This window comes from Conger conger, chromosome 1, assembly GCF_963514075.1.
Source record: "Conger conger chromosome 1, fConCon1.1, whole genome shotgun sequence".
NCBI lineage: Eukaryota > Metazoa > Chordata > Actinopteri > Anguilliformes > Congridae > Conger > Conger conger.
Genome location: NC_083760.1, coordinates 21,480,518 through 21,552,606, shown reverse-complemented (window position 1 = coordinate 21,552,606; position 72,089 = coordinate 21,480,518). Strand labels below are relative to the sequence as shown.

The 72,089-nt window shown below is 40.6% G+C and overlaps 1 protein-coding gene across 1 annotated transcript; it reads right to left on the bottom strand.

The window, feature by feature from the left end:
• Positions 1-20,466: 20,466 nt before the first annotated feature.
• Positions 20,467-47,185, bottom strand: LOC133138298 (synapse differentiation-inducing gene protein 1-like). The gene is made up of 4 exons (XM_061256926.1): positions 46,751-47,185; positions 39,879-40,392; positions 29,138-29,275; positions 20,467-20,743 (listed from the first exon to the last, which is right to left on the bottom strand). The coding sequence occupies exons 2-4, from the start codon at positions 40,299-40,301 to the stop codon at positions 20,585-20,587; spliced, it is 720 nt and encodes a 239-aa protein (XP_061112910.1). The 5' UTR covers positions 40,302-40,392; positions 46,751-47,185; the 3' UTR covers positions 20,467-20,584.
• Positions 47,186-72,089: the final 24,904 nt, after the last annotated feature.

The window sequence follows — 72,089 nt, the reverse complement described above, 5'->3', positions numbered from 1 at the left end:
CACCAACACATTTTATTCAGATGAAGTAACTCTGAAATGATGTTTACTCATTAATATTTCCAAACAATATTTTTGAATGGTTTTGATGATTAGGAACACGCGCCTTGGCGCGGTAATCCACAGTTACCTTGTAAAAAAGTATATGTGTTAATAACCTTGTTATTAACACATCTGGCTGGATTTGTATGGGATAAAGCGATCACCAATATATGCTAATAACTGATGTCAGAGAGTAACTGCCACAATGCCACGTCAAGTCTGTCATTCAACCAAGGACGAGCATTTAGCCACACCTGTCAGCCAGCCTTATTGATCCAAATTGAAAGCATTATTTTATAGAAAGTCGCCATAACCACTAGGGCAGAGGGAGTTAATTAGCATGCACTCAGTGCATTATTCGATCTGTATTGCAGAACATAGCAGCCATTAAAAACCCCATCATCCTTTTGAGATCCTTCTCTGACACCATATTAAATTGTATTGGCAAAAGTGAAATATAAATAAAGCTGACATTTTCTGTTTCCTCTTTTACTCTCTTTTCCTACTCTCTCTTGCTCACCCTATAGTACATATACAAGGCAATCACTGTGAAATTACATATTAAATGTTGAAAACTTAATTAATTACAGTACTACTTAGAGGGAAACAACAACCTTTGATGACTTTCAAGGTACAGTGTGCAATAAGTGCACAGTAGTGTTATTGGTGATCATAATATGTGTACTTTTGCACATAGAAACGAAAAACGTTATTTTGTTTTATTTTGTCCCCCATTGGTCTGATCTTATGTAATGGAAGGAGCTGAGTTTGGTTTTCAGTTGGCCCATGATGCCATCAATAGAGCCAGCATTCATTACCTCCAAACCCTGATTAATTACATTGAAAAACCCAAACACATCAGAATAACTACCGCAGCAAGCAATAAAGGATTGCAATTGTTTTCTCTGCAGCTTTGTGCACAGAGAGATTTTAAGTGAGGTTGATTTACAAAGTCTGTTATTAACAAATTTGTTTCAGACTTTTTCATAGCATGCATGTCTTCTGAGACGCTGGCTCCTGCTTCTTTTATTTGTGCAAGCTGCCAGCTGAGCTGCACAGTGACCAGGGAAGTCAAGGGTCAACTTCTGTGCCAACTTCTGGTCTTAATTATTTAATTCACTCAATCATATGTTATCTGACATGTGTATGAGTAGTGGCTACAGCTGCAGACTCCTAATCATATCCTAATCATTTTACTGTGCTGAAGTACAGGCTTGAACCAGGGTAAGTTATAGAGTTGTCAGCAAATTGAAAACAAGGCAATTGGTTGGAACAGACACCAGTACGCAGACCGGCCCTCGAGGAACGGAGTTGTGCACCCCTGCTGTGAGGTTACCAGGCAGGAGGATATGCCCTGTTAGCCCTACCCTGCATTATGCTACGGCCCACATCCACCCTGACCTGGTGCCGAAGATGCCCAGCCACAGTTGACACTGGCATGGTGCAAACCGCTGGACACACCTGGTTTCTGTGTTGAAGGTTGCGGGCTGGCAGCAGTTAAAATCCTGCCCATTCTTTCCTTTCATGAAGCAGCCCTTGGAAAGCATGTGCCCATCTCGTGCTCCAAGGGAAATCACTTTAGCACCTCATAAAGTTTTCACTGATGAGAGGAGTTATTGCGTCATAAAACAGCCCCTCCCTCCGTCTCCCGTAGCCAGCTGGCAGTGCTACGAATACGAGGTGGATCTTGCGCAGACCCTTTCCAAAAAAAAAAGAAAGAACATAGCCCAGTAATTCCCCCTGTCCGGTCGCTAATGACGCGGGGCTTAATTGCCTCACGTTTCCAATTGCGTTTTAAATACGCCTGCTGCCCCGTTCAAACAACATACACTCATTTTTTTTCTCTCGTGAGTGTTCTATAAATACCCAGACAGCGGGCTGTTGTGGTGTCATTAAATATTGATTTGGTGGCGATCGGAGCGGCAGGTATCTCCAGGTCATTCTGTCCATCGGTGCGTGCCTGTCGAGCAGCCCCTGCATATCGATGACTGAACAGAGTTCATCCGTTTCAAATCTAGAAACACACTTCTAAAATGTGATAATCGTGTGCCTTTTATGTTGTAAACCTTGAATATATTTTCAAGGATAAGACCATTATAGCAAGAGTGTACAGATGTGAACAGGCTATCCAGGAGGTCCATTACCTTCTGTGCGGTGGCTTGCTATTTCGCTGTTTGTAAATTAATAATGCATTATATCTGTTGTGCTTATCATGCCTTCAAACAGCTAATACCAATAATACATACTGTGGTAATAGAAGTCGTTTCCGTAAGTAAGTTCCCTAAAATTGTAATGAAAAGTCTAAATTAAAGACAGCATTAAAAGCAATGAGATAAGTTGAATAGTATAACTATGAATTATCGAGTGAAGTGATCACTTAGTTTAGTTTGTCCTTGAATAAACCTCAGTCCCAAACTCTTCTGAAAAATCGAGCAAACTTTTTCATGTGCTAGTAACTATTTATGTGAACAAATGCTTTCTCATGTCAGTGTGAAATTGATTTTTTAAATGTGCCCACTGTTTTGGGGGACAGAACTTATTTTGAAATGCCTTTGGTACAACCTTTTAATGAATTAGTTTTTGGATTCAATCAATACTTGTCCCAAACTTTGACTCAAAATACAAGTATTGTGTTTTTTTTCTTCAAAAACACAGTTTGCCAACGGCTAAACGTGCTTCAATGTGTCTGTGAAGAAAACTAGAATTTCATTGTGAGTTGAGGACAAATTGATTGAATTGAGTCCAAAATGTCTCTTATGAATGTCTCTTAAATGAATTACAGTAGTTTTTTCAGTAAGTCCTTGCTGTCCTTCCATTCACCCAGGGCTGGCCCTGGCATGTTTGATGCCCTAGGCGAGACTTTGTTTGTGGCGTGCTGCGAAAAAGTATGTAAATTGTACCAACTGTCCAAATTCAAATGGACTGCACAGTATACTGAAATGTAACATTACACCTGTAGATATACACAAACATTTCTGGATCCTCCCATGTAGTTAGCCAGCTAGTGATATGACCACACACCAGCTTGCGCATAACCACACTTGGACACCATACGTATGATTATAATAATTGAAAATGACTATTAGTATTAACAAGCTAGGTGAGGAAGAATATTTTTTTAAAGTCAACTTAAAACCAGAGTGGATCAACCTCTGACTTGAGCCTGTGTAGGCCTATTGCAAATCTCAGTATCACTTTGCTTGAGCACACTTCAGAGCTATAGGCTACCACCTGTTTATTCGATATATGCTTTCTTCCTGCTACAGGAAAAATATATACTTCTATTATAAATAAAGTCCATTCAAAATCTGTGTGGCTCAACCTCTGACTTGAGCCATTCTGCCTAATGTTTGCTTTGACACTAAATAACACTAAAAATATGTTTACTTTTGGAAATATGACCCCTCAAAATTGGTCCCCAGTGAAAAAAAGTGAATTTTTCGGGGCCAAATATCTCTTGAACGAAAGTAGATTAATGTAGGCCGTATATGAATTCATCTAGATACACATTCTCACAGATTTTGGGCTTTTCATCATGGATCTCTAAAAATCACATTTCATGCCATGACACGTTTTTCATTGCGACACCCTGCAAACTTTAAATAGCTCTACCGGAAAAACAAAATGGAGTATGAAGCTGAACCTCCTGGAGTTGGCACGGAATTGGCCCATAACCAAAAAGTAACCAAAATGTTAATAAATGGATATGACATACAAAGGGGCTTCATGCACCCATTTTGGGGCACACACAAAAAACAACTCCCCCGAATCATAGCCACTCTCTCTCTGAGTACTTTTTCTTCAAAGTACTCACCATCTACACACACAATGGATATTTTTTTTATCTTTATACTTATACACTAAGTGAGCACTTTATTAGGTATTTATTAGACTTATTGATTTACATATTGGTCTTTTGCTGCCCTTTAGTGTTGTATGTTCAGAGATGCTCTTCTCTATACCACTGTTGTTATGTGTGGTTATTTGTGTTACTGTCACCTTCCTGTCAGCTTTGACCAGTCTGGCCCTTCTGCACTGACCTCTCTCAGAATTCAGGTATGTACGGACTTACAGATCATGAAAGCAAATACATTTCTTGAGTAAATAGGGGCCGACATGGCTCAGGCAGTAAGAGCAGTCGTCTGGCAGTCGGAGGGTTGCCGGTTCGATCCCCCGCCCGGGCTGTGTTGAAGTGTCCCTGAGCAAGACACCTAACCCCCAAAATGCTCCTGACGAGCTGGTCGGCGCCTTGCATGGCAGCCAATCGCTGTCGTTGTGTGAGTGTGTGTATGAATGGGTGAATGAGAAGCATCAATTGTACAGCGCTTTGGATAAAGGCGCTATATAAATGCCAACCATTTACCATTTAAATATAACTGAATACATTAGCTTGTAGCTGTGAAAGCAGCTGATATGACTGCGTGACTGCATGTTGACTGATGACCGGAGACCCTCCAAACTGCAGGATTTCTAGCAAAAAAACTATATTTTTACTCTTGGCATTAAGACATACAGATTATGAAAGCCAAGCTATTGTTCTACAAAATTAAGATGAAAGCCTAAAACAGCCAAAAAAAAAAAACATTTTTTATGTGAAATTGGCCTTTGTCACGTACTATGCAAACATATCCTGTGAGCTGATTACATGGGACATTCAAAGTCTTCGCCCAAGCATTCAGTTTCAAAGCAGATCTGCTTGCTGCTTGTTACGCCTGTGTTCAGCAGGCAGCAGCGGGAAGTGAATGAATACTTTTCTGATGTGGGGACCAGCGATTAAACTTAAGCAACCCCTGAAGTGAGGCAGTGAAGAAGCACACAGGAGCAAAAGAAGAAAAGCTGGTGTTTGGAGAGATATTGGTTGAATTAATGTAGGTTGCGGGGGGGAGGAGGGTTGAAGCCATTAGAAAAGGAATGCTGGCTACAGTTGTTCAATGACCTGTGGGGGAGTAAACCAGAGGGATGGAGAAGGAGAAGACCAATTAGGCAGGCAGAGTTCTGGGTGAATTAAAAGAATAAGACAGTGTGGGCAGGGAGGCCAGCGATGTAGAAGTTACAGTTTGCTTGGCAAGATAGCATCAGTGCTTGCTGAAGCAGGTATGTGAAGCAGATAATACGGCAATGGTATAATTTTTACATGATGGATCTAAGAATCGCAAGGGGCATGCTGGCCCAAGTAAGGAAGCAATTAGCCAATAGCTATTATTTCAGTATCCTTGGCAGGCTTGGGAAGATGTAAAACACAGGTAGTCACGTAAATGATAGGGACTTATGTATCAGGTGAGGCCAAGAGAAGAGCCTATAGTATATGAAAAACCTAGCCTAGAAAAAAAGCCTAGTTCCTCGGAAAAGAGGTCCATGGGATCTGATTTCTGGCACTGACTAGCTCTGTTGAAAAAAAAAAAATGTGATGAAAAAGTGCTTCCCTTGAAAGCTGGCAACTGATTACAGGGGCAAAGTATTCACAAGCAAAACAAATCTCAAAACATTCAGTGGGTAATAGAAAAGCTGTGTGGAGGACGTCTCCACTAACTGTCAAGTGCAAATGATAATATGGGCTCTAGACCATTTTGATTTGTGAAGGATGCGTTAGGTCACCCATGCCATTGTACTTGAGAGCTAATTAGCAATGGTGGTGGGTGTAGCCTGGGAGATACAGTAAGTGCTTGCCCTTTGATGTTGGAGAGGAGAAGGTCATTGCCCTGTCTTCCTGGTAATGGGGACAGTTGGTGGCATTTATTGACCCTTTCATGCCTTTGGTGGCCCCCTGGGACAAAATCACATTTGCAGCCTCTGGGCAAGTAATTGGCTGCAACAGTAAGAGGAATGTTATATAGTGTAAATATTAAGGGGTTTCAGCTGAGAGCAGGCTTTTGAGAATTGAAAGGTTGACACACATTTCAGGCCTTTGGGGTTCATTTCAAGAATAACCTCATTTCAGATTCAGTTAGTGTTGAAATTTCAATTTTATTTAATATTTCATTTTTATTGGATGAAAAATAAATTTTGGTTGACTGTAAGTAAATGTTCTTTTAGCCATATGTAGAGCTAGGCTGATAGTCTATTGTTATCACTAATAATTTGAGCATAATGATTTTCAAGCATGATATGTTCTGTTGAAAAGAGAAGTGAGGTTAGCTGTAAACACAAAAAAATGCTTTTCTTCTTTGTAAAACTAAAGACAGTGTGTGTTTACATATACAATGAAAAACAATTCTATAGGCTTTTTATTATTCTGCAGAAAACAATTTTCTCAGTCCGTAATTTCATATCTGAAATAAAACTCTTTGTAGCCATTGTTGTCTGCCATGTTACCATAGATCTTACTTGTGTGCCTGAGTAAGTATATGTGCATTATCAAATCGCTGAAATAACAATGAAATTTTAATTGAGTTGCAACATAGTTTAGCACCACAGAACAAAATCTGTCAGAATGAATCAGCCAAAACTCATTATGAGGTTTTCGTCTGTTCTTCCATTTTCAGTATTTTTCCCAGATGGAAGACCTGAAAGTCATTTGTCCTGAATTACTTTAATAGCTGGTTTCGCATTGCTGGGAGCTTTTGAAGCCAGGATTGCCGGAAGGGCTAGCATCTGTGCTCCGCCGCTATTAGGTACCTTTCAACATTTTGTGAGTCTCATTCTCACTTTTTGTTTCTGACAGCTGGGGGTTTAATTGACAGCCACATAGAAAGTATCCACAGGGCTTCGGAGAATTAATTTATTACCAGCCCTAAAGCACAAGTTTCTCCCACAAACGCATGCCTTTCATGTGAGAGAGATGACATGAATGGCCAGCAACATTGGAAAAATTGAAGTTTAATAGCAGCGTGATTGATACTTCCTGAATTAAATGAGAAAAAGAGAAATCATAAATAACCCTGTAATGTAACCTTGAGTGAGCTGGAAGAAAGACATTTCATAGAAAGCATGCAATTGCATGACATGGTACTTCAATGATATATCCTTCAGCTATTGTCTGAGGCTTGTCTAGAAACAGCTGCCTAAACTCAAGTGACCAGAGACTCTTCAATAAATAAAATGGCTACATATTAAGCTAAGCTGAAGTGATGTAGGTTGCTATTCATTCTATTGTAACTAGCAAGCTTCAACATTTTAATAAGAATAAGTGAAATGCAGATTCTCAGTTTTGATTGAACTTAATCAAATAGCATCTTGATTAAGGTTTGCTTTTGGCAAGTTTCTGACGCTATATGCCAATAGCACATGTACACTTTATTTTGTATCGCTATTGCCATGTGTTTTATCTTGGCATCACTTCAGGTATTTTCTTGTTTATAGTTGGTTTTAATCCCAAAAAACAGGTGTTTGTTTGTTCTCCTCCTCTTCAGTCCTACCGGGGTCGTATGATGACTTTATTCATTCTAAATGAGGAATAACACCATTTACATAATTTATTGTGAATAATAACACATCATGCGCAGACAGTACTGGGGTTTATGTTGTTTCGACAGACATTGAGTTTTCACAGCCATATCGTATTTTGACCAGGTTTGGCATTTTGGAATCAAAGCAGCCCGTGGATTGCGTATTGTGAATCTGTACACCTTCACATCTAATCTCTTGTGCCTTTTCTAAGAACATGATTGGGTAGAGTTCAGTGCATCACTCCACTGCCTGTGTGCATGGTGGTCTACGGCTAGTTTCTGTGCAGTGTGTAGAGAAAAGAGGTTCTATTCGGGTGCTAATGGTGCATCACACAGGGACACTGGCCAGAGACTGAGGGTCCACTTGGCGTGTTAGTGAGCCTTGAAACAGCCCTGAACAACTCCAGCTGTCCACAGCCGGGTCTCGCAAGATCCATAATATACTGAAAGTGACATTGCGCCGTTTGACCCCAGCAATTCGTAAGTAATATCTTGGAGACAATAAAATGTGTGGCTGCCGTGGTCCGTGAAGGAGCAGCCTTGGCCATTCCTGCTGTGTGAAATGAAAACGTATGAAGTCACACAGTGGGCATTATAGCGATGTAAAGGTATTCTGCTCAATCTTAGGTTTCGCTTCAGCATGCATCCTTAACTCGGACTTATAAGCAAGTTAAAGTATCTGTTTCTTCGTTGACATTTTGTCAAAATGACTAGGTGAGCTTATGAAACTGGGTGGATTAATGGGTGGATGTTGATTGAACAGTAATGCTATTTACTGCTTATAACAGGGATGACACACTGAATGTATGGGTGGTTCGTGTCACGGTTTTTCAAATTTCTGAGCCCTCATACTAAATACATTTCCTGTACCCCACCCCTTATACTGCATATAAATACAGCCAGTCACATATTCGGAGCTTGACAGGGGACCTGTACCAGTTGAGCCACCAGAATAACCAATTGGGCACTGTCTGTAATTCTTATTCACAATGCTGTTCAGGGATCTTTTATTCTTTGGCCCCAATTATTCTATTTCTGTGCCTGGTCTGAGCAAATAATACCAGTATGCACCAGACTGCTCACATTGAGCACATACAATGTCCGTATTCCTCAAATGGATGCTGCACTGTGTGTGGCTGCATATTTGTATATAATGGTTTTTATGCCATTAACAATGCACCAGCTGTAAAGTAGTGCGAAGGGAGCCACTCGTGGTCATGTAATCTGCACTGGATAATCTTCCTGTTTTTCCGTAAAGAACCCCAGGGCATCCAAAACCCTTTTCTCTCTCTTGACAAAATGCCAGCCATAATCAAAACCGTACTTCTTCTCATCTCTTGCGGCTTTGCCTGGCCACGTTCCCTTTATGCTTTTCAATTAAACCTCACATAACCAAAGCAAGGAAATCCCCTCATCCCATTTTGGAGGTAAATGGTGGGTGGATGCAGAGGCTATGCTGTTGACATAGGGCTTTCAGAGCGGCGGGGAGAGTGTTTCCAAATGACAGTCGCAAAGTGTTTCATTAGCCGCCGGCTACCGGCCATGATCATACTGGGAATTTTCTGAAAATAGAACTCATTCCCGAGCCAGAATGGAGCTGTACCAGCTAATGCGAGATATGGAAATACCCTAAGGGGCATGCGCTTGGCATGGGGGGGATCTTACTCGTAATTCACTCTGAAAGTGCATCAGCTGACAGTCAGATGCATTTACTCCTACTAAGATTCTTTTCTCATTCTCTGACCCTGAAGATTAGTTTGGCCAGCTCTGACATGTCGGAGATGCTACTTCATGGTGTGGGACCACATGATAAATACTGGTCCTGTCCCACACTAAATTTATTTGGTATTTATTAGACTTATTATTTTAAGTCTTCTGCTGCTGTACCCTATCTACTTAAGAGGTTTGATGCGTTGTGTGTTCAGTAATGCTCTTCTGCATACCACTGTTGTAATGTGTGGTTATTTGCGTTACTGTCACCTCCCTGAGAGCTTTAACCAGTCTGGCCCTTCTCCTCTGGCCTCTCTCATTAGCAATGTGTTTTTGCCCGCAGAACTGCTGCTCACTGGATGTTTTTTGTTTTCCACCCCATTCTCTGCAAACTCTAGAGACTGTTGTGTGTGTAAATCCCAGGAGATCAGCAGTTTCTGAGATGCTCAAAGCACCCTGTCTGGCACCAACAATCATTCCATGGTCAAAGTCGCTTCGATCACATTTTTTCCCCATTCTGACATTTGGTCTGAAAAACAGCTGAACCTCTTAAACATGTCTGCATGCTTTTATGCATTTAGTTGCTGCCACTGATTATCTTCAAATAATGTCTCCCCATTTCCCTTGTAGTTAAGTTATTGTGTTATTGGGACAATATCGCAATGATTTGTGGATGAATAAAAGACACTTTGCATCACTACCAAGTCGCTGCATTACAAACGCTTCATGGAAAAGCTGCACTCCGTCCGTATAACTTGTGCGTATAAGGGTGCTCTATTTCCTTACTGTACAGTTTCTAGCACTTCCTAGCACTTTGTATCCGAAAATTGTACTTCCACGTTTACACAGCACTTTTCACAAGCCTATAGAAAGTAAGTAGGTGACATCACAGACACTTACAGTCCATATTTCTTATACAATATGGACAGTAAATGTCGAAAGCAAGCCGGAACTTTCTCCGTTTCTCATTTTCATTCAGCTCGTATGCTTTATCTGATGTGAGAGATTGCAGGAAAGAGCTGCACAGGTATCTATCTGAGTGATGCCCTAGTGGGCTTGAGTGAATGCTGTTGAAACGTACATTAAAGACCTGGCGGTTTTCTGGCTGCAACCTCCATCTCATCTTTGTAATAAACACTCCAAAAACTTTAAATCTGCTTTTTTCAAAATGATGTGCCTGTGCTGCTAGTCTTTGACAGAACTCTGAAAACTCTGAAAAATGAAGGTGATGGGATTTGGATAGCTGTGAAGTAGGCACTGTACGTATCAGTAAAACCCTCCCCATTGCATTAACCAGCACATGAAATCTAGAAACGGAAGATCACTTTTTGACAGTCCCCTATAGACACAGGCTCCACTTTGCTTGGCTGTGAAAATCATTGACTCGGCCGTATGCTGCGAAAGAATATTTATGTTTGTTCCCTGGGATAATGTTAGCATGCTGGTCTGCACTTTCAGTTCTGTCGCTTCAGAGCCATTCTATGCAAATTCAATGCAACAATCGGTTCGGGCCAAGCCCACTGAGTGACACTGTTAGTTTCACAAACCCCTGAAGGGAAACAATTTGAATAGAATTGAAATGGAAACAAATAGATTAGACATGTCATGTGGGAAAAGGCTTTTTGTGATTACTAATGCATTGGTTTAACCATTGTAACCCCTCCCTCCCTCCATTTTCTTTGTCTGCCTGCATCATCCATTGCTCAACACTAAAGGTGTTCAGCTGTTGTGTGGCACCAGATGTCCGTCTCCCTGCCCATTGATGTTGTCAAGTACTAGAAAGGCTGATAAGGTGCCTTTTTTGGTGAAATGTTTTGTTGTTGCAGTATTTTGACTCATCTGTCCTCTGTCACTTCATAGGTGTTAAACATCAGTATGTGGACATAGAAGCACTGCAAATCTGCTGTACATGAATGCAAAAAATAATATGAATAAAATGATCTCAGGAGAAAGGTGTTTTTTTAGCATGAGGTGGTTTTTTAAAAAGAAGGCAAGCAGCTTATTTACTGTCTCACCATTTTGGCAGCTGTCTAATACGTGATCCTGCATTCAAGCTGAGCACAAAGTGTTTCCTGAGAACTGAGTAAATATCAGTGGATGCACAGCTTATCTTTTATTTAAACACACATGAATATAAAAGGGTGGCATTTGTTTTTATTAGGCTGCGATTGTGACGTATATATGGCACTATGAAGTAGTGAATTCTCTCTTGGGAGATTTATACTATGGTATCTGATTCGTACTGTGGTACACTGCCTTATTGATCTCACATCGTCATATTTGAATACCCTTAAAACACAAAAATATGAATGCACGCACACACATACACACACACACACACACACGTGCACGCAGGAACACACATGCACACACGCAGACACGCACACACACTATTCCCTTTAAATAGAGAGATTCGCTCAGGCTGATCTCCTGTCCCTTCCTCTGGAGAAATATTGATCTACCATCAGCACTGCCCCTGTGCGAGACATCTGGTGGGCGTTTGCTGCTGGGTTGGAGTGATTGACAGCAAATTCCATCATCAGCTTTGTCTCCAGACTACCATGCACTCTGGCTATTCCTGCACTAATGTGAAACTCTGAACCCCGTGGTTAAAGGAGTCCACCATATAAATACAACAGAATGATAAGGACCTCTGACTGAAAACGTTCAGGGTAGAATATACTGCTGTCCACTTCCCAGGTATTTCCAACAGCCATTTTGGCTTATGTGTGTGCTCATATTTTCTAGTCACAGACATTTCCTTGTATTTTACAGAACATTTCAGGTTTTCTCACAGGCTCTGTTTGAAAGCGTCAAAACATTTTTGACATCTTTAGGACAAGCTTTACAGAGACATCTGTAATAGGTCCAGCAGGGACAAATAACAGCACTTTGTGAATAGGGATGAATCACCCGACAGCAGTGTGGAACAGAATCATAATCGCCATGCTGTTTGGGAAGAGGCATCACGGAAGAAGAGGAAGTATTTGTTCTTGTTTTTTTGCAACAGATGGCCCCTCAGGTGTATCCCTGCATCCACCGTGTGGGGAATAAGCCTTCTCTGAACAGTGATGCTTGAATGGCAGTTTCAGCCTTGCCTGCGCATTATCAATCCTGCCCCTGGGAATGCTGTCTGCCAGTCTTCATAAGTGTTTTACCTATGATTTCACCCCGCTCGGAACCCCAACTCCGACATTTCTTAGGGGCTTCTAATGGAGAGCGCCTGTTCTCAGCCAATCAGCGGTTATGGTCTTTTGGTGCTTTTTACCATCAGATCAGAGGCCCTTTTCTGCCCTCTCTCTCTCTTTCTCCCTCCTACACCCAGCTGCTTTTCCATCAGTCTCATTCATCTCCTCGGCCCCATTTGCAGCCCATTTGTTCCCTGTTCCGCAGCCCTCTGACTGTGATTAAGGATGCCATTAACCCCGTGCGAAAGCACCAAGGAACTTTCTGCACCAGATAACTGTCAGCCATGTTGACGGAGCGTTGCGTTAGCCTGCCTGCAGATGATGTGCTGTATGTGGCCTCAACTAAGTAGTTTAAGTATTTCCAGTCATATTTTTGATGTTTATTTTGTCACTATCCCCTACTGTTTGTACTGTTATTAGAATCGAAGTATAAATGGCCAATCCAATCATTCAGTCAATGCATTGGTTCATATTTTTCATAAGTAATCATTGTGGGCTGCGGTTTTTAGGAGCTGAAAGATGTACAGTAGGCCTGATATATTTCAGGAGCTGAAATGATAGTTCATAAGGAAATCTTTTGGCCATTCACACTTTATTAGTTGGTGCTGTTGTGTGTAAGTTGCTAGTAGACAAATTTTTATAATAAAAATATGAATTTTTATTATAACCTTGATTTCTTATTTAATAGCTCATCTTTATTTTCTCCCTGAGGTAATCTAAACCTTACTTAATACTTCCAGCTATCTTGCACTACTCTTCTGATCTGACATGATTTTAAATAAAACTGTTTAACTTGTGTGTTGACTGACAAGCAAGGTAAAAGATGCAATATTAAAACATGCAAACAAAAAATACAGTACTATGAAACAATATTAGCTACATTTTTCGAATGATTATATGATTATGTCCAATGATCAGGCTACCTTACTGAATAAGCTTTAGCATAATGGAAATTTGTTTTTCTTACCGTATGCCAATGTATTTTTCATTTTTGAAACGCTAACTGAATTCATGCATGAGAAGCGTCAAGGCCATTCTGCCAAGCAGGGGCGTCGTAGTGGGGTTCGGCTGCAATTTCAAATGACTTGGACTAACTAATTGGACTAACTAAATTAATATTGACTGGCTAAATAGATTGAGAGACTGAATCAACAAAGTAAAACAACAAGCAAACAAACAAACTGAAAAACTGGAGGCTCTCTAACGGATGCCCCTCTCAAATTTGCAAATGGTTTAGTCCGCCACTGCATGCACAATTTTGTCGGAAACGCCGGGTAATGACTGCTAATTATAGAGTTAAACGTTACTATTTCTAGAGATTAGAAAAAGAAAGGAATGTGAAAGAAGCCAATTGTTAACTGATTTATTAGAAAAGAAAGGTGAGCATAACCTGCTAACGCTGTTTAAGAACGTTTCAGGTGAACACAAGCACCTAATTTGCGTCAAACTGCGACCACATGTCTACATTTTGTTCGTTGTTATAGTTAATTGGCCATTTTATTTGTGTATCCAACCACGCTAAATATAGTATGAAATATGCTGATAAAACAATTTAAAAGTTTGTATTAAATTAGAAAAGAATGCAAAATAGAAGCATTTAACCATAATGTGTTTGTTTTAAGGTAGGCCATATCATATACATGGTGGTCTTAGACTTTTGGACTTTTGGATATTTTCCCCAAAAACAGGTTCCACAATTGACTAAGTAAAGATCACTCTTGAAACATGAGAATAAATATATTGAAATAAAAGTATATAGTTTTCCCATGTGTTTGAACATAAAATATAGATCATTATCCATGTTGGTTTTTATATTCAGCCTTTTCCCCACAATTTTTATTAACGAATGCCACTGTAACTGAACTGAACTGAACTTGTTCTATAATCAGGCCTCACAGTTCCCACAATTCAAAGATTGACTTATATGATACTTTTTTGTTACATAAGTTACAACCATGGTAATAAGTTTGCAGAAGACAGATAATTATTTGGCCTCTGCTGCTGAAACCCCAAAATAGAAGAAGAACAGCCTAGGAATGCTTTCTACAGGCAACAAAGTCAGCAATATTTCAATTGCGCATTACAATCAATACAAAAGTGTTGACGAAATGTAGTCTAGCACTGAGTAATTACGAAGATGTAAGTATATTTTTAGGAGGCTGAGTACCGCTGTTGCAGAGACTTATTTTTATGGTACAGATTAAATTTTTACACCATTGAGGCCATAACATCCAGATGGCTTCTTGTAACTCGCAAAAATTGTGATTGTTTTTGCCATTTGGAATTGGGTAGGGAAAATTGAACTTTTTATACACCCACCCAGACATTGATTTTGGTCTTGTTTATTTATTGCATAACAGTTGATTTCTTTCAGCATTTTAACCTTCAGAATTAATATATCATAAGCCATAGATGTCTATGACATGGAGGCCTGTAGGTGAATGTATTTTCTTGTATCACGGCTTTGGCCATTTTTCACCATTTAAAAAAAAATTGCACAATGATGAAAATGTTATCTTCTCAAAGTGCCTTAAAACAAACACATTATGGTTAAAGTGTGGTTAATGATTGTAGTGTATCACCCGCACTCTGCCGACAGTTATGGCATGTTTCGTCATTGAGTCATGAACATAACCTTCTACTGAAAACCAACAATTGAGTCTTTGACATGCTGTGTCACATTATCTGGCAGGGCAGACAAACGGGATTGGATTATGATTGCGATTTAATTAGTTATGTTCACCTGTGAAAATCTGTTGAAAGGTAACAGCGGGAATTAAGAAGTTATGCTGATTTGGATAGATATACAACATTTCCATTGTGACCCATATATTCAGTACATTGATAGACCCTATTGCAGTTCATATAGGATGTATTGCTAAGCGAAGGGATTTCTGTCAGAAACCAGTTATTGAGGGAGTTATTTAACCCCTTGTTGACTCTCTTTGGTGACAGTGGCTATGTTCTTCAGTTGAGTCCAGTGAAGCAAATGGCATTCTCAACTATGAAAACATCAGAACTACCTTATGGAACTACCAACTTCAATATTTAGTCATTTGGAAAAATGGATCTTCGATTTTAGAGAGAAGCAGTAATCTACGTCTTTGAAGCCGACATACATAATGTCATTCTGAAATTATACTACTAGGCCTACTGGTCAATGTTCAAAAGTCAGTCATCTCATCACACTTATTGATTGAAGCAGAAAAGATTGTTGATTGAAGCAGGATTGTTCTTGTACAGCAGACCAGGTCATAGATAAAGGCAAATATAGATAGTGTAGCCTTTGAGCAGCATCTGGAAAAAATGTAACATTACAATAACTGATTTGCAGTTAGCAACACAGGGGAACCTGCCTCGGTGCAGTTATATAGGCACATCAATATTTAAGCACTAAAAATAAAAAGCATGGCTATAAGATGAATTCAGTCACTCTTGGTCTTTATGATAGAAATCTTTTTTTTTTTTTTTGTCTTGCTATTACATTTTGTCTGGCCTACATACATGGGCTGCAAAGCAATACAATCTAGGTAAATATAAAGAAATTGAATATGCTCCCACTTGAGAATTGCCTGTAGCCCTGTCCTCTGGTGTCTTGGTATGATAGCAGTTTTTTGATAGCCTGCTGTAGTCCACTTACAACCCTGACATATTTTGCGACATGATGTTTCTCCGATAAACTAGCCTAGTTCTTGAATAGTTGCAGTTTTGAAAGCAATCTCTCTGCAGACGCCACAGACAGTCCCAGTAATTGTAAGAAAGAGCTTAAATTCCGTGGCAACCCCAGGGAAACTGGGCAGAAGTGGTGCTTTAATTCTACAACACAATAAAGTGTGTAAAAAGTGAAGGCGCCTGAGTACTTAATACTTAATAATCTGAAGCCACTGTTCATGGAAATGAACAAAACATCATAGAATTGTCTTGCTTTTCCATTACAAAATAGCATTTTATAGGTAACTGTGGTCCTGTAAAAAACAATTGAATGAACCATCACTGTTGTAAGAAGATTGTAAGAAATTTAAGTCACACACGTCAGCATATGGAATGCAGTCCAGCGTTGTGAAATCCACATGGCTGGTTCAAGTGTGCACTGAAGTTGTCTGTCAATGAAACGGCCACTGTAGCACTTGTATTCATGTTTTATTTACAGATGACAAATATGAACACACTTAACTATGTTACATTATACCCTCCCCCCTACCCCACAACTCGTACAGCACTATTTCAAAGCACCTTCTGCCAAGCCATTTACAATAATGAAAATGTGCCCTCGAAAATAGATCACACTGAAGATGTATGCTCTGTGATTAGCAGCAGCTTGAGTGTCTTCATATTCCTTCCAGACAGTTCTTCACTTCTCTTGATGACAGAAACAATATGGCTGTTTATGTACAGTAGAGAAGTAAATTGTCCCTGGAAAGTAGGGCTTCGTTTAAAGTAAATGTATTATACATTGTACTTGTTGCCACTGTTATCTTACATTTGTATTAACAAGATTTAGAACACATCCACAGGGACTCTTAAATCAAAATGATAAAGGTCATGTTAATTACAATACGTGCTTTCTCTGCTATTTACAGATACCTCCTTATTCATTGATCATAAATAAGAATATGTACATATTGAACAGTAAAGGATTGTAATAGGTAACACATTGTTTGAATGAATGCACCTCACACAAAGCAAATCTTTCTTTTCTGACCACTTCCAAACGGCAGAATATACAAGCACTCTTTAATTATTTACAGTGTTCACAATGTTATTGGAGAAATGCACGAGTATCATACATTGAAATGTAGATTAAATTAAGGTGTTGTACAGGTTTCTTTTGTGTTCAGAAATTCAATGTGGAGGCTGTTGCCATGGGAATACATTGGGTCATAATAGGTGGAAAGATGAACAAGGCCCATAGATAATAGTTGGAGGCAAACAACATCAAAAGAAATGAGCCACACTAAACTGAAGGCTTTTTTTATTACTAGTTACTCGATGATAGTTCTGTTTTCCAACTAAAATTCAGTTTGTGTGTGCGTGTGTGTGTGTGTGTGTGTGTGTGTGTGTGTGTGTGTATATATGTGTGTGTGTGCATGCTTGCATGTGTGTGTGTATTTATTATACAGACTCTCTTAAAGTCAATTGGGATCAGGCTGGATTAGATTTGTGTCAATTAGCATTTAATAAATGAATCTTTAAAAAAAAAGAAAAACCTTCCAGAATGATTTAACCCAGTGAATTTAATTCTGGTGTGTATGAATACCTTCTGATTATCATAAATCGTGCTGATGTGAAATGATTTCATGTAGGAGATGCGGGTCACATTGAGTTTCTTGTGAGTACAGATGGAAGGTCCCATGATGATGACATGTATTCCGATGAGCCATTACAGGCTATGCTCCGGAGAATGTTAATCTTATCTGAAAAAGCAATTATGGGAAAATAATTGTAAACCATCCTTGACAAGTGTGACTAATGCCTGACCTGTACAGGAAATTGTAAATTGTACGATGCAGATGGTAATGCTATGGGAAGGCATGTACTGAGTTCTCAGCATTCCCCATGGAATAATGCACCCCTGACCTTGAAGTTTATGACAGAGCAGGCTCGTGAAGCAATTCGCCTTCTAGTTCAACATTGATTTTGCCAACTGTTGCATACTACTCTACATTGCTTGACTCTAGATTAATGCTTTGGCTGTTTTTGTACTGTAAACATACGCTGCTGTGTTGAAAGTTTGATTAAAAAAACTTTTCTCTATTATGTGCAATAAATTCAACAGGATTTCTTTTCCTTCCCATTCTAAACTATGTGCACAATAATTTATTATTTGCTTTCCTCTTATTTTCTAGTCTGCCTTAACTCTTGTTTTTATAGAAGATGCACTGCACTGGCACCATCTCCGTATGGGGATCTCCATTTCACAGGAGAGCAGTATTGTGCCTTTTACATCAGGACCAACCACCACTGGTCGTGTGTAACTGACTTTGCTTTTCCTACTTTGGATGCAGTGCAGAATGAAGCTAGAAGATGTTTTTTTCTGTACATTTTTATTATGCACAGCAGTCTGTCAACCTTGCGATATAATGGCTATCGTGCTATACGTTAACAAGATTGATGAGCGCAGTGATTGGCTCTTTGTCTGTCTCCCGGCTCCCAGGGACACATTAACTCGGAACGTAGGACTGTGGGTGAGAGATGTGGGTTTATGCATTATGTATTCACCGATGTTTGGAATGGATACTGAGGCCACGGTTTTCTGGGCCGGTGTCTTATTACTCCCCACAGTGGGTTTCTCAAGAGTAATAACGGTTGTGCTATTAAGAGCCAAGCCTAATGGACATATGGAGCATCTTGTTGTGATATAACCACTTTTTAGTGCTTTAAAAAGGACGAGTAGTCTCTCACATCCTTATGCACATATTTCAAAAACTGTTTTTTAAATTACCCCCTTTTGTCCTTCACTCTCAGGCATAGCATCTTCAAAGGCCATAATGATAGATTTTTATAAACAGCGCCTTGTTGTTCTTTCTGACTGCATCTCAGATGCCATGTACTTTTCAAAGCTGCAATTCATACTAGTAATACAAGCTGGGATTCTTTACCTTGGCAACGGTACTGTAGCAATCTGACATATGATCAATACTGTTTTATGACCCTAGTCAAAGAATTCTGTTAAAAGTGAAAGTACTCCAAAGTTCTGATTTGACATTGTGCCATGGGATGCTTGGGGCTCTCCATAAGTATATTTAAACATTTGGATTCGAACTGAACTTGCAATTCTTCCACATGACTTGAATGACTTCACCACATATTGCAACTTAACCTTTGATGATGGAATGGAGTGGCTGTATAATCACACATGGGTAAACCATGGAAAAGGATAGCAATTCATACATTTAAAGCATTCCCTATGGGGAAAACATTTAAAATAATATCAGGGATTATGTGGTACCATGATGAAAGTATTGTTGCTGTTTTGACCCAGTTTAAACTCTCAAGAACCAATTTCAGCAGGACCCATTTAAGATATGAATCAAGGGCACCAAAACGATCTCTCAATTACATTTTTGAATCATCCTTGCGTTATGGTCTGTGTTCATCAGTTCAGTCAGAGGAAAAAATAGCTCAACATGTTTGCAGACTTCAGGATATCAACTTGACTCACTTTTGTTGACAACTTGACTAGAATGTCCACTTTGGTCCTGAACTTGGAGGGCCAGATAAGGTCAAGTCTACAGTTCAGATGATGTCAAACTCTCAGCTACAAGAACAAAAACACCAGGCTCAAAGTAGCCTTCAGAATAGATCGACCCTACTCAAATACCCTTTTCCCCTGTTCTGTATAACCACCACGTCGTCTGTTTGTTTTTCAAACAAGTTGAAAACCAATATGTTTTTCAACTCTTGCCAAATGTCTTCCTTCAAATGAAAAATCAAGAAGGACGTTTTTGAGTGGTGTACTTTTTTAATCACAGCTTTCCTATGGTTTTCTTCAACTGTGTTAACCCTGAGAAGCTGTGACTGATTTTGCCAGGGGTTGTTGTGCAATTCTCCCTTTAAGATCAAAGCAGGCCTTGAGGTGGATTCCAGATAAAGCACTTGGACAAATTTGAGTTGTTTTCAAATGCAAACACTTCAACATTACAACACCATCTGTAGAACACATCTCTTTTAAGAAAAAGGGAAATAAAAAAACAGCAACACAACAGATTCGACAGAGGACATGGCACGTTCAGCACGGAGAGAAAGAAAAATCATTGGGGAGCCTTTTTCCTGGAGCTTTGAGGTTGTATATAATGGATTTTATAAGAAAACACTACCCTTAAATGTTCATTTTCTACCTTAAAACACTGTCCTGATTATATACATAGAGGGATTGGATCCAAGGGCACAGGAGTTCTCCTCTAATCCTCTCAGGTTTTTCTCTGCGACACTTCCGAGTTCACTGAAACTTAGATAATTGGTTTTCACATTTCCCAATTTTTTCCTTTTTTTGTACCAGTCTCAAAACATTTGAAAACGCAATACAGTTCAAAGACCTAATTGGGCTCGCTTAATAGGATGCCAGGCGCAGGCCTGATCAATGTAAGCTGATTTCATATCCTTTTCAGATAAATTTTAAACTCTGTACAAATAACTTTCCTCGCCCTCCATTTCCCTCTCCCTCTCCTCCTCCCCCTAAGCCGACTGGACAAGCAGAGATGGGGAGGAGGGCCATTCAGACAGTGCCAAGGGGGTATCGCCCTGCCGAGGCCCTTCGTTCTGCTATACGTGTCCAGATTTGGACAGGTAGGCAATGAGGGCCACCACCACACCCACGTACACTCCCGTCCCAATGGTTATGGACAGGGCGGCGAGGAACAGAGCCCTGCGCGATGCGGTGCTTGCTAGGGGGAAGTCTCCTTTGGCGATGGCTTTGCTCGTCTGGAAAAAAAAGTGCAGAAACAGACATTAAAGGCACAAGAGATAAGATCATTGTTACAATACCATTGTAAATCCCTGCCTATCATTGAAAAAGGCTCACTGACTTGCTGACTCACCCTCTGCCTGTGTTTATAGTCCATAAATTCGGGTTTCAAAATATAGTCGACGCACCGACACCCTGTACCAAAACATTGTGCAGCTGTACAATAATTCAAGCTCATTGGTTGAAAATTGGTTCTAATCAGCAGCCAATGGCATTTCAACGTCAGTGTGTTCACAGAGAAGGGGGAGGGATTGTGGTTTGAGGGTGGTTGTTGCTGCAATTCCTCTCTTGACCACTAGGATTCCGAAACGACCTATTGTACCTTTAAGAACACAGCAAACAAACTTTTTTGAACAATAAAATGTTGTCGCTGTTCTGCTCCGATGGACAAAAAGCTGAAGCAGCAGTTTAACTGAGCAATTATGAACGTCTTCAAAGGCAGTTAATTGGAAAGAGATAATGCACACTGCAGAGGGAGTATTACACTGCAAAAACGCTAGTGTTTATTCTGTTGTTTGACTCGAGCAGCGCTGTGCCTTTTAAACACTTTGCTAATTACTTCCAGGGCTTATTTTGCATTGTCCAGGGAAAAATGCTTTTAATGGAATTAGTGGAAACTGTACTGGAAATCCACCTCTCCCTCTTTGACTGTCTGTTATTTCCATCTAATATCAGCTAGCTGATAGCGGCATAATGAAAGGAAAACAATGAAACATGTTTTTAATGCATTTTTCGACACGTTGGTTGATGCATTTATTAACAGGGCTTGAAGCAGTTTAAGCAGAGCGGCGTGATTACAAGCTGCCTGTGTTTCTTCAGACTGCTGTTCCCTTTCTGATGCCATGCGTTTTATGATATGGCAAGAGCCATCCCTAGCATGCTTGGGGCACAAGCTTTCAATTGTTTTTAACCGCATATTGGCAACTTTCCTGATGACATATTTGTTTTATTCATTTTTTTTTTCTCATTTTTGAGAGCGCAAGACGTAGCATTTTTTTAACAGTTGTCAAATTCTGATGACTATTTTGATAATGTGTCTTATTTTGCTTCTTTCAGAGAGCCGACTATTCTAATGAGATGAGATCATTTGATTAAGAGCTAATAAATTCTAAAACTGTTTTAGCTACAAAATGAGACCCTGTTTGAAAATAAGGCTAGAGCAATACATACTGCAAGTCACCATTTCAGTAATGATTCCAATTAAAACTTGTATTTTGTCTTCACTTTCAGGGTTCACTGCATGGTTCAGAGTACCAAACAACCTCCCATTTCTGAAGGGTTTGTATTGCTAAGCTACTGTACATTGTTACTGTATGCTACAGCTTATATCTCATGCAGGTTTGGTAAGGGACTACACTCTGTGTGTGTGCATTTGTGTGTGTGTGTGTGTGTGTGTGTGTGTGTGTGTTTGCGTGCAGCTGTAGTTTTGCTATTGCAATGCATCTTTGCATCTCTGTCCTGGTCAACTCCTCTCTGGACACTGGTCATGTCCCCAGTGAGGTCAAGCGGGCCCACGTAGCACCACTATTCAAAAATCCAGCCATGTCCCCACACTATTGATCGGTATCCCTCCTACCTTGAATGGGCTGTATCTACTCAGCTAACCCATTACTTGACTAAAACAACTGCTTTGACCTTAATCAATCTGGCTTCAAAGCAAACCACTCAATAGAGATAGCTTTCCTCTGTAGCAGAAGCACTCTAATTTGTCAAAGCAGTATCCCTGTACAGCTGAGCTAGCCATCAGGTGCTTAAATGTGTATCTCAGGAAATGTTCACAAATGGTTCTCTTCATACCCTTCTGACCATCCTATCAGGTGAACTGACGCAAACCTACCTGGAGTCCCATCACCTTCCCCCTGGAGCCCCCAGGGACCCATTCTTGGCCCCTCCTTTGTACATTAAATCTCTCCGATTAATTATATCCTCCCATGGCTTCTCTCCTTTCCACCCGGGGATGTATTGCCTCATGCATAACAGTTTTCTTTAATGATATCTGAAATTGGATGATCAGATGGCATCTCAAACTCAAGCTCACGAAAACCAAGTTATTATATCCGTCAGCTGCATCCTAGAGGATCCTGTACCCTCGGTATCGTAATGTTGTCTACATCCCAGGCCGCTAAAAATCTAGGTTTAGTCGTGGATAACAAGCTGTCTGTCACATAGAACATCGTGACACTCTGAGCTGCAGAGTTATTTCTCTACAAACATCCACAATATTCATCCTTCCTTTCCTGCACATGCTGCTCAGCTCATTGTCCAGACCCTTCAGCTGTTCTGCTCTATGGCACTCTGGCCTCCATAGAAGTGCCATCAGGCCCCTCTAGCTCACTCACAGTGCTTCTGCTTCACAGTACCAGAACTGGGAAGTCCAGGGGCCAAAAAGTCCTGCCACATGTTTGTTACACCCATGAACTCTGATTTAGCAGATTTCACTAATTAGTTCTACCCCCTGGCTGAAGAATTGTGGTAATTAGCAAATATAGGTGATTGGACCAAAGTGCTGAGGAGGACTTTCACTTTCTGACCCCAGGACTTTCCATCTCTGCAAAGTATAGACAGACCATGCCTCTTCTCATCTCCCTCCCAGCCTCGGTTCTAGACTGCTCTGGGGGTGTTTTTATTCAGTGCACTGTGTGTTTGGCTCTTTGAAATGAAATGATGAATATCATTCAATCTTTATGTATGCACTTAAGAAGTACATCTGATAAATGTGATGAAATGTGTGTCGTACTGACGTCTGTGCTACTTTTATTTTCAGTCTTTCTGTGAGTAGTTTTTTTTAAGTCAGTCTGTTTTTAGTTTTTAGTTGTTTTTGTTTGTTTTATTTTATGGGAAGGCTCCCTCGGAGAATGGCACCTGCTCAATGTAGTAGCGTTTTTAATCTATACTCACCTAGCAGGAGTAACCAGAAATAGCATTTCAGATGCAGGCTTTTCTGTGCAATGTTTTCTTTGAACAGAAAACCAAACGACTAGGGTCGAGGCAAGGAAACAACAAATGTAACTACAAAAAAAAAAAGTCAGTTCTCAACAAATAAGAAAATATCTGTTTCTATGGCAACTAAGTGAAGAGCACAATGACATCTAGCTGATTAAGAAAATAAAAAAAATAAAAAAAATCTATTCACAGAGGAAATTAGTTGCCCTGTCTGTCTTTGGAAAAGACACTCCTCTTTATACTCATTTTAAGTGAAGCTTGCAGTCTTGAAGGGAGTGTATGTGCTTTTCAGCAGAGAGGTTTTCTCTGTTGGCAGAGAATGGAACATCCTTCAACGATCTGCTGACAGCGTGAACTCCTATTATTCAGTTATATGAGACCACTGTGAGTATGTGGCTGACACCATGACTGGGATTAGGCTTGAAAGGGGCATCTCTGGGATTCAATGACTATGAATAATCATTACATGTTTAATGAATTTGTTTTTCTGTATTGTGATAAATTATCATACTGATCTTCTCCTCCCCTAGGACAAAGATAGCCCACCAAGCTTATCATCTTTAGAAGGTAAGGGGCAGTGAGGTCAGGGTATGTTATGCTCAGTAGACTGACTGCAGGGAGCTCTTCATGAAACACTCTTATTTCACTGAGGATTGACTATAAAACACGCACGCGCGGGGACACACATGCACACACATGCACTCACATTAAAACTAAAGACCATTAGTCATATTAGGCAGGGCATATGCTTTGTTAGAGGCAGCGCCATAAATATCATATTCATCATAATAAGTAGTACCTTACAAACCTGTCACTGTCATATGAATTCAGCATTTTATCGAACATTGTTTTAGTATCTCCACTACTATTTGTTTTTTCTTCATCAGCATGGAAATTGAATTAGTGCCTACAAGCTCCGTGTTGGCTTTCTAAACAAAATGCTGGTTCCAAGGATTTCATTTCCACAGCCGGGGAAAGTAGGCTATTTGTCACCAACAGGAAAATGAAGCAACATTAGTCAGATTAATTTAATGTGAATATTTTTTCTTGCTCTAGGCGCTTTTCTCGCAGCCCCTGTGTAGTCACACCATACGCAGGCAGCCATTTGCATTTTGTCTGTGTACTGAGCCGTGGATGAGCCACACCAGCTTTCATGGCACCACGCTGGTCTTTGTCTTTGTCTTCTGATGTTTACTCTGTGCAAATATCGCGCAGGCAGACGTGGCTGTGCCTGTGGGAAGCTCTTGCTTTTTCCAGTTGCACTTGCTAACCTTTCTATCCACAGCATCGCTATCGATTTGGTTCCCCTCTCGACTCAACGGTGATTCAAGGACTTACGTAACTGTTTAAATCGGGAACCTCGTATTAACACACTGTCCACTTTTGTTAAACGCAGATGGTCTGAAAGCAGTTTCCTAAATTCATAATTCACGATTATTAAAAAGGTAATTAGTGTTAGTGTTAGTGTTACTACTGCAGAAGTAGTCACCGTCTTGTTTGTGTCTCGTGAATTAATTTCCTCTCAGTGACTGCCAGGTTGGCACGGACGGTGCAGTGGTTAGCACTGCCGCCTCACAGCAAGGAGGTCCTGGGTTCGAATCCCCGTCGGCCGGGGGCCTCTCTGTGTGGAGTTTGCATGTTCTCCCCGTGTCTGCGTGGGTTTCCTCCGGGTACTCCGGTTTCCTCCCACAGTCCAAAGACATGCAGGTTAGGCTGATTGGAGAGTCTAAATTGCCCGTAGGTATGAGTGTGTGAGTGAATGGTGTGTGTGCCCTGCGATGGACTGGCGACCTGTCCAGGGTGTATTCCTGCCTTTCGCCCAATGTATGCTGGGATAGGCTCCAGCCCCCCTGTGACCCTGTTCAGGATAAGCGGGTTAAGATAATGGATGGATGGATGGATGGACTGCCAGGTTATACAGTAAGCAGTCTCAGTGGTAGTAACCAGTCAGTAGGCGTAAAGCCTCCTAGAACAGCTAGATATCATTATTTCTCATGTGGGAATAGGATTTCACATTGCATGTACATTTAGACATGAGAAATATGAATTCAAGGTAATGGCATATTCTATAGATTATATACACTCCGTGAGCACTTCATTAGGTATTTATTACACTTATTTGTTTAGACTTATTAAGTCTTCTGCTGCTGTAGCCTATCCACTTAGAAGTTTGACATGCTGTGTGTTCAGAGATGCTCTTCTGCATACCACTGTTGTAATATGTAGTTATTTGCATTACTGTCACCTTCCTGTAGTTTTGACCAGTCTTTTTTAGTTTTTTGCATATTTCTCTGCAAAATGTGAGACTGTTATATGTGAAAATCCAAGGAGATCAGCAGTTTCTGAGATACTCAAACCCCCCTGTCTGCCACCAACAATCATTCCACAGCCAAAGTCACTTAGATCACATTTTTTCCCCATTCTGATGGTTGATGTGAACATTAACTGAAGCTCCTGACCCATATCTACATGATTATATGCATTGCACTGCTGCCACACGATTGACTGATTCGACAATTGCATGAATAAGTAGGTGTAATGAAGTAAAAATGTGTTTGACCTCCTTGCATATACAGCATGTTTGAGATCTCTCCACTGATTTTCAATAATAGTTCATTCTGGGGACTGTGGTGGCCATTCCGAAAACCTTAGTTTATTTTGTGGTATGCTATGGATCATTAGCTTGCTGGAATACCCACCCTCTCTTCAACTTCAATGTCTGGGCTGACCTTTGAACATTAGCCTATAGAGTTTCTTTATATTTGGTTTAAGAAACCCCAAAGGATAATGGATCCATCTTTGAAACCGTAAGAGAGTTTTTGTAGCCTTACATTTTTTGGTGAAAATGAACCAAATCCTTGGATAACTGTTTAGAGGAAGCCATGGTTGTTAACACCAGACAGAACAGCCACTGCATTTGGATACTTTAGAAGGCATGGAGTTACTTCAGAATAAAAAGTTCTAAAAGTCCTAACAAGTAAATCACATGAGTCTGGGCCTATGCAAGAGTAATGCAAAGTAATGCAAAAGGGTTCCCAAACTTGTGCACAGGGCCCTTTTCCTTAAAATAATCATTCATGAACAGTAAAAAAAAAAAAAAGAAGTTATCTTGCTTTAAAATTTGCAAAAAGGTGTCATTTTTAACTGTACTATTTAGAGTTCAGGTTTGCTTTCAATCACACACATATTAATTGTAATTTGACATTTAAATCAGGGGTGCCCAAATTTTTGCACTGCACTGTATCACAATTCTCTCTTCTCCAATTACTGATGCTAATCATTTTGAAGGACACTGGATTAAAATGTCGGGCTGATTACGTATAATTGTCCTTGCTGTTAGTTGAAATAGCAGTTAGAACTAAGTGATGAATTGTGGCTCGATTTAATGTACTCACTATGGAAATGAGACATTCATCATCAGGTCAGAAAGAAAGTGTTACTATTTATAGACAGACCTGGGGTCAGGTATAATTAAAATGATGGTTACAGCGACAGTGGTAGCCTGGATTTTCATTACTGTGTGTGGAAATGCACGGGAGTATCAGGAGGTATATTATAACTGTGTTTTCATGTTAGCTGTTGATGTTGTGAATTATGTACTATGTAATTCTTAGGAATGTTACCTGACAATGATATATACCGTAATTACTGCTACAGTGGATATGCTTAAGGGCCCTTATCCACGATGACCTTCATGAGCCTACAATTTACATGCTATAGGTATTTATTTATTTATTTATTTACTATGGTGACACATGTTAAGTATCTTTGTTGAGGGACTTGCAGGCTACAATCCCATATCAGTAGGGACTATGCTGAATCACCACCTTCAATAGGTTAATTAATTTCTTATTCATTTGTATGAAGATCATGGTACATTTTAATATCTATAAAAATTCCAGTGGTTAATAGTGAAAGGTGAAGCCTTCCAGGTGGTGGGTCCTAATAAAGCACCAGCATGAGTCCAGAGCCAATGCCAGCTGTAGGGTGATGTAAAATAGCAATAGTATATCCAAGGGGCATAGGGTTTTTAATCACAATGTTTCTCCTACCTCATCACGCAAGAGAAACTGCTCTGGTTTACTGGGTGCCTGTAGTTTGGAGCTGCTGTAGTTTGGAGGTGTTGTCTGATAGTCAGACAGTCACTAAAGACTTTAATTGCTTTAAAATCCCAGAATTGCGAGAAGAATATAAAACAATATATATATATAAAAAAAGAGATTAAGCATGGCTATTTCTGTTATTTGGTGCCTTAAGTTGCACCAGCCTGTATTCAGTTTATGTGCATTCATTTTTTTACAGTGAAACTTTCAATCAATCTGTTCAATCTGAAAGCATAAAAACTTGGGCCTCTATATCTATAAACTACTTTACAATGGCAATGTTTTAGCAGCGAAGGTTCCTCATTTTGTAACATGGGGAGGAAACACAAATCACGATAAAGTCAGTGTCCTTATCATGGCAAGCATCCAGCAAACAAAATCCACAGTGATTTTTAGTCCCAAAATGTGCTCAGAGAACTCATTGATAGAATGTCCATTGTTTACTTAGCAATTATCTGGAGGCATTATCATTGTTGTCCATTTCACCATAGCATATACGCAGAAGGTACTGTTTAGATGAGAAATGTTACTATCTCCAGTTAATAGATACTCTCTGGAACAAGATGAACAGTACTAGCCAAGCAGACCCTCAGTCTAGCCACTGGAACCTGCCATGCACAGGCAATTACTTCACATGGAAAGCACAACTTCTTCCAGTACACAAGTTAGCCAATGGCAAGCTATTATAGTGATGAATAAGAAGTATTTTAGCCAATTAAAGTACATTTCTAACGGTGGAAATGAAAAGGGCTGGAATATGGCTGGTTATGGCTCAAAAACAAGATGAAGAAGAGGGAAGTAGATAAGAAAAGGTTCAGCGCTGAGAGAGACTTCATTAGAACAGCCAGGGTTCCAGCCCTTCATTAAAGTACTACCACCATGCCCACCCTGTTAGAGTGGCAGTCGGTTCTGTAGCTCCAGACACAATAAATTGTTGTCATAATTAATCCACAAGCCTCTTAATTCTCATTAACAGTGAATAAGAACTTCCAAAGGAAGCTGTATTTGAGGAAAGCAACAGACCGCATCCCTGCATAAACAAACAACCATCTGCCATCTAACAGTTTTTGAACAGTCTTGGCACAAACACATTTCTATGGGAAGTGTGAAGGAGATACGTTCTTTACATGTTGCAGCTAACCGTTTGTGCTTTTTGACCGAAGCGATTGTTGTTATAACCGCTGGTACTGATGCTTTTGCAGATAGGCCATGCCTCCGAGCAACCCCGGTAATGGTTGAGGTTCAGATTAGAGTTGGTCTTTGATCTTTGATCTGGCTATTGGATAGCAGGGCTTTGGTGCTTACCCCTTGAGAGAAGTAGAAGGCGGCGATGCCCAGGGGCCAAAAACAGCAGAGCATGGAGAAGATAGCCAGGCCCAGGTGGTCTCGTGGGGGGACCATGATAAAGTTGTCCTCGCTCTCGCTGTCACTGGAACAGTCACTCTGGGAAGACACAACAATGCAACAACCTGTCGTCACCCCCACTTAAAGGGCAGGGGAACATCCATGCTTTGTGTGCCAGCAGATTCTCAACAACTCAATTAAGTCATAAAGCCCACTCAAGCCTTCTGGGAGAAAAAAGAAAAAAGGAGCATTATTGTTTTATCCTTCGTAGCACTAAGAGCGCCTAAACATTATTTTCTCTCAATCCCCATGGACAATCCCGCCGATAATGTGTTTGCATTAGTTGTATATTGAAAAGTGCCCCATTATGTCAGCAGAATGAAGTAGGGAGGGCTTAATGAGGTGTCAGAACTAAAGCCCTGTGCAGTAATGTGTGGGCGACAGAAGCAGTCATTACTCAGTGAGATTTCTACCAGAGTGGGGGAAAGTTCTGACGTAGTTTACAGTTATGAAATTCACAAGCCTTTACTGCTGTTTATAGACCCACTGATGGAGCAACAGTGGGAAGATCACTCTGCTCTGAGACTCATATGAGGGTAGCAACAGGAAATGAGAACTTACTGTTCTGGGCTGCGGTTTGAATTTATTTGAGCAGCTTGGTATACATCTAAGTTAAACAATGCCATCTGTTACAATGAGGTCTGCTAATTGACGTGTGAGGAGGTGGTTGCTTTCCCCTACCTGTCCTGGAAACACTGGAGTGTTCTAAAATATATAAATAAATGATTTTGTTAAAAAGCCTTTCAGTTTTTTCGGAGGAACTTTACAGAGGAGAGAAGAATGAATCATACGGCTAGGTCTCCCTGGACTCTGTGGAGGTCAGCACATGCTCACCCTTCTCAACAGGCTCTGATTGACAACCTTAAGTACAATAAGAGGACCTTTACTCAGTTTCATGTCAAGAAGAACCCCAGCTTTTATCACATCTTCAGTCAGGCATTCAGTTACGTTTTGAAGGTCAACCGTCTTTGTGCAGAGTCTAGCTGGATAATTACCATCCCTGTTCATTTATAGGTTATCGTCTGAAATGCAAAGACCATACGAGCTTCACAATGTCAATGATTAGACTATCGCACCATGCTTTATAATACTGCCTTTCCACCCTATTGGCTTTGGGCCAGATTAAAACAGACCTCTCACCAGCATGTACATTTCCAACCGCATAGTCAATTTCTTAATTATTCTCTGGAAATGTCAAAACCCTTTTGACCCAAAAAAAAAGTCTGCATCATGTTGTATTAATTGGGATTGTGCTGAGTGCTGATTCTCTTTGTACTGCCCTGTGGCAGTAGAAGTCCCTGTGCTGGGAGGAGGATGCTTTTTGTAGTGAGCGTGATTGTGGTGCGGTTGATCTTGATGTAGCACGTTTCCCCGTTCTGCTTGCTCTGGGCCACACACCCTTGGGGAGGGGTGCTGAGCGACCTGGCCCAACAGGTTCTCTCTGCCTCCCCCGTCATGCTCAGCAGCTGGGCATCCCCTGCTCCATGGAGCAGCCCAGATTTGTATTCTGTCAGCACCCGTGAACGTCCTGACAGATAACGGCGGATTAACTGATTGTTTTGTCCTTGCGAGGTGACTGGGGACACGAGAAGACAATGTCATTTACGTGGCGAATTGCTTTTTTCGGCCCGAGAGACACGACTCCCCCTCCCACGACTCCCTCCCCAGCTCTAAATCTTCTCCAGAAAGGTGCAATATATTCTCTGGGGAACCCTGATCATGTAGGCATACACGTCCCTCCTCTAACGAAGAGGTTGATGATGTCTGCGGGTCAGAATGTCTGACAGAGAGGAGCGTGATCACAGCGGTGACCTTTCGGTAGAGACTCTGCCGCCTCTGGGATGCGGCCGTGTGCTCCGTTGTTTGTGCAAATGAATGGCCTGTTGGGAGAGGAATTCATTTGTTAGTCTCGTTACTCCGCAGCGGATGAAGCCAGGGGACCGGGGGGAGTCAGCGGGGTGGGAGGGGTGTGGTGGGTAAATGGAAATTGATGTTCTCGGCCGAAAATAAATGAGGCAATTTAAGGAGGACGAGACGAAAGTCAGGGAGGCGGGCACACTGGGCTTCCAGGTGCATCGCCTGTAAAAGCTCTCCTGCCAATTTCGGTGAAAAGCCAGCCATGGCGGGAGAGAGTCATCAATAGCAGTTGGTGATGCAGGCCCAGCGAGGTGAAGTGAAGGAAAGGTGTGTTCCTTTTTGGCACAGCTTGTTTAACCTACACGGCACACGGGTGCTCGCAGGCCGGCCGCTGTGGTCCAAGATAACGCAGACCGCTCATTCATCTTATTAACACCTCGCTGGCAGGGCCACGGCTGGCACCGGACCGAAATCCCACCCAGGGTACCGCGTGGATCTTTGAGCCGTTAATGAGTTTGGCTGATCGATGGCTACGGTCTCGACTGCCATATGACAAGCCTCGTGTTCTCGGAGTCCATCTGAGAAGCTCCGTCGTGATTGAGTGTTTTATCGCGGCGGGGCCTGGCTCTGGAATCACGCCGCACTTTCGGTGCCACGGAGAAACATATGCCGAGTTACGGAATGACAAAGCGAGCGTCGGAAACCGTAATCTCGCTCTCGTATTTTCAGCCATTAGATTTAAATGCAGGCCGTTTCTTTCTACTTCTATCCCCAGGTTATCTTTGAATGATTTCCAGGAGTAAATATAATGAGGAGGAGAGATGCCCAGAGGGCTGACAGTGAGCAGAACCTCTTTCCCTCTTCACAGCCTCACACCTCATGCATAGCCAATGACTTTCACAAAAGTTTTCACAAAACACACTAATAATGCACCTTGCCTATATTTGCTTATGCAGAGTATGACTCCACTGTGTAGATTATATACTGAAGGCTACCATTCTGTAGTTTTGAGCCTCTCAACACAACAGTCAGAGGGTAGCTGCAGCGTAGTGTTTATTTGGGTGTTCAGTTTTTGTCGGTCCGTGTTTTGGGTGTATGTTTTCGTCTACGGAACCAGTCCACTGTGAATAATGAGTGATGGATGAGTCTTGGTTTAACTGGGGCCCCGTAGAGGCGATGTGCGGAGACAGTGACAGTACCCTTAGCTCTCGTATTTGGATGTTTCTCCCTCGCTCTGATGCTCCCGTGCCCGATGTGACGGGGGCGAGAAAATCGCCCAAAGCAGGGATGGCATTGCAGTGCGCTCACGCACAGTCTGTCCCCCCTGCAAGGCCAATTAGCGATAGCAGGGACTCTAGCAGGCTTTTCCACAGGCATCGAACTCTAATGGAAATTCAGTGTGCAGCTCCTGCTCTCCAGACACGGGATAAACAGACCACCCTTTGGCAGCTCAGAGTCCTCCGTCTCTCCCTAGCCTTCGCTAACCGCATAAACGGCACTTGCCAAAGCGTGCGCTCTGATTGGATTTCGTCGTCAGCATGGCGCTCACAGCTTAGACTGAGGCCTGTTAGCAGTCATAGCATGGAGGCTGATTAAGTGAAAGGGACCAGTCTTTGAAAAACCGATCTCTGTACAATTGTATACTTCGGCGAGCGGGCTGTGCATTGTAATTTTGTTTGCTTGCTCTGGATTGTTCTTGCGGCTGGATTAAATTACAAAGGTGGCTTGCAGCTTCAGACAATTGAAATACTGTGAAGGGAGAAGCAGTGGCTCCTTCCCTATCCACCAGCTGTATCTGTCTGACATTTGTCACAAAACATTTGGAGCTGCTGTCATTTGTACTGCACCTTATCCAACCTGTTCTGTTGTTTGTTCTATGACAGAGGTGCACAACAAGGGCTGATCTGTTTCAAGATTTTGCTCTCAATGACTTAATTAGCTCAATGATATCTTGCTCTGACATTTGTATGAGCACCAGCTATAGCCACAGGCTTTAGGTGTATCCTAAAGATTTTACTGTGACCCAGCATAGTTTATAGAATTGTCAGAAAACTAAAACCTGGTTGGTTGGAACGAAAACCTGCATGCAGATCGGCCCTCCAGGACTGGAATTGTGCGCACTTGTTCTATGACCATGGTATGATTTGGATAAAAGTGCCTGCTAAATAAAAGGTAATGTAATGAGTATGGATTAAGGAGATGTTTCGGTGCTTGTGATACAGCCCACAAGATCCTTTCACCCTCACGTTTCTTACATTTGATGGTCTGATGTTTCATCACTTTTATTCTTGAACATGCATGTCTCATACAAGTGTCCCGGTCTTTCAGGCTGGAGTAGCATGCTAATGGACAACAGGAGAAGCCTGGCTGAAATATAAGCATGTTTATCTGGGTCACTTCTTCCACCTGTCAAGCTGGCAGCCAGTGAAAGCCATTTATTGAGCTGTTTTCATACCAAATGTGCCACTGCATGTCTGTGACTTATTTTTGAGTGAAAATATTTGTACTTCTTTTTGCTGCTTTTGGCCAATACACTCTGATCATATGACTCCATATCTCTTTATTCTTTATTTTCTGCACAATGGACCCATCTCTAATATCCAGATACAGAATAAACAAGTTGTTCTCTGGGTGTGATTTAACACAGGACTCAATCCAGTGTCCTGATTAATTATGTCTCTCCCCGCCCTTCTCTCTTTCCCTATCTCACTCTCTCCCTAACGTGCCCTCTCTACATGCCATGGGGAGAGATATAACCATTAGCCTCTGTGCTTCATTTAGCATCCTATATTTTAATGGGATGTCAGACCCTCAGTGAATGTCACTCATGCCTAAATAAAACCAGCCTACACTGAACCAGGAGACAAACACTGTCTTTACTCAAAATCAGGCAGGCATCGTTATGTTTATGTGTGCTATTTGAGGTAGCATTGGAACACGTCTCAGCAAACGGGGAAAACCGGGGCCTCGTTTCACGAAAGTAATTTGTGAGGATTTTCACTTGCAGATCGCAATATCTTGTCAGAATGCATTTCATGAAAGTGCATCTCTTGCAAATTGCAAATATAAGTGTGACAACTACACATCAATTTGCTTCCTTCCTAAATTTGGTCTTCTTTGCTTGTGCGGAGATGGGGGCATGCTTACAAAAAAATAGTCCACAAAAGTTTATTCTTTTTAAACATACTTAAGTAGGCTACAAGTTTAATTTTAAAGACAAGCTGAAATCAGAACTCACTTTTTTCAATTTAGTCAATTCTTCCTAGCCATACGAACACATCTTGAAGTGTATGTATTTTCAAAAAATTGTAATACTTGTGTAATTTCACACCAAAGTGTTTGGTCCATCCACTTCCTGAAAAACAAGATTTTACGAGATTTTACGTCATGGTGTACCAGTGGGCATGTATGTCGATCAAATGTCATTTCAATCAATATCCTTTTCAAACAGCGGTGCACATCCTCATTTGAAGTCCCCCTCCTCATTTGATGTCAGACTCCCTGCTCTTGACACATTCCCCTGAAAGATCCATTTCACGCCTGTATACGTCATATTGCGGAAGCTAGTACTGCTCTAACTTCCATTTCAGCTTGTATTTAAGGTATATTTTAGGTATATTTCAGAAATTAAATTGGCCCGTTTTCTGTATACAGTACTTTAAGTATTTCCTAGAACTATGCTATATATACATAGAAGTATTCCATGGACTACTTTTAAACTTGTAATCTCAGGTGGCATACTTTCAGTATTTTAAAACCATGATCCAAGTTTACTTCTGGAAAGTAAACTTTAGCACACTTGGAATTTAGTTCCGAAAAAGTGTACTTAAGGCCATACGTTTAGAAACTTTTTTGTAGGGGTTGACAGCTCTGAGCTTCCTGGCAACCAACAGCTTTCTCTCGGTTGTCGAGCCATGCCTCGGAATAAGCAAAACCTCTGCTTCCAGAAGCATCCATAAAGTGAGGACAGCTCTATGCATTGTAATGCAGTTTGCGCCCCCACTTCGTCACAGGTGATGTTACTGATGGATGGCTTATAGGTGACAGTGGGTAAGTTTAAACTGAATATTACAAATAGCGAAATGCCTAAAGTTACTATAAAATAATGTTTTATAGTAACTTCAGGCATTAGGTTTCCCAGTAGTGGTATTATATGCTGTAATAGTACTACTGGGAAACCTAATAGTTCAAATAAAACAAATGGTTCAAATGACATTTTTTCAGTAAAACATGTAATTCCAATTTAGTCTGACCGCAAGCTGAATTTTACACACACCAGATTACATTACATTACATTATTGGCATGTGCCAGACCCTCTTATCCAGCGAGACGTTCAACATCATGCACGGTCCACACCCATACAGATGCTGCCTCGGCTCCTGACATCCATGGCTCGCCCACATTGAGCATACGAGTATGAGGAGAACTACACCGTTGTGCACAACGCGTACATTACATTACATTACATTACATTACATTAATGGCATTTGGCAGACGCTCTTATCCAGAGCGACGTACAACAAAGTGCATACCCATAACCAGGGATAAGTGCGCTGAAAGACTCTTGAGGGAAGTACAATTTCAACTGCTACCCGTACAACAAAGATAAGGACCAGGGCCTATTAAAAAAAAAAAAAAAAAAAAAAAAAAAAAAAAATTTATAAACAAACAAAGAAAAAGTGACCAAACTTAACTAGCCAAACACTGCTTACCTAGCCAACTAAAAATACCGATACGTACAAAACCAAGGCAGGGGGTTGATAGTGATGGCCATTTTATTTATTTCCTACATGATTGCGCTTTGTGGTTTGCCACTGTAATTTCTATGTTAGCACTCCAAAGAGAACAGGGGGGACTATCGCATCTTGCAGATCTCAGCTCACAAGTTCACAACGTTCGTGAAATGAAGGCCCAGAAAGTTGTATCCTTGCAGGGGCACTGTAAGTTCCAAGGGCTCTGGCAGACAGGAACCCTCTAAAATATCAGAACATGGGATTGTTCATGGGATGGCGTGGTGGGGCCAGTCTTTTCATGGGGCCCAAAATCCCTGGATGAATCTTTGTGCTCATCAGTCTTCAGCCCATCAATAACTGCCCATGTATTTATGCAATGCCAATTAATGTAGAATATTATTATAGTGCATGGCAAACAGGATATTTAATGGACAATGTTGGATATACATGCATTTAGATTAATAGCCAGGTCAATATGTGCGCAGATGCCATCATAAATTGATGGGTGGAGCTGAAGAGTGATTGCGAATTTAGTTTCCTGCTGGTTTTTTTTTGGGCTGATCATTTATCATTTAGCAGCGTGCCAGTGGTGTGCCCATTGGCGTGACAACACGGAGAGCGTCCGCACGCATCACCAGCGGCTTCGGATTTACGGTTACATCTGCGCCGTGTAAAATTGATGGTATTACTGTGCCTTTCAATAGTGATAATTATCCTGGAATTGCTTTCCTGGAGGCCTCATTAATTACTGCAGTGCGGTGCCGAACAGAGAGCCAGGACAGACCCCGCTACGCGGGTGGACCTCGCTCACCCGACTACTTCCTGTGGTCGTTTATTACACCCTCCCAGCTGCGGACGCCCAATAACTCATCGTTACCGCCCTCCTTAAGGCCTTGTATTACCATCGATTGTATTGCTTGAGTACAAATCTTTGGGAACATATTTTCGGCGCATGATGCAAGAATATGCATTGTGAAGGCATTAGCCAAGCTTCAGAGTAATAATACCGATGAGCATTATGAGCAGATTCTTGCGATGTTTTGCGAAAGACGGCACCCACGCGGCACGAAAAGTCATTATATGTGCGCAGGAATGGGGGTATGAAGCCCACCTCGGTGCATTTCTGAAGCATGGTGTAGCTCGCAGATCTGGGCACTTCAAGCGAGGCCTGAAAGCCCGTCCCACTCTCAAGCACCGACTCCCTCTCAAAATAAAGTGCCAAAAACACAGATAAAAGCATCCCTCGGCCCTTTCACTTTCCACAAGTGTGTGTGAGTGAATACATATGTTCAAAATTAAGAGAGAAGTGGGCGGAAAGGCGTGGTAGGCCCCTGTCACACCTGCTGCCCATCTCCAGTGCATGCTGCTCCTTTTGCTACATTTTATTTGTGTATTTATTATTTATTTATTTGCTTCCTTTCTATATCCACCGCTAATGAGAGCGCGGAAGCCAGCAATTGGCAGCACTCAGCTTAGTGAGGATATACATATTTTTCATATACAGGACAGTGCAGTCGTGTTTTGACAGTGACACAATTATAGTTGTCTTTGCCCTGAACTCCAGCACATTGGATTAAAAACTATAGGAGGTTAAAGTGCAGCTTAAAATGGAAGGTATTACTATGTATGTAAACATGAACTCACCCTTTGAGCCAAGCAATACAAATGAGCTGGTAGACCACGAATCCTGAATTCCATTGAACATGCTTTTCACATGCTAAAGGCATGACTGAAAGCAAAATGCCCCAGAAAAAAATGACTAAAGATGGCTGCAGTAGAGGCCTTGCAGAGCATCACTAGGGAGGATACCCAGCATCTGCTGATGTCCATGAGTCACAGAAGACAGTCCCCGAATGCAAAGGATTTGCAATTAAGTAGGCTTCTAACGATGACAACTTTATTTAAGATTATGCTAATTTGTCCAATTATGTTTGCTCCTTTAACATGGTCAAGACTATGTATAAAAGTGACACTAATTCCAACTCAGATCTCCCAATACAGATTTAATTACCCGCAAATGAATGCTGATCATCTGCACTTTAACCTCATAGTCATTGTTTAATTACAAAGCCAATATGCTGGAGTAGAAAACAATATAAATTGTGTTGCAATGCAAACCCTTACGCACTGCACGGTATTTAAAAAAATTTGATATACACTCAACTTGCTAATGCAAATATTTAATCAGCCAATCATGTGGCAGAAACTAAATGCATAAAAGCATGCAGACGTGGTCAAGAGGTTCAGCTGTTTTTCAGACAAAATGTCAGAATGGGGAAGAAATGTGATATAAGTGACTTTGACTGTGGAATGATTGTTGGTGCCAGACAGGGTGGTTTGTGTATCTTAGAAATTTCTGATCTTGACATGCGACTAGACTAGTTAAAGCTGACAGGAAGGTGACAGTAATGCAAATAACCACACATTACAACAATGGTGTGCAGAAGATAATCTCCGAACACACAACGCATCATAAATCAAAGTGGATAGGCTACAGCAGCAGAAGACTTAATAGGTATAAAAATATGTCTAATGAATACCTAAGTGCTCACTGAGTGTATATGTAGTCTAAGCATATTAATAATTTGAGATGACTTAATTATTTTCTAATCAGCCTTCATGTCCCCAATTAAAAAATATATCGGTGCTGTTTCTACTTTTGTCGGAAATTGGGTAATTCATAAAGAATCTTGAATAACAGGGCCAGCAATATCATGTTCTTTTTTACAGTCATTAGGAGATGTGTTTAAAACCAGGGTAAACAACCATGTAGAGTCACTATGATATTTGTCCAGCTGTTCTGGTTCAGTCAATGTACAGTGCTCTACGTAGCAGAGGCCTTTCCTGCTTGAGGTTACATTCTCAGGTTTTACACAAGATGTTTCACTGCTGTTGTGTCTAGTTCCATGAGTGTGTAGGCAGGTGTGTGGGGGTGTGCGTGTGTGAGTGTGTGTGTGTGTGTAGTGTGTGTGTGTGTACGCTGTGTGTATAGAAGGCTGTGAAAATGTTAATTTATGTGCGTGGGTGGGTGTGAAAATTATGGTTTGAAATTAGTTTGCAATAACAAGGATGACTACACAGTAATACGAATAATCAAAAATATTCACATTGTACTGTACCTTTTAAACTTATTACTTGTAAAAAGCCACTGATGCTGCATTAAAATTATAATCAAAGCAAAATGTCAACGAGTACTGTAATTTTTCTATTGAAGATGAATCCAAGCTGGTCAGAACTGAATATTATCCATTATGGACACCATCATACTGGAAGAGAACACGGCTGTATTTTTGTATTATTAGCTCACGGTGTACCTTTTCGGTTGTTTCCCTGAGAAATAGGTGCAATTTAGAGACTGTGTGCAAAGCTTTTTAAATGGGTTTTTCAGAAGATAAAATCAGGCTTTTATGTCATCCTAATGGGAGACATGGAGGCCGTCATTTTAGCCAATATGACTCTTGGTCATTAAAAGTAGTAGAGCATACCAGGCTCAGAAAGAGCTCTGAGTCACAATTCTATCAAGAAAAAAATGAACAATAACATCTGCAGCTCTCCCATTCAGCTCAGGTTTGACAGGTTCTTAAAGGTAGGGATTGTGGGTGGTGTTGTATCATGATAAGAATGATCGCTCTTTGCCAAGAAAGCATAATGTTCTAGAATTTCTAATGGAATGTGTGAAGTTATTGACATTTTTTCACTTGCAAAGTTTTTGTTACAAGGATGCACCAACAAAGTGATTGCAAAGCGACAAACTGCATATTGACAGAAGATATAACAGTCTGTATCTGTAAAATGTCCTCACTTTAATCTGAGGGAGCCCATCTCCATGGATCGTTACTACAGACTACAGAGCCAAATTACTTCCCAGAGGGCAATCATGCAGAATTCTTTGCTCTAATTGTTGCTCTTAAGGACTAAATGTGACCTTCTCCAACATGTTAACTTCTTAATCTCTCAGACCTGAAAATGCACTGTGGCCTTGATATAATTGAATAAGGATGACTTTAAATCAAAAGCTAGACCCTCCCCCTCGCTATAGCCGTCCTCTCACCTCATATTCGTGGTACTCCTCCTCCTCCACCTCGTAGGACACGGTCTGGATCTTCACGTCGTTCTCCCCCAGTAGCTTGGCTTGGGGGTCTTCGGTGGTGCCGCACTCGGATGTGGCCTCCTTGTTCTCCGTGAACGTGGTCTCACAACACTCGCTTTTGTAATCCTTGCCTTTGACGCTGACGTCGTCCTTATAGAGGATGAAGTTGGGTTTGTAGAAGGCCTCCACGGCCAGGTGCAGAGAGGTAGCGTCCAGCAGCTGGTGGGCTTTGGCCTTGCCCCCACCCCCCGTCACAAAGTAGTTGATAATGTTCTCCTGGTACTGGTTGTTGGGGAAGTCGCCCTTGTAGCCGTAGTCGCCCTTCACGACGTGCTTGCTGTTCTTGTCCAAGAGCGGGTTCTGCAGCTCGCTCAGGCTCTCCATGGTGAGGGTCCGGGCAGGACGTCCAGCGATGGGGAGTAGGGACACTGAGACTGGAGACAACAGCTGCTAACACTGGTCACCGAGCTGAGAGCTTCACGGAGAAAGCGGGTGGAAAGAGAAGGAGTGGTTACTGAATGTGATTTTCTCTGAAAGTCAGAGTATTTCATGCATATGTGGCTTACAGAGCTGAGAGCTGTTCAGCTGCGCAGGCTGGCCCCGTACGGAGAGGCAGTGATGCGGGTCAGGTGGACACTATGGTGACAGAACAGCAAACCATTTGTGAAATTCAAGGATGTGCGTCAGTGACTTAGTTCTATTCTCCGATGCAAATGAACATTTAATGGGAGGTAAGATTGTGTAAGTTCCAACCAGCTCTGCCAAAGCTTCTGTGATTTTTCCTATTCTACCCTGAAAAACCTGGCAACATCTTGTTTGCTCTGTTCTAGCCTCTTATGTCCTCTGTATACCACTCCCATTGCAAATCACTACCTGTCAATTACTGTACAGACCATTGCTGTTAGTCAGACCAGATTTCAATTAACTTCAGTCTGATGTGTCACTATACCTCAAGAAAAGATAACACATCTGATGGATTTTGAAGGGGAATCAGCAACAGAGACAATTTAATTAAAAGCCTGGAGCGCATTGCTTAGCAGTCCAGAAACACACACAGCTTAGAAAACAAAGCATGCTAATAATGAATTTTCCATTGTTGCTGTTGGACATCTGATTGATGTGATCATTGTTTAATGGACAATGACTCAGTTGATGATAAATAGGGAAGCATATTTATTATCATTTTATTCCTGCTTTAATTGCAATATTCATCCAATTGGTACCTTATTAATCTGCCATAAAACATCAAAAATGACTATCGGCTAAAGCAGTAACGATTATTTCTCTCTTTGTAATGAACATTCTTAATTATTTGATTATGAGTATGAGGTAGGACAGAATGCAGCCCATGCTCAATGTTTAGCTTTTTATTCGTTATTGAGTACCGTGCAAGTTATGTAGTTTATGATCTACATTGTGACTAATTTTCTACATGACAATCCTGATATTACTGCATCTTATACAGTACAGTTGAGAACCATGTTTGCAAATCTGTGTCATGCAAACGGTCTGCACTCATACACTTTAGATATTGTATCAATAAAAAACAGCTACATTTGCTGTTAGCTTGCTTTCAGAAAATAAGCAAAGACCTGCATTAAAGCAGCAGCCAGCCTAGCCACTTGGTATGTAGACCATAAGACCATTCCATTGATCTATGACCCTGACACTATCAATACTCGACCTGCCAGCACTTCTCCTCAACCAGACTTCTAGCTGCTTCTCTAACTGAACACTCACACACTCTCGGGTCCATGAGCCAAGAATGGAATCTGTATTAATATGTTTGCAACTGCAAAAAGTTAACACATTTTAATCTTTCCTGTCCATGCAGGCTTATGTAAAAAATACACTAAAGGCAGATGTTTTGCGGTTCAGTGGTGTATTATGTACATCTTTTGCAGCATCCGCCAGTGAGTTGGCTTCATTTCTCATCAGGCTGCCACTGTTATATCCCCACTCCCAGAGTCATATCTGAGAGCAGTACCTACACTATAGGAATGGACTTCAGTGGTGTAGACTGGAGGTCCTCAATCCTGGTCCTAGAGAGTCACAGAGTCTGCTGGGTTTTGTTATAAATTAGCAGTTGATTAGCACAGCAATTGATAGAAAGTAACAATTGTTAAGAGAGATAATTAAACAGCTAACTCAGAACACCTGGTTTCTGGGACTGAATTGGTTGCTGATATTAAGGTGAAAGCAAATCCAGCAGACTTTGTGGGTCTCCCGGACCAGGTCTGAGGACCACTGGTGGGAATATAAAGGCTTGTGAAGGAAAGGAAACACCAGAGGGATCTTTTATTTTGAAGCGGATCAGGGGAAAAACTGTTAAAATCGACACTGACTGCATCAGCAGGAGGAAAGAAACCCATTGTCAGGGGACGTCTCTTAATGTGTGAAATCAGCTTGTTGTTATAAGCGTCTCATTTTCAACCTAATCTTGCGTACTGTGCGTTTAGACAAACACCCCCCCCCCCTTTCGCTCTCTGTCTCTAGCTCTCTCTCTAGCTCTCGCTCTCTCTCTGTCTGAAGAATTTGCAGACAAGAATTAGCATAAAATTAACTAGCTTTCTCTGAAACTCATCAGGTTGGTCTCTGGAGAGGACCATGAAAAACGCTCCTTGTATTCCAAATCAATCTTTCTCAATCCCACTAACTGGGGTTATGGTGAGCAAATACACACTTAATCCTTCAGGTGTTCAGTTTCATCCTTCTGTTTATTTCAGGCAATTAAAGACATTTCAGATCATCTGTCACATGGTCCACTCATGCCAGTTTAGGAGGATGTGAGAGTCTTGGGCATTTTTGGAGCTAAATAGGCCTATCTATGGGAGTAGATCTAATGATATCTGAATGACCTTCCTGTATCACCATGCTGCTCTCCCTGATTTTCTTGGTCTAAATCAATTCTGGTACTTAAAAAAAAAAGTGATGTGTCATACATTGATATGGTATGGTATTTTATGGTAGTGGATCATGTGGTGATACAATGCTACAAATGTCTACAAGTGTAGATAAAACCTAATACTGGTGTTACTGACAATTCATTTGCATCCAGATATTCTAAAAGCATTTGTATGATCCTGGAAATATTGTCCTATTCAATAACACCTTAACCTCTTGAGACATTTTAATATTAAAATATATCAATATGGAGGATATCAATTCAGTGAGCGCCTCCACCCCTCAAGTCTCATGGTTCTTTGTTGCCGCCGGCAACTCAGTGTTATTATGGGCTGCCATCCTGTTTATATCTGTTCCTTTAATGTTGAGCAGAGAAATGTGTTAGGCTCAGTGAGCACATGTTTGGAAATGTAATTTTAATCATAAATCCGCTTTCTGCCCTCAGTCTGCAGCTCCCAGAGGTACGTGCTCCACGACCACTTCCTGTTGTGATATCATACCACGGCTGTGCCGAAATGTCTTTACACTTGCTTTCATGTATGTGCATATGAAAAATGATTTACTGTACATGTGCTTGTGTATAGATATGTACGTACATATTTGTGTCATGCATGTGTGTTTGTGTGAAGAGAATTAAGAGAAAAATCGATAAAAACGAGAATAAGATTAATTAATTTGGAAGGTAAGGCATGGCGATAACACACCCTCGACGAGAGAACAGTCAGTATTCCTGTGATACTCTAACTCCTTCAAACAAGACAGTCCTTTATTAGCTCCCAGCACTGGCTGGCTGTCAATCAGCCAGTGTCTTCTCAGCTTAATAAACAGGAAGACAACCTCAAGCGCCATCTGAAGTGCTGAATGTACCTGAGCACCTGTGTGTTTTATCTGTCATATCATTTCCTCATATTTGTCACATTTCTTCTCCATCCTGTGATTTCAGACTTTGCTTAGTGCGCCTGTTGACACAGTTACATGAAACATGATTTGCCACACAGAAATGCTTGATAAGAAGTACCTGCTGACAACCGTTGGCAGAATAGTAATTTGAAAACGTAAATCACCAAACCAGAGACTTGTTTGTGCTTTCACTTCTGAGAATGAACTTGCTCATCTAAATTTAACCCAACTTTCACTTGTTTACGCTGCTCACTTGCTGAACCTGGCAGGCATGTCACCTTATTGACTTATTTACATGATACATGTTAATTATGGTAAATTACTATGCAAGGATGTAGCAGACTCAAACCTCTAAGTCTAGCACCCAGTGTTCTCGCCAGTGTTCTTCCCCATAACTGTCATCATTCCTCCACTTGCAGTCCATCATCCTTTTCCATTCATGCGTGTCCATTCTTATAATGTGCTTTTGGGACATGCAAGCAGCCTCACTTTTATATTTAATTATATGCCTGGTGTGCTATATTCATTCAGAATGAATGTAATCACACCCTTTTTATAGATCATACCACATCAATGTGATGCACAGCAGTGACACAATATGCAGGCATCACCCTTGTTAATGTCGTTGATTTCTGCTTGATGACTGCAAGGGTTAATAAGACCCTAGTACACTGCTGATGCCAAATACATCTCTGTCAGGTGTCTGTAGGCCCATATACACTCACTGAGCACTTTATTACACCAATTCATTCATGGGATTATCTAATCAGCCAATAGTGTGGCAGTAGTGCAATGCATGCAATGATGTAGATACGGGTCAGGAGCTTCAGTTAATGTTAACATCAACCATCAGAATTGGAAAAAAACGTGACTTTGACTGTAGAATGATTGTTGGTGGCAGACTGGATCGTTTGAGTATCTCAGAAACTGCTGATCTCCTGGAATTTCACACACACTAGTCTCTAGTATGTGCAATGGCACAAAAAACTAAACAAAAAAATCCAGTGAGCAGCAGTTCTGCAGACAAGAATGCCTCGTTAATGAGAGACGATGAGAGAGAATGGCCAGACTGGTCAAAGCTGACAGGAAGGTGGCAGTAATGAAAATAACCACACATTACAACAGTGGTATGCAGAAGAGCATCTCTGAACACACAATGCATCATAACTCTACATGGATAGGCTACACCAGTAAAAGTCTAAAAAATATGTCCAATAAATATCTAATAAAGTGCTCTCTGAGTGTGTATGCCTATAGGCCCATAGCCGAGTGAAAACAGAGTGGTCCCTGAGCATCATGGCTCAGAAATTGAAGTTAGTACCCTCTCTCCAAACTAGTGAAGTGGTAGCTCACTGTATTACATGGCTGCTCTTACAGCCACCCACCCCCCTCCCCCCGTGCAAGATCAGTAGGTTTTTGCCAGCAGGTGATCCCAGAATTAAGAGGTTTTTTTTCCCCAGTTTTGACGAGTTATTAGTTTCAGTTTATCTTCTCAATATTCTGCAAAGCAGGCTGTCATTTGGTTGTCATCTCCGGACTGCTCTGCTAGACCATTCCTAAAAGTAGTGGCATTATTTTATCAGGTTATCAATCACACATAGTTCCCCTCGCTGAAACTGAAATATGGCTGAACAATGCTCCTGGCTATTTCACAATTGGTTAAATACACCTGTCACCACTAGCACCCCCGCCGTACGACATAGTCTTTCTCTCAGAGACACTTAAGGGACATGGAAATATTATGATCTGTATTACTTCTTTATCTGTTTTAATCGATGCAGTCAATAACAGACAATTGGATGCTTGGATTGGTGATTGATTGTATTAATCGGGGCGACATGACTCAGGCAGTAAGAGCAGTCGTCTGGCATTCGGACGGTTGCCGGTTCGATCCCCCGCCCGGGCTGTGTCGGAGTGTCCCTGAGCAAGACACCTAACCCCCAAATGCTCCTGACTAGCTGGTCGGCTCCTTGCATGGCAGCCAATCACCGTCAGTGTGTGAGTGTGTGTATGAATGGGTGAATGAGAAGCATCAATTGTACAGCGCTTTGGATAAAGACGCTATATAAATGCCAACCATTTAGTCTTTCTCTCAGAGACACTTAAGGGACATGGAAATATTATGGTCTGTATCACTTCTTTATCGGTTTTAATCGATGCATTCAATAACAGACAACTGGATGCTTGGATTGGTGATTGATTGTATTAAAAAACCATTGAAGGCAATCTAAATGTTCTAAGAGACACATTTAAACCCATGAAAACAGTAGAAGTCACATTGACTTGGACACTAAGGAGGAGGCATATATCTAAAGACTGCTTTCAAATTTAATTTATTCCTGAAGTTCTCTGCAAAAGGGAAATTATATCACAATCACAATGCTATAAAATCACCCTTCTTCCCTTTGCTCAGAAAGAAATTTTTGTTATCTATTTCTGGTTACCTTCCATCCTTTTGAAAATAAGTTTTGGAATTGAAAATTGAAAGGACGTTTTCATCTGCGCAGCTATGCAAATCCAAATGAACTATCATTTGAACCATTGAATAGGCTACTTTAATTATTGCCAGTAATGAGACCTATACTTTGAAGAAGAAATTAAATGTAGGCAAAAAATAATTAGCTAATCGTGCATCAAGGGCCCCTGCTGCTCTGTATTACGTTTCAATACGTTTCAAATGTCACCTCTTAACAATACAGCAAGAGTAGATACAAGAAAATATTGAATCCTAATTAACTACATTCATCTGACATTCGTGGCGCATTTGTGTGACCTCATGGTGATTCTTCGTAATCAACTTTTTAATTAATGAACAGAAGTTCTTAACCACCTGTCACGTATCGTTGTCAGAGTTCATTCTTATCAACACGGCATGCCTTCTGCAATGTGAATACCATTAAAGTTTTCTTTATGAATCCCAACATGTAAATGTTTCTCATCATTTCCCAAATCTAACAGTATTAATGCTTTTCGGAGTATGATTCGAAGAATGTTGAGCAGATAAAGTTTAATTAGAACCATCCACTCACCTATTATTTCCAGAGAATCCAAATGCTGTTTGCCTGACCGTCATCCCCGTGTAATTTTAAAGCATGCTGAGAAAAAGGATTGATGTTACGGATTCAGTTCTTTCTTAAGTGTTCGTACACCTAAATTATCGAGAGATTTACAAGACAGCTAAATCAAGATTCCTTTGACAGTAGGTTGTTTCATGCAGTTGTCCTCAGATGCAATATACTGTCAAAACTGTAACCATCGTGAAAATGTGCGTCCACATTCATTCTCCGGGTAATCTTTAAAAAACATTTCTCAATTTTAGAGCAGAATTCTTCTTGGTCTTCAGAACGATCCTCGGTCGAAATCTATGACATACTGGCAAAATGGTCAATGACTTTCATCTTTGTCTTCTTTCGAGGCTGTAAATGCTATTTCTGTATGATCAATACTCCACTATGAACTGACCGGTCTTCAGCGTGCCACAGGAAAAGGATGAGAGACGTGTTTCAAAGCCCATGTCCCACAGAAGTCGGCAGAATCAGATTTTTATGCATACGTCAGAGCCTTTAACCCACGAACAATTCAATGGTACGTTAACATAAAACTGTTTTGGAAAAGGAATACTAGATATGGATTTTTAAGCGCGGAATAAAGCGACGCATGCTGTCTTACCTAAAAAGAGAAAAAAGTCTCCGGTTTTCGATATTATCCCGTTTTTTTGACATTCTTCAGCTCTGAGCTCAAACTGTGAGAACATATTCATACTATATAGTAATTCATCTCGGTGGCTATTTGGCGTACATTAGAACGTCTTTCGTTTGACAATAGGGTTTCGTGTTTCCAGTGCGCGACTGGAAAAGTCACTATTCAACTCACTGGTATTCACACCCAGGTCTTTACGCCGAGTGAGCTGATCGCTCCATCTCCGCCCTCTAATAATGTATACGACTGATGTAGACGGATAGGCTTTATCATCCTAGGTCGTCGCTATACACCATATTTTGAAATTAGTCTGGACAGGTTCAGGATGTACCTGCGAATATTGCCTGTAGCACACTGATGTTCGGTGTTGCGACTGATTCCATAGCTTTATTTTAAGGCATTCATTGTATTTAATCTGTTGTATTTAGTTCTGATGCAACGTTTGTTGTGTTCTTCTACGACAAATATTATCCCGAAATTCGTTAGATTTGAAAATACACAAAATATACATTTGAACTCTTCCACTATTTCCCCTACCCTACCGATAGTCAATTGAGAACAGCGCGCTGCAATGTACATAGGGTAGCTACTTTTGAGCACCGCATAGACTTCAGGTTGAAATAGGCTAAAAGCACTCTTCGCGGGGTAATTATTGTTTAAATTGTTAGCAAATATGTATCAATTAGTTTCGCGTTTGAATGCATTTGTTTTCTGTTTCGGTTGTGAAGCTAACATTAGGCTACATCGTATCATAGCAGCGTATCGTGCAGTTTAAATATTGGGAGCTGTCCAAATATTCAGCACCATTCTCCTGCTTGGGCAAACTACTGAACCGACTATTCAGCTTAAAGTGTCTGTTTTTGTCTGTTACAAGTTTTGCTGAACTTGAACCTCTGTATATAAAATGAACTCCTACGATACGATCAAGTAGGCTATTCATGATGTAGGCATATTGACTTAGGCCTATATTTTTACATTACATTGATTTAAAAAAAATAAAGATATGACATTGCGGACTTCGTTTATGCAGTGTAAGCATCCTCTTACTACAATGAATAGTAAGAGGATGCATTAAATACGCTGCATTAAAAATAACGTTCGTATCCGAGATGTGTTTCCAGTTTATATAAACCCTGCTCACGTATCATATCGAAGGCATTGGAATTATGCTTGATCTCTTAATCCAGACAGAACGTTATTTCGGTTTAATAAGGAGCCCAAACGCCACGAAACACCACGAATGTCAATTTTTATTATAATTGGCAGCAACATAAAGTCATCAATATTTTCTAGCGGAGTGTTTCTGTGTTTCGATATACGGCTTTGCCAAGTTTACCTGACAGAATCAATGTGTGGTCGCCGAGGGCCCACATGTCCTCCATTACATAGTCCATGGCTGTTTAGCATCACAAGGCTCCACCAGGTCTTATGCGAGAGGCAATTGTGGCTGGATAGTAATGCAGCCAGGCTAATATTACATTCAAGAGCTGTACGTTTTGTCCCAAACTTGAATTTAAACATGGAACTAGCTTTCTTTTCAGAATATTTTAAACAAGAGATAGGGGAGCCATATAGGGTAGAACATTTGGATAATTCTGTGATAAAAAAAATGAATGTAATCACACCCTTTTTATAGATCATACCACATCAATGTGATGCACAGCAGTGACACAATATGCAGGCATCACCCTTGTTAATGTCGTTGATTTCTGCTTGATGACTGCAAGGGTTAATAAGACCCTAGTACACTGCTGATGCCAAATACATCTCTGTCAGGTGTCTGTAGGCCCATATACACTCACTGAGCACTTTATTACACCAATTCATTCATGGGACATTTCTCAATTTTAGAGCAGAATTCTTCTTGGTCTTCAGAACGATCCTCGGTCGAAATCTATGACATACTGGCAAAATGGTCAATGACTTTCATCTTTGTCTTCTTTCGAGGCTGTAAATGCTATTTCTGTATGATCAATACTCCACTATGAACTGACCGGTCTTCAGCGTGCCACAGGAAAAGGATGAGAGACGTGTTTCAAAGCCCATGTCCCACAGAAGTCGGCAGAATCAGATTTTTATGCATACGTCAGAGCCTTTAACCCACGAACAATTCAATGGTACGTTAACATAAAACTGTTTTGGAAAAGGAATACTAGATATGGATTTTTAAGCGCGGAATAAAGCGACGCATGCTGTCTTACCTAAAAAGAGAAAAAAGTCTCCGGTTTTCGATATTATCCCGTTTTTTTGACATTCTTCAGCTCTGAGCTCAAACTGTGAGAACATATTCATACTATATAGTAATTCATCTCGGTGGCTATTTGGCGTACATTAGAACGTCTTTCGTTTGACAATAGGGTTTCGTGTTTCCAGTGCGCGACTGGAAAAGTCACTATTCAACTCACTGGTATTCACACCCAGGTCTTTACGCCGAGTGAGCTGATCGCTCCATCTCCGCCCTCTAATAATGTATACGACTGATGTAGACGGATAGGCTTTATCATCCTAGGTCGTCGCTATACACCATATTTTGAAATTAGTCTGGACAGGTTCAGGATGTACCTGCGAATATTGCCTGTAGCACACTGATGTTCGGTGTTGCGACTGATTCCATAGCTTTATTTTAAGGCATTCATTGTATTTAATCTGTTGTATTTAGTTCTGATGCAACGTTTGTTGTGTTCTTCTACGACAAATATTATCCCGAAATTCGTTAGATTTGAAAATACACAAAATATACATTTGAACTCTTCCACTATTTCCCCTACCCTACCGATAGTCAATTGAGAACAGCGCGCTGCAATGTACATAGGGTAGCTACTTTTGAGCACCGCATAGACTTCAGGTTGAAATAGGCTAAAAGCACTCTTCGCGGGGTAATTATTGTTTAAATTGTTAGCAAATATGTATCAATTAGTTTCGCGTTTGAATGCATTTGTTTTCTGTTTCGGTTGTGAAGCTAACATTAGGCTACATCGTATCATAGCAGCGTATCGTGCAGTTTAAATATTGGGAGCTGTCCAAATATTCAGCACCATTCTCCTGCTTGGGCAAACTACTGAACCGACTATTCAGCTTAAAGTGTCTGTTTTTGTCTGTTACAAGTTTTGCTGAACTTGAACCTCTGTATATAAAATGAACTCCTACGATACGATCAAGTAGGCTATTCATGATGTAGGCATATTGACTTAGGCCTATATTTTTACATTACATTGATTTAAAAAAAATAAAGATATGACATTGCGGACTTCGTTTATGCAGTGTAAGCATCCTCTTACTACAATGAATAGTAAGAGGATGCATTAAATACGCTGCATTAAAAATAACGTTCGTATCCGAGATGTGTTTCCAGTTTATATAAACCCTGCTCACGTATCATATCGAAGGCATTGGAATTATGCTTGATCTCTTAATCCAGACAGAACGTTATTTCGGTTTAATAAGGAGCCCAAACGCCACGAAACACCACGAATGTCAATTTTTATTATAATTGGCAGCAACATAAAGTCATCAATATTTTCTAGCGGAGTGTTTCTGTGTTTCGATATACGGCTTTGCCAAGTTTACCTGACAGAATCAATGTGTGGTCGCCGAGGGCCCACATGTCCTCCATTACATAGTCCATGGCTGTTTAGCATCACAAGGCTCCACCAGGTCTTATGCGAGAGGCAATTGTGGCTGGATAGTAATGCAGCCAGGCTAATATTACATTCAAGAGCTGTACGTTTTGTCCCAAACTTGAATTTAAACATGGAACTAGCTTTCTTTTCAGAATATTTTAAACAAGAGATAGGGGAGCCATATAGGGTAGAACATTTGGATAATTCTGTGATAAAAAAAACTGTGATGTAATCGTGCAAGTATGGAGTGGCCTGGGATGGCGGGACCACTCACCTCATGCACTTGGGATAAAATACCCCATTGTTATTATTACACAAATGAGAATCTGGTTTTATACTTATAGGTCAACATGGGTTCATAGCTTAGAATATATGGGCTACTGGCTGGAAATGTAATTTCTGCATTGTGCAAATAGTTTTACCATTAAACAGCTTAGTATGTATTCACCATATAGGGCAGTCAGTGTATTAAATGGATACCCATTGCATTCATTAGTTGTAGACGCCACAACAGTATCATGTGTCATGGTTTTTTTAACTTCAAATGAGGTCATTCAATTACTATAATACAATTTTGTTTCCACATTTGAGACTAAAAGCCTGCTTTTACAAAGATAAATTATGAAGCAAAGTTTATAGCATGGCATGGAACGTCCTCATAGACAAGTCCATGTTGGATACTTTCTGGGGTGCTTCTTTATTTGATAAATGAAACATTGCCCAAAATAAAGTGCATAGAGTTAAGCACTGTTTTCATATTGTATTACTGTATGATGAGTTCAGCAACCGGTCAAGATATGACCATTACCTTACATTGCATTACAAGACATTTAGCAGACGCTCTTATCCAGAGTGACATACACTGAAGTGCAGATCAAACACAGGAACAAGTGTGAAGAGGACCCTAGAGGACAGTACGGTTCCGAGTCCCAGCGTGACCATGCAGATACAATCGAAACCCTTGAAGAATACATCAACTTACGAACTAGCATACCATAGTTGGCAGCTAGAATACCCCAGGTACAACAATACAATAGCTAATACAAAACAACACAACAATATCTATATATAACTATATAAGTGCCATTATAGTCTATGGCATATATGGCATATATGGCTGACCGTTATCTGGTATAAAATTTTAAAATGTTGAAAAAATTGAAGATTTATTTCTATGAAATAAGTCTCATGTTACTCTAAAGTATGTAAAAAATACATTACTTTAATATATCAATGCCAAGGCTGTCCAATCTGTTCATCAGAACCCTTCTATAGTACATTATCAGTTCCAGCAAGTTGAGCCCTCATGCTACTCTAACACTTGATCTGACTCGTGCTGTCACTAATAGATAAGAGCTGGTGTATGAGCATTTTCAATTCCCTTCAGTGCTTGGATAAGCTTTATTCTTTCCATTGCTCTTTCTCTCTCTCTCCCTCACTCAATCACTCACACACACACACACACACACACACACAAACATATACACACACTGGAAGGAGAACGAGACAGGGAGAGCAGAAAAAATGACAGAAACTGCATCTCTCTCCCTGGAGTAAATTATTACCACTCTTGAAATACACTCCTTTCTTCCATAAAGCCTATAATGTCCACTGTAGCATTGTGAGCACAGTGGAGACCCGGAGGATGCTGCTGCTTCTCAGCTCCCAGAGGCTCACTCTGACGGCGGTGATTCTTCCTCTGTGGCCTGGTTTGCGCTCATACATGGAATACCTATACCTGAAAAGAGTTGCTGGGTATATTGAGGGCCAGGGCAGGAACTTCAAGGTTTGACTGAAGTCCTTGGTGCACCTGCCACACAGTGTAAATAGATTGACCCAGTAAGGATGGAAGACTTTGGGGCTGAACCTTAGTGTGAGAGTCAATGCAGTCCATCACTTTGGAGGAATGGGGTGTAACAATAGCAGGACCATACTAACAGGCCGGATGTTTCCACATGACGTTCCCTCCATTACATTACATTACATTACAAGGCATTTAGCAGATACTCTTATCCAGAGCGACGTACAACGAAGTGCAGATCAAACACAAGTATAAGAGTGAAGAGGACCTGAGAGGACAGTATGGTTCTGAGTCCTAGTGTGACCATACAGATACAATTGGAACCCCTGAAGAATACAACTTCCAAACTAGTGTACCACAGTTGGCAGCTAGAATACCCCGAGTACAACAATACAATATCTAATACAAAACACAACAATATCTATATAACTATATAAGTGCCATGATAGCCTAGGCATATAAGGCTAATCATGGTGGTGAGTTAGGGAGGGAAAGATGTAGCCTGAAGAGATGAGTCTTCAGTCTGCGCTTGAAGGAGGTCAGAGACTCTGCCGTTCTGACATCCACCAGGAGGTCATTCTACCCCGTGGGGCCAGGACAGATAGCACTCGTGAGCGAGAAGTGCAGGTGTGGCGAGGGGGAGGTGCCAGATGGCAGAACGGAGGGGTCTTTCTGGTGTATAGGTCTTGATAAGTGATTGAATATATACAGGGGCTGATCCCTTAACTGCCTGGTATGCGAGCACCAAAGTTTTAAATTTGATGCAAGCCATAACAGGCAGCCAGTGTTTTTATCCACAGGTTCAGATAAAAACAATCATACTTCTCATGGAAAACCAGGCAAAACATTCTCTCAGGATGTTCTATGGGTCCAGATTCAGGCTATACATGGAGCTTATTTATTTTCTTTAAATTTGAATATTGAAATTCCACTGTTTTCCACTGTTGTCCACTGTTTTGGTGGTTACTCCATTGTGTTTCTAAGTGTACCAGGCACCACCACAATTATCTGTATCCACTCAGAAAAATAACATAACGTAACAAAAACATAACATTGCATCGTTTAACATTTTTTTTGCCTGCAGAACTGCTGCTCACTGTATGTTTTTTGTTTTTCGCACCATTCTCTGCAAACTCTAGAGACTGTTGTGCATGACAATCCCATGAGATCAGGCTTTTCTGAGATACTCAAACCACCCTGTCTGGCGCCAACAATCATTTCATGGTCAAAGTCACTTAGATCACATTTCATCCCCATTCTGACATTTGGTCTGAAAAACATCTGAACCTCTTGACCGTGTTTGCATGCTGTTATGCCTTTAGTTGCTGCCACATGATTGACTGATTAAATATTGCATTAACAAGTTGTACGGGTCTAGCTGATAAAGTGCTCAGTGAGTGTATATCTAATCGTTTTTATGCCGTGTCTGAGACATTGAATGGGCTACAGCTCAACAGGTGCACTGCTATGTATGCAAGTCTGGACATGAGGGTTTGATGAATATAATGGAAGGCCAGGTTTCAGGAGCACACTGTGTCGCTGCTTAAATCTCTGAATTCTCATTTAATTAATATTTCACAGGCACTCCATGAATTAATCAGAGCCCTGCCAATTTGGGTGCCTTTTTTAAGCCGCATAAGCTGCTTAAGATTTCATGGCTCCTATTTAGCATCATAAACAGTATTTACATAACATTAATATAGATTTGCTCCTAATGCAGCCTTGTCGAAGGGGGGCCACTATGGCAAATTTCAGCATCACTCCAGGATCTTCATAACGGGGCTCCGCAAACAATGCATTCAACTGGGAACAGGCAGCTCATGGAATACAGTGAGATGCAAAATACATTACAGCATGAGCAGTAGTATTTTCTTCCCTGTTATCAAGAATCTACCACTATGTTGACATCTGCCTTTAAAACAATACATTATGGTCTCCTTCTACCATAGTCCTGGCCTCCAAAACAGGTTGAGGTGTTCATAAATTCAGTCACATTCACTGGTCTGTTGATAGGTAAGGTTCCCTTCAGGGGGAGGATGAAACATGGGCAGCAACAGCCTCAAGACTGCATGAGAATGCACATGAAATGCCTCTTTGGAGTAGAGCCATCTGGATCGTTGGAGACTGTGGAATGTGCAACAGACTGAAAATACAAAAAGACACATTACTAACAGACTGTATAATAGCCGGATGTTTTTCTGGTACAAGCTCTGTTCTGGTTATTTCTTATATAATTCTGTTCATATGATCCTTGATGGTAACAAGTGGCTGTATGTCATCAGTTTGTTTCAACATTGCATTAAATGGCCCTTTGTAATTCAGCGCCATTCCAGTCATAGTCATTACTTAAAAAACATTCAAAAACCATTACCTCACAGAGGCTCTCTGTGAATGGCAATCATTATTCTCATTGTGAGGTTGTAGGTTGCACACAATGTAGTACATTCATATTTGTACATTTGAACTGAGGCCTTCCTCATAGGAATGTCTCTTCAGGTTTAGCCAAAGGAGATTAGGGACATACTGAATGACTGAGGTATTTAGTTTATAAAATGAATTAACAAGTGAACTACAAACTGTTCTTCAGGTTGAGTTTCCGTCAGTAACACAGGGGATAAAGGTAATAATTAGCTAAACGTAAATGAGAGTTGTCGGTGTTCAGCTCACCAGATCATGAAGCTTAGTCAGACATCCCCAGGGTATTTAAGTCCAGGGGTGATGCAGTGCTGAATTCTGTATAGTATAGCCTTAATGGGCCATACAGGCTGTTAATCATTATGAGTGCTCACATTTCACCTTCTTAGTGCATGTTACATGAGTTCCAGTGGTGCTCACAGTCTAATTTGTCACACTCTGTGCTCCCCTGTCATAGCATTTTCTGTTTCCTGCCCGGTTTTTCTCTTGTCTCTTGTCCTAGTTTGCTTTCTGTAGTCATTCCTTTACTTGTGTCTCGTTACCTGTTTCCCTGCACCCTGGTTGTAATTTCAGTTCATTTGTCTGTGTATTTATATCTGTTTGTTATGTGTCTTGACCGTACGTTCCCACAGTTTTCTACCTGCCTGCTCTGTGTTCCAACTTTTGGTTTTGCCTTCTGTTCTGTGTCTGATTTCCTGTGACCAAACTTTGCTTGGCCTTTTGGATTTTGATTCTTGGATTATGTTCGGTACATTTGCCTGTTTGGACTGCCCTCCCATGTTTGGACTTTTGCTCGGACTACCGACTTGTTTATCTCTGCTGCACCTCTTTGCCTTTATTCAAACCCATTCATTTAATAAAGACATACATTCTGCCTACTTCTGGGTTGCGATTGGTTCTTCGGTCCCGGCCCCTGGTACTAATTATTATTTTAGATCAAATGGCCTCCTTCCACAGTATGACTGCATTTCATTATCCACTGGTTTGGCTCTGTCAAATCCATTCGAAGACGAATGGGTCCGTAATGGACATTTCATAAAGAAAACGTGAGGCTGCAACTCCGGCCCCTGCATCTTTACGAGCTTGGTTGATGAGCTGTGTCTTCGCAATGAGTCACCTTGCATTCACACTAATGACGGGCGCGCTGACACCCTTTTCTTTCAGCTGTAATGGATACGCACGCCCTGGAAAGAGTTTATATTAACCAGGAGGGAAAGGGAAATAAAGTCAGTGGGCCGCGGTTGACAGATCGCGGCGATGAAGGCCTGTCTCGCTTAGATGCGAAAAATGATTAGCATGGCACTGTCACTGAAGAAGTCACAATGGCTCACAGATGCCTTGAACTGGAAATGCTTGCCGGAGGCTGGGGAAGCTGGAACTGCTGAGGCTGTCCAACATCAGAAGCCCCGATGTGCAATGCAGCATGAGGTCTGTCCAAAAAATGACACATAATAGAGATTGCGGGCTGCCAGAGAATGCTTAGATGTGCAATAATTCCATGAAGTTCAGTGTCTCAAAGTAATCAGTTTATAGATTGGGTGGTAAAAACAAACAAGTGAAACTCAAGCTGTGAATGTAGACTATCTTCCTTTATCCCTGTCTCATTAGCCTAGTAGCTCAGTGTCTTCAGTCTGCATACCACTGCTTTTAGCTTTAATGTAGCTGACATGGTGTGTGGCTGGATATGAATATGCTTTGCTCTGTTTTAATTCTCTCCTTTTCATAGCCACTCTGGCTTTCACATATTTAGGTTCGTGATCACAATTTTTTTGACAGATATTCAAGGCTGAATTTCATCTGCAGCATAATAAATAATGTGTACAGTTATAGTAACACATTTGGACCGTTATAGGATCACAGAAATAGAATTTTACGTGGAAGTCATTGTACTGTGTTCCGTCTCATGTGAATGTGGGTACGGCGCTAACAATGGAATTTGTTCAGGTAGAGATTGTGTCCCTTTCAGTACATGCCAACAAACCACAAAAAGGAAAATAAAGGGGGGCTGTAATATGCCATGTTTTTGAAATACTGTAAAGAGAAAAAATATCCTGTATAGATTATAGAAGAAGGAATTGGAGCTGTCACACCAAAGGCTTTTCTCATTTATCGGCCTTCTTCAGCTGTGTCTTCTTCTAGCGCCTGGCCCACTTGTTTTGCACTATCTCCACTGTTTGATTCAGCAGTAAACATTTGGAACAACAGCTTGAAAAGGCCTATTTTTTTCACTCCCCCTCAATAGCCATTAACTCTTTTAATCATTTTAAAAACATTCTGGAAATAATCCCCTTAATCCTTTCTGCTTGGGATGTATCAAGCCACTTAATTTAATCTTCTCTTTCTTGATATTGTTAAGAAAGAATTAATTTTTTTGGGACCTTTTTTTATATAAAAAAAATAATAATGCGATTTAAGTTGCTGCCACCTACATTTCTTCACAATCCTTTCATGTTGTTTCTTTTCTCTAATAGAGCCCTCTAAGGACTCTGCCCTCACCTTTGGCAAGAGAAGCTGCCTCTGAGATTGACTGTTACTCACACTTACCAGACACCTAAACAGAATCAAGCTTCAATAAAGCAGCATAAAACTGTGTTCTATACAACTGGGATTGAATGTTTTTCAATGACATAAAAAAATAATTTGTGTGGGATTTGGGATATTGCAGGTTGGTGGTATTGTCTGGGCGCTTACATTTTGATACTGATATTCCTTATCTAAATATATACCTTGCCATGAAAGAAAAGAGAGGTTGGAGGGTCGGGGCTGGGTGTGCTCCAGCTGCCCCAGGGAGATATGGGAAGGGGGTGCATTGTGGGGGATTTAACTGTGTAGATGTGGTGGCCTGGGGGATTACTGGTGGTTGGAAGGGGGGGAGGGTGGGTGGCAGACTGACAGAGATTAGGGGAGCTCATACGCATTTGCTTCTGTACTGCACCATCCACCTGCTCGTTTCAGGCCTGAAAAAACAATACCTCAGTCCCACAAGCTGTGGCTCGTGCAGTAGATACACCAGCACTGCTCTAATGGCTTCCAGAGACCTGCTGCCTCCAGTGGCTCTTCTGTGTGTTGAGTAATCCCACTCTTTGATCAGATGAATGTTGATTTAGCTGAATTTTAACACGGTGCCACTTTGTCAGGCATACCCCACCCGAGGAAACCCTTACACCCTCTTGGCCTATTCACAAGATCTCAATGTGCTCATGTGTAATTACAGATGTACATTCAGTGAGCACTTTATTAGGTAGTTATTAGCATTACCTTTTAGACTTCTACTGCTGTAGCCTATCCACTTAGAGGTTTGACGCGTTGTGTGTTCAGAGATGATCTTCTGCATACCACAGTTGTAATGTGTGGTTATTAACGTGACTGTAATATTTGCATTAACAAGCTGGTGTGCAGGTCTACCTAATAAAGTGATCACTGAGTGTATATGTAAGTCACACTTACACTATGTAAAGTGCCTAAAAAGGTATGAATGCACTATAGATACATAGAGTTGTACCCCTAGCCAGCAATACATAATGAATTTGTATCTTTTTTGCTTGGAAAATGTACTCATTTGTACCCAAAGAGAACATTATAATACTTTCAGGGTACATTTCAGAAATTAGATCTTTGAAGAACAAAAAAGTACCTCCACTGTCACTTTATTTCTAAGAGTGTAGTCTCTTAATTTGAGATCACTTTTTTTAAAAGGCTAAAAGCAAAGGCCATACTTACAGTATTCTTGGTTCCACATTGGACTGTAGATAGTCTAAAGGTTTGAACTGTGCTGGACTGACCTGCTAATGTATCTTAATGCGTTTTGAGAATCACTCATGTCCTTAAGTGCGTTTCCCATTCAAAGGTACTGTTAATGGGATGGTAATCAGAGAGAAGCCTGGTTCAGCCTGCTTCAACAAAGCTTTTACTGCAATTAGGATCCAGTTAAACCTCTTCACATTTAAGCCTAATGTCCCTTTGAGCCACGCCTCGTCAGTCGCATTGCACAGTCAGAAAGTCAGGTTATCTGATTGAGTCTAACTGTACTTTCAGAAGGCTTGTTCTGACATATTCTTCCATCGCCTTATCTTTCAGTTAAATATTTTACGATACATAAATGTGACGTGTGAACAGCTCCCAAGTTCTACTTGTTCCAGCTGAAGAGGTATCAAAATTAGAATCTGTATTTGCGTTGACATAAAAGAATATGTTTCTGTCCGGATACTGCTGTTGAGGTAGTGAAGCTGGCGGATCTGACAGCTGTTTAATGCGGCCTTGTGTAACTCCGATAGCATCGACCTGATGCCAAGAGTTGATCAGATTCCAAAATTTCTCTGATTAAATAGCCCTGTACCAGTACAGCTCCTCTGGCTCCTACTAATCATTTCCAGAGTTGGAGCACCGCATTCAAATACTTCTCAAACTTAGGGGTCAGGCTTTTCTGCCTAGCTGAAACAAGGCCCTTCAATGCTCACACAAAAAGCACCATTGCAGGTGCGCACATCCAAGGCCATGTGGGGGCATATAGACAGAGCAGGAAACAGAGTGGAGCTCATAGACTGCACAAGTTCACCAAAGTTAATGTCTTTTGTAGCTCTTTTAAGAGCTTTTTAGCAGTCAATTACTGCTGCCAGTTTTCTGCCCTTGCTTGAAATTCATCCATTTCTAGTCTTTACGGTTCTTTCTGCAATTAAGCTGTAAACACGTCCTACGGAAAAACTTGCATAATCCATCCTCATTATATCGACTTCCTGCCCTGCCATTACGGCTAATGTAACTGTCTGCTGCCAGCAAGTATTCGGCCTTCTCAAAATCACCTTCATTAGGGAAGACAGAGCCATGAAAGCCCCGGGACCCTGTTCAGATGAAGGCCCAAGCACTGCTGAGTGTCTAATGAGGTCCAGCAACAGACGCTCGTATGCAGCTCAGGACCCGCGCAGACGGCGAGAGGCATTCACAGGCTCAGATAACAGATACCTCCCCAGTGTACTCTGCCTCTGCCAAAAGTGCATTCGCAACTTTTGTATTTTATAAGGCAAAACAGGAAAATCTATTTGAAATTTTTTTTTTTTGTCAAATTCTGGCTGCTAGACTGATGCTGGTTGGTTGGTGAAGGTATGGGTCTGGGCAGGAGGGGAGAAATACAAGTCTATACTACTGTTCACAGGCTTGAAACTAACTAACAAATTCCCTGTGAATAATTATAACATAGCACATATATAGTAGTATTATTCAAATTATGTGAAGACTGAACCCCACTATGCGTATCTGATTTCATTATCACAATGAAAATGAAGATATTTTTTCCAACAAAATTCCTTCCCGAGAAAGGCAGTGACCCTGAGCTCAAATGACTAATGTCTAATAACTCTGTGCTTTTGGTGTGATTTGGAATGCCTGACATTTGAATATCCCTGACCCAGAACCCCCTCCCTTTAATCTGTACCTCCCTTGTCCCATATAACATGCTCTTTCACTGTTCTGGACCAATGTTCCAGTCCACTGTTATACCCACATGTACCTCCCGTAGGTTTACTGAGCATGGACTCCCTAAGATACTCAAATCAAGGGATTTTTAAAATACCATTTATTTCCATTATTTTCAAGACTATCCGCAACACTTATAAAGCTGTCTGTAAGTATGGCCAGGTTTTTGTAAGATACACCCACTGTTTCGTCTCATGCTATGCAGTGCTGACAACTATTGAAATTAATCTAATCTCTTATTTGATTATGACTTGAGCAGCTCAGTTAATTAAACTAAATTTCAATGCATTTGAGTCACATTGTTCATTCACTGCATCACTGTTATCTTGACTTGCGCGGTACTACTGGTAATGCATCAGACGAGAACATCTTATCTCTTTTCAACCACATAAGAGAATAAAGTTAATTGTTATCCTTTCAGTTTACTATTGTATGCCAGGGCCTCTGAAAAATCTATTTTTTTTAATCTAGCAAGCACTACAACTCTTTCTGTTCTGTAGATGCAAAACTAACACAATATATGTATGAGTGGCCGATCATTATGCTTTCCGTGGCTTGCGCTACAGAAGGTAACACCGTGGATCACAGATTAGATTCATTATGTTAAGAGTCTTGTCAATTCACAGCTGTTGTTTGCTGCTTTATTTTCAACCTGTAAATTAAAAGTTCTCTGCTATTCATTGCATCTTTGGCAGTTGGGTGAAGGACATTATAAGATATTTATAATTATTCCTCCCCTTGTTGCCTATCACACAGAAGTGGAAAATGCTCAACAGCAATTATGTTTTTCAGAACAACAAAACAAAACCTGGACTATGCATTTATAAAGTACTCAGATTAAATTAATTCATAACTTAGATGAAGATATTAAGAATAACCTCTCTATCCCTTTGGTGCTGATCATAAAAGTAAAAGCTAAATGCTGCCATACATAATATTCTGGATGACTATGTCAGGAGTAATTAATGTCATGCAAGGAATGTATCTTCATGAATTATGCTCATCAGGAAATGTGTATTTACAGTAGAAGTGATACTCAAATAATGTATACATTATTGTACTTTTTGAAAGTATGGCTTTCTGCTTCTAAAACTAAATTATTATGAAAAATGCTAGCCCCGATTCAATAATCAATGATTCAACTGTGATAATGAGGAAAAACTTGTATTTAATTGTCAAATGTCCATATGCATCAGCTTTCTCTTTCTGGTTTTAGTATCTAAAACATCCACAAAACGTTTGCAAAGAGCAGTGATGTTGGTTTTTTGAAACGTCCCAAACCCTGCTCCCAGAACGCCACAGAGCGCCCAGAGCCCAATTGGCAGCTCTCCGTGTTAACATTTAGCATTGTGATCCAATAATTATGCCTGTTTCTGGCTAAACTACTCACCACTTTAAATATACCTTTTGCCTCATAGATTCCAGATTTTTATGAAATGTATTTAACTTGGAAACATTCTCAGAATGTTTTTTAAATCCTGTTTTATGGTTTTGAACAACAGGCAATTTGCTGTTGCTCAGCTCTCAAGCTGTCATAATTAAAAATGGATGGCAGACGATGCAGATGTTATGAGAGGTAATTTCATTCGCTGCTTGAAAGTGGCATTGAGACTTCAAGGTCCTTTCAGCAAATTCAATTATAGTCTTTAACTTGGTGTTAGTCCATGCATAGCATCAATACGGAGAGAGAGAGAGAGAGAGAGAGAGAGAGAGAGAGAGAATTTTCAGAGAATTCTGAAAAGTAATTTTATTTTCCATCACTTCATTTCCTAAAGTGCCCTACAAGGTCAATCCATTCAGATACTGGGGAAAAAGTTGAGTCTTGTTTTTTTTCATAGCAGTGTCGTAATTAGGTGCCATTTTTATTTTTGGTCGTTACGTACCTCTGTTGGGGTTACAAAATTATTTTTTCAGCAGATTTCTTGGCTCATGCCAAACAAAATGTATATTCTCGATTTCATTTGCATCTTTTTGTGCTTTAAATGTTTTTCAAAAACAAATGTTTTGCTTCTTCTTCTACAGTTTGAATCAAATCTTCATCAAATCTGTAAAACACCAGTAACTCATGAAGCTTATCGATGGTGTTACGACCACAGTCTTGTACGCCTTTGTATTTGCATCTTTGCTGCATCCACAACTATCTGTTTTGCTTGGGGTTTTCCTGAGATTGGCAATTTCTGCTTCTGGTACTTTTCTTTTAAAAGGCCACCAGTTGTATTGTTTGAGATAGACTAGCTCTGCAAACCCTTTTGTGTGAGACTTGTGAATTAGTGATTAGTGACCTGATTTTTTGTTTGACTTACGGTGATCATCATGAATCTTGCATGTTGACCTCTAAGCGAGGGAATAGCATGTACATTTTTGGGACAGAGACTGAAAATGTTTCTACCATTCTTCATATGTGTCTTCATAGCTTAATGGTTGATACTTGGTGCAGGCTGCCTGGAACCTGTTAATTACAGCTTGAAGTTGTATTATTATGATTATGCTTATGGTTATGCTTATGATTATGATAATGATTATGATTATGATTATTTTAATTAGTATACTGTGGGAGCAATGCAGATGGACTACCTTTTCTGTTTATCTTACTGTATCTGCTGATGTCAACCAAGAACATCAGCTTTACTTTACCAATAAACAGGTTCAGATTAGTTCAAATTAAATAAGCCATGAAAGTGTAGCATCATCAGCCTCGAAGTAAACATGCCAACCACCAGCTAGAGACACAGTGCTGCCTCCATTTACTTTCTGTGTTTAGGTGTATTCACAAATTGTTGGCCCTATTTTCAATTTGTGAAATGGCAGCTACAATGCCATGCATATTTGGCATCTGCCACTGTGTGTTGCCATATGAAATGTATAGCACCCACAAAAGTTAATTCATGTTGTAGTTTTATTAACATACTCCACTGACTGGGTAAATGTTAGTGCTAAATACAATGATAATGTTAATCTATGTTAATCTAGCAAACCTGACTAATGTTAGCCAGATAACATTACTGTAGCTAGCTGATACACAGCTAGCGAACAAAATAATACAATGACAGTAAAAATGTAAGCCTAACTGCACGTACACTGCCTCTCCACAATTTTCACAATATGGGGTCTTTCTGTTACAGTGGCAAAAAAGGGGCAGTGGTCTGAAGTAATTTTCACTGTTTCTGTATTTGTATGTCCAGTCAAAAGTGATGTAGGCACATTCCTAAATGACTAAATTGTTGGTGCTCCTTACATTTTTCTTCCACTCCTAGCATTATAAAGTTGGGAGCAACAGAACTATGAAATATAAAGTTAATTCTGATAGCTCTTGTCCAAAGACCAGAATAGCATGGTGCTGTAATGGTATTGAGTAAAATAGATTTCTTAAGTTGCTCTAGTTAAATGCATTATGAAAGCACTATGGGTCAAAGAGATAAAGAACACAATAATTAACAGAAATGATCATCAAGATCTCGACCCCTTAGTACTTAGCTGTATTAATTGGAATTCCAGGCATTTCTGTTTACCATTCAAAGCAGATGCGTGTATCTGTAACCCCCACTGGCTGGCTTCCCTTAAAAATGAACTGAAAATGTTATCTGCATTTGCGTGCTGTCTTACACAACGCATTTCACACCTTATGGTTTATTAATTACTTAAACGATGCTGTGATATGAAAATCTAATATGTGGCTCTTCCTAACATAGCGATTCTGCACCCCTATGACAGCTTGATTGAGTATTGTTGAGAGTAAACTGTGAATACAAATTAGCGATGCCGCTATTATTTCCCATGCTCAGAGACGCGTGATTTCATTAAAACAGCAGCAGCGTAGATTAAAAGGTTTTCATAATAACATAATACAATATGCAATATTTTCAGGTATAAGTTTGACAGCATATCAAGGGCTGCAAAAGCCAGCTTTCTGTACAGCTGGAAACGAAAGGGGTGACTGCATGATGCAGTATTATCTCTGCATTTACTAGCAATGTTGTGAAATGCATCTTTATACAAGTGAATAGTGTTAGCACTGCTAACCTGATCAGCCAATGTCTTTATGGCGGCAAATACGCTTTACAAATACCAAAGATGTCGGTTCGTTTACTGTTCACTCGAGTATTGTTTACGAGCGAGTACAATAATGAGCATGGTACTTAAACAATTTGAAAATTGCTTTTATAATTATCCTAGAGTATGCATTTATAATACCCTGAATAATGATTCCAGTATAAAAAACAACGAATACGCACTTTTTTCATTTATGTATATTAAGATAGTATGATATAGCCCTAGACGTTTCCTGAAACTCATTGTCTCCAGTTTTACTTAGGACTCTCCTGTAGCAAGCTTGATAGCGGACCGAAGCAATATATGCAGCAATTTGACTGAAAGCTGTTGGTATTTGTGTAGAGAATGCCCAGACATTTTCTTTCAAACTTGGACCAAGCCTGGCCAGGTCATTCCAGGTTTAGAGCCATCATAGTTGATGCGCATCTTTCCCTATGTCTACTCATAGTCTGAGCGTTCAAATCTGTTCCCATTTAAAACATATCCCATTGACCGACCTGGCATTGGACAGAAAATGTCAACCTGAAGCAGTCACTTCCTGCTGGCCATCCATCAATACTTCACGAGTGTCTTGTTTGCTCGTATGCTGGAAGCGGGAACCCCACGGTTCTTTGGGAAGACTCTGCTGAGACTGGAGTGCGCCCTTGATGCCAATCGTGACTGATTATCAGGAAAGCATGCACGGCTACCACGGACAGGGACTCCTGACAGCTTCTGATGAAACAGATAGATTGGGCCTCCCTTGCCACCTGGGCCTCACCCGTATTTACCCATATAAATCAGCTCTCAGCAAAACAGTAATTTAAAGGTATTCAACCTTGTCAGATATGCTATTTCTGCCTGTGTTTCAGCGATACAGACCTCTGGTTTCCCTTACTGTTGGAGGGGGGGAGACTGAGACAACTTATGAATAAAACATCACGGAAGATTAATCCAGTTTGACTATGTTGCAGACCATTCCACCATTAGCTAAACTGACAATTTTCTAAAAATTAAATGTCTTAAAAAAATTATGAATCAATGACTGACTGAAAGTATCATGCGCATATTATAAGTAGATCGAAATGGAATGCCCCCGTAGCTGAAGGGTAATCAGGGGGGTGGTTTGTAACCGGAGAGTGGGGGTGATCTGATTTATTCAGGTGGTGTAGAGCGAGCGGCTCGTCCTCCGTTAAAACCCCTGTCGGTGCAGAGGATGTAGGAAATATTACCTGAGCCTCATCTGGCTTTAGGCTTTAATACTGCATGCAAGAGGAAATGTACAAGCCTGCATCTGAAGCCCCGGGTTCTGGGCAGGGGTGAGGGAGATCTTCAGGACACAGTTTCCTTCCTGTGGGATTTTATTTATGTGGACTGTGTCTTGTCTCATGCAGAAGCATAGTTATTTTCCCTTAGGATTTAACTCATTCAGCTCTAATTCAAGCATTCGACTATGGGCTTTTTTTCCTCGTCTCAGCTTTACTTTGTGAGGCCTGGGCTGTCTTTTTACATTACATTACAGTCATTTAGCAGACACTCTTATCCAGAGCGACGTACAATAAAATGCTAATCAGAACCAGGGCCGAGTGCTGTGAAGACCATAGAGGAAAGCACAGTTCCAAGTCCTAGAGTGATCATCCTTCCAAGTAGCATACCGGGGTGGGCAGCTAGAATACCCCGAATGCTAAAATAATTATACACAAGTGCAATTACAGTGGTGTGAAAAAGTGTTTGCCCCCTTCCTGATTTCTTATTTTTTTGCATGTTTGTCACACTTAAATGTTTCAGATCATCAAACAAATTTAAATATTAGTCAAAGACAACACAAGTAAACACAAAATGCAGTTTTTAAATGAAGGTTTTTATTATTAAGGGAGAAAAAAAATCCAAACCTACATGGCCCTGTGTGAAAAAGTGATCTCAGTCAGAGGGTTGCTAGTTCAGTCCCCTGCCTGGGTAAGTGTCTCTAAGACACCTAACCCCCAATAACCCCTGACGAGAATGTGAATGGTTGAATGAGAGGCATCTATTGCAAAGGGCTTTATAAATGCAGTCCAGTTCAGTAATGTGTGTGTTTTATTCATATTCACATTCCATTTGTTTGCTTCAAATTCACAATTGGGTCTCTGTACTGTCCTCTCGAATGCCTCTGCATTGATCTGTTTGTGTCTTCATTTTCAGAGGACACAGTCTATGTTCACCGACAGCTCAGGCTTATTCTGATCAATGCAAACTGCTATCTCAAATTAAAGTGTTCAAGCTTGCATTTTTTTCCATAAAAAATAAATAATGAACTGGGATGAGACACTAACAAATGCCATTATGAACATGGTGGGGGAAAATTGACAAAATGTGATGAATTTTCTTACGATCAAATTATTTCATTCCACTTAAATGGCAAACAGACACGTATCAATTGGTTTGCAGGACAATATTTGCTTGAAATGGTTTTCATAACCAATTTGAAAAGCATGTTGGTAAAATTATGAGAAGAAATACAACTCTAGCTGATCATTTGTTTTATTTTCCAAGGTAATGAAAATGCCGAGCTTTATTATCTCTCTGCTGTGGTACAGAAAGTACATTCATTAATGCCTTTGTGATAAATTTTACCTGCTGAGGATGGTTGGGTAAAAACTTCACAGGCCTCGTTAATGTTCACATGTCACATAAATCTCCCTAAATGTGCTTTCGCACAGTTGAGTGGTTTGGTTTGTCCCTGAAATAGTGTTGATATTCTTGGTTCGTGAGCATCAAGACTCAATTGCTTTCAATTGCATTTCCTCCAATGTTTCCCTCTTCAGCTTAACAAAATAGTTAGTTTGTACAAAACAGTATATGTCTCAATTCATTGATTTCTGTCTCTTTGCCAACTTCCCAATATTTAGCTTGATATACGTAACTGCATAAAAAAGTTGAGCAGTGGGTGATTTATGGCTCACGTCTCAAACAGTTTTAGATAAAGTCCTTACCTCGTCGGAAGAAAGTTTTCCGAACCTAAGCATTAAAATTTGTCTCAGAAATGTCAAGCTGAATAAAGGGCCTGCTGTCCCCCCCAAAAAAGCAGAAGCGGGAAAGTGCTGTATCTCTCGTAATTATGATAATGGGAGCAGTCAGCTCCAGAATCAAAGTGAACTACACGCACACACCGCGGGCTGCAGCTGTGACTTTCTAAGGGTGAACCACTCAAACCCAAGGCTCTTACCGACACATTACATGTACTAAATGAACTCACCTTGACTTTTTGGTCCATCACTTCCTTTGCAAACTTTGCCAGTTAGAGTTACAAGCATGCTGGGATTGGCCACAGATAACGATAGTCCTTATAGGCAGACTGACTCTGCTATAGAGGCCACTGCTGAAACTGGGGCTCTGCTTGTTGTGTCATGGAGAATTCCAGAAAAAGTAACTGCCTGCATTCCCCAAGCTATAGTAGGAAAAAACTTAAGTCCCAGGAGGAACCGACTGGCGACAGTGGGGGGAGTCTTAATGGTTAAAATAAAAGTGGGAGAGCTTCTGTGAGTTGTTATGTATGGGGCATAGTCACAATGGAATCTAGCATAGATAAAGGTTGGGGGGTCGACTACTGACTACAAAGCCACTCGATGGAGGACTGTTAATTATGAGACTTCCCTTTTTTCCATAAAACACTGGTGATCGTCAGATGTACAGTGGGCTCCAGAATTATTGGCACCCTTTCATAAATAAAATTAAAAAAGGCTGCAAATAATAAACAACATTGATAATTATCTACACTACTGTATATTTAATGTTCAAACATATTGGTAAACCATATACTTTTATTTCAATACATTTACTCTCGTTTTTACTCTCGTTTTAACTCTTTAGTAATCTACATTTTCTATTAAGTTTTTTTTTGAAAATTACAGGTAAAATAATAAATAAAATCAAACAAAGTGAAATTGGCAATAACATGTACTTAATTTAGTTCATCCCAGTCTAAAGGAACTATATTGTGTCATTCCATCACTTCCTGTTTCACTAGAGTATGAAAATGAGGTAACAAGCATGCTGTCAAACATCAGTATGGGATAAGTCAAAGACCTGTCAATTCAAAAGACACAGATGGTTGATTGACCATTACAAGTCGCGTAATGGGTACAAAAAACTACATAAAAAATGCATACAAGCCTGTTTTTTGGGGAAATAAATGTTTTATTTAAAATATTTAAGACTTCGATTCCATTGTATCAGTAACAAAGCAATAAATGCTTTACACATGTTGGAAAATAAAGCTTATGTCAATTTATTTTTAATAGTTAATAGTTACTTTTATTTTACAACATTTGTGTGCATATTTATCGAGGGTGACAATAATTCAGGAGCCCACTGTACATGCAGAATTTTATTTTTGGAATTGCACTCTCACGTTCCCTTGCCTGCCCAATATCAAGATCACTGCAGTGATCTTCATTCCTGGTCCTGGAAAGCCACAGGGTCTGGTAGGTCATGTGGTCAATTCAAGCAATCAATTACACATTCACTTCACCTTAACTGGTTTGTTGGGTCTGAATTGGTTGCTGAAATAAAAACCAGTAAACCCTGCAGCACTCCATGACCAGGAATTAAGACCACTGCCTGACCCCATCTGCCACTGGCTTTGATAGACACAAAAGCAGTTTGCAGTACCAGTACCATTTGGGAATTTACAGTTTATGTGAGTAGTGAGGGGCAGCAGCAGGACAGTGGTAGAGGAAATTGGGTACCCTGTAGCCAGTAAGAGGTAATTGATACTGTCAAGGGTTTTAAAAAGAGGTGTGATTGCCGCAGAGGGAGAGAATTCCCATGGTGAGTGAGTTCCTATGGGGTTGGACTAAATGGCTACCCTGGTGTAAAATTCAGCTATGACCCGATACATTGACATTGCTAGCTAACAGCTGTTATGAAACATAGCTTGAGCTGGTCAAACCATGTTGAGTATGGAGCTGGTCTGAAATGGTCAACCAGCTGAGCCGTTTTTTTTTTTCAGCAGGCTATTGCTCGGTGTGTTCTGGGCAAATGTGTTGTGCAATGTTCTTTTTGACTTCGGGTGAATGGTCTGAGTATGTGAAAGCTTTCTATTGGCTCATTCCAATCGCTTATTTTATCCGTTCGTGTCTGATTGGTCTTTGAATGACCTGGAAATCTATCAGAATATTTATGTGCCATTTGTAAGGATATTCAAACCCATTACAGGCTCCTTGGAGGAGCTAGGAGCCTCCTGATGAACACTTGAACAAGGAAACTCGGGCGGATCCTTTGTGGAAGTATTTCTTTCAGAATGTGTGACTCATAGACGATCGACCTGTAGATCCACCTCTCTCCATGCGTCACGTCTGTAATTGGAAGAGGAAGGATGTCCCATTTTCCTGATACATATTTCCTTGATTACTCTTTCCTCACATCCTTTCCTTCCTTTCTTATTTGCATTACTGTCACCTTCCTTTCAGGTTTTACCAGTCTGGCCATTCTCCTCTGACCTCCCTAATTAGCAGCGTGTTTTTGCCCACAGAACTGCTGCTCACTGAATGTTTTATGTTTTTCGCACCGTCGTCTGCAAACTCTAGAGACTGTTGTGTGTGAAAATCCCCAGAGATCAGCCGTTTCTGGTGGATACCTGCATTTCTGGTGGATATCTGCAGAAGAAAAAGATTTGATTAATTCAAGGCAAGGGGGAATTCGTCCCTGACTGTAACACCACCCACATGTCTTCTCAGCTAAGAATAACCAAACCTTTTTGAATGTTAAGTACACATCGCCTACTACACATTTCCTTTAGAGCTTATTCAGCATAATCAAAGTGAAGTCTCTGCCGTGAGTTAAGAAAATGGACAGAAATCCTGGGATGTCACTGAAAATGAGAAATGCATTTTGGTTTTACTAACTTGCCATTTTTTCATGCTGATCCTGCTGAAAATGTATTTTTCTTTTAACTTTAATCCAATTTTAAGCTATTCTTAAAATACAGGCATAATGCATGAACAGGAATAGATGAGGGTCCAATTGGCTCTATAATTCCTTCGCTCTGTCGCTCTTGTGTGCACTGTGCTGTCCTCTGAAGCCCTGGCCATAGCAATAGAGTCATAAAAAGCAGATCATTATTAATTTGAAGTATAGCCTGGGTCTAAGTTACAAGTGCTTCCATTCATCCTCAGATGGAGAGAGGGGAAATTTATTATGAAAGCACTGACTGGAGGGTACTCTTCTTCTGAGATTAGAGATTTACCCAGTTTTGAGCAAGGTGCTTTCAATGCCTGATGGAACTTAAATGGGTACTACCTGTTGCTAAATAAGTGCTGCACATCTTTGATTTGCTGTGAACATGTTTTATTTTGCTGCGATGTGCTGAAGTGCATAAGCTGTGGGTTTAGTAACTAGTCGCTTCTCCATTTTTGAAAAAAAAAAAGGTTGGCTGATTGGCAGATTGGCTGTGTATGCAGATATGAATTTTAAATGTTTAAAATAAATTAATAATGGCATGTTTTTTTTGCTTTCATCATCTGCAAATTGCTACCTTGCTAGCTACATGTAGGGATTGCTTAAAGAGGTTTAGTAATTACATACCCTGGGTTTGCAACGGGGGGTTTATGCACCCCTCAGGGTCCTTGACAGTACTGTAGGGGGTCCTTAATCAGACTTGATATAAGTCTATATATAGATTCTGGAAAGTATTTAAGATTTAAAATAACCCTTTTAAATTTTGGATTTAGGTCATCTGGATGGCTTTGAGGCATGGGGGTCCCTCGTTCTGAAAACATGATCATAACGTATCATAGCTACTGGCTTCCTCTACCCAAATTAGCTAGTGGCTGTGTGCCTATATTTACACAAAGCACAAACTTGCAAGCTGGACAATTGCATTTGTTTCTAGAAATCATACAAACTCTGGCCTACTCATCTCCCTGTGGTACTGGCATCACTGGTAATTTCAGTGGCGTCAACTACCTCTGTTTAAAGGCAACATTTTGCCACAAACTGTTTTGGTAGCTGAACATTCCTCTGGTTGCAAATTTCCATCCCATCTCCAAGGAGAAACTTCTAGAAGTGGTGGTTGTGGCCTCAAGCTCCGTTGTGTGTTTCCTGCAGCATGTATCATGACTGCATAATTCCCATTCCCTGTCATCTTTTCGTCTGCAGATTCTATTTGCCAGTCACCTTTCAAGTACTTCCATGTCCTATGGAGTCGCCCGCCCCCGCCCCTTCCCCCTTTTATCTTCCTTGTGAGTGAACTGCTCGCACACTGATTCAAACGATACCGTCAGCAGACTGAAGAGAAATTATCCTCCCTGTCTCATCCTTTCTTCTCGTGCGTCCCTGTCTCTTGATTAGAGCTAG

Bases quoted from the DNA above. Each gene is read 5' to 3' on its own strand.
- LOC133138298 (XM_061256926.1), bottom strand. From the start codon at position 40,301: ATGGAGAGCCTGAGCGAGCTGCAGAACCCGCTCTTGGACAAGAACAGC. The intron at 29,276-39,878 runs GTGAGAGGACGG...GTGTCTTCCCAG, and splicing joins AGGAGTACCACGAATATGAG to AGTGACTGTTCCAGTGACAG. The intron at 20,744-29,137 runs GTAAGCACCAAA...TTTTTTTTCCAG, and splicing joins CCTTCTACTTCTCTCAAGGG to ACGAGCAAAGCCATCGCCAA.